The following is a 64555-nucleotide window of genomic DNA, read 5'->3' on the forward strand; positions in this document are numbered from 1 at the left end:
CAGAGAACTGGCAGTGTGGTGCGAGGACAACACAACCTCTTCCTCAATGTGAGCAAGACAAAGGAGATGATCACGGACTACAGGAGAAGGCGGGCCGAACAGGCCCCCATTAACATTTACGGGGCTGTAGTGGAACGGGTCGAGGGTTAAGTTCCTTGGTGTTCACATCACCAACAAACTATCATGGTCCAAACACACCAAGGCAGTCGTGAAGAGGGCACGACAAAACCTTTTCCCCCTCAGGAGACTGAAAAGATTTGGCATAGGTCCCAGATCCTCCAAAAGTTCTACAGCTGCACCATCGGGAGCATCCTGACCGGTTGCATCACCGCCTGGTATGACAACTGCACGGCATCTGACCATAAGGCGCTACAGAGGGTAGTGCGAACAGCCCAGTACATCACTGGGGCCAAGCTTCCTGCCATCCATGACCTATAATAGGCGTGTCAGAGGAAAGCCCATCAAATTGTCAGAGACTCCAGTCATCCAAGTCATAGACTGTTTTCTCTGCTACCGCACTGCAAGCAGTACCGGAGCGCCATGTCTAGGACCAAAAGGCTCCTTAACAGCTTCTACCCCCAAGCCATAAGACTGCTGAACAATTAATCAAATGGCCACCGGACTATTTACATTGCCTGCCCCCCCCACCCCACCCCCCACACCATTGGCTTTGTACACTGCTGCTACTCGCTGTTTATTATCTATGCATAGTCATTTCAACCCTACCTACATGTACAAATTACCTCAACTAACCTGTACCCCCACACACTGACTTGGTACCGGTACCCCCTGTATATAGCTTCGTTACTGTTCTTTTATTGTGTTACTTTTGTATTATTTTTTACTTTAGTTTATTTGGTAATTATTTTCTTAACTCTTCTTGAACTGAAATGTTGGTTAAGGGCTTGAAAGTATGCATTTCACAGTAAGGTCTACACTTCTTGTATTCGGCGCATGTGACAAATAAAATTTGATTTGATAATGTATTGGGCCTTTAGCCTAAACCTCATTGCTACAGAACTGTATTGAACTGGTTAATGTTGCATAGGCTTACGTTGTTTAAGTCATGATTAAAAATCTTAGCTTGCATTTTGACTCAAAAGTGATCTTGGTCAGTGAACAGTGATTTAAAGCAAAGCAGTTTTAAAGTACAGTTGAAGTCGGAAGTTTACATACACCTTAGCCAAAGACAATTACACTCAGTTTCACAATTCCTGACATTTAATCCTTGTAAAAAGTCCCTGTTCTAGGTCAGTTGGGATCACCACTTTACTTTAAGAATGTGAAATGTCAGAATAATAGTAGAGAGAATGATTTATTTCAGCTTTTATTTCTTTCATCACATTTCCAGTGAGTCAGACGTTTACATACACTCAATTAGTATTTGGTAGCATTGCCTTTAAATTGTTTAACTAGGGTCAAACATTTTGGGTAGCCTTCCACAAGCTTCCCATAAACTCAAAAGGACAGACAGTGTAAATAAATTGGGTGAAATCGGGCCCATTCCTCCTGACAGAGCTGGTGTAACTGAGTCAGGTTGGTTGGCCTCCTTGCTCGCACACACTTTCAGTTCTGCCCACAAATTTTCTATAGGATTGAGGTCAGAGCTTTGTGATGGCCACTCCAATACCTTGCCTTTGTTGTCCTTAAGCCATTTTGCCACAACTTTGGAAGTATGCTTGGGGTCATTGTCCATTTGGAAGAACCATTTGCGACCAAGCTTTAACTTCCTGACTGATGTCTTGAGATGTTGCTTCAATATATCCACATAATTGTCCTTCATGATGCCATCCATTTTGTGAAGTGCACCAGTCCCTCCTGCAGCAAAGCACCCCCACATAACATGATGCTGCCACCCCCGTGCTTCACGGTTGGGATGGTGTTCTTGGGCTTGCAAGCCTCCCCCTTTTTCCTCCACACATAACAATGGTCATTATAGCCAAACAGTTCTATCAGACCAGAGGACATTTGTCCAAAAAGTACAACCTTTGTTCCCATATGCAGTTGCAAACCGTAATCTGGCTTTTTTATGGCGGTTTTGGAGCTGTAGCTTGTTCCTTGCTGAGTGGCCTTTCCGGTTATGTCGATGTAGGACTTGTTTTACTGTGGATATAGATACTTTTGTACCCGTTTCCTCCAGCATCTTCACAAGGTCCTTTGCTGTTGTTCTGGGATTGATTTGCACTTTTCACACCAAAGTACGTTCATCTCTAGGAGACAGAATGCATCTCCTTCCTGAGCAGTTTGACGGCTGCATGGTCCCATGGTGTTTATACTTGCGTACTATTGTTTGTACAGATGAACGTGGTACATTCAGGCGTTTGGAAATTGCTCCCAAAGATGAACCAGACTTGTGGAGGTCTACAATATTTTTTCTGAGGTCTTGGCTGATTTCTTTAGATTTTCCCATGATGTCAAGCAAAGAGGCACTGAGTTTGAAGGTAGGCCTCGAAATACATCCACAGGTACACCTCCAATTGACTCAAATGATGTCAATTAGCCTATCAGAAGCTTGACATAATTTTCTGGAATTTTCCAAGCTGTTTAAAGGCATAGTCAACTTAGTGTATGTAAACTTCTGACTCACTGGAATTGTGATACAGTGAATTATAAGTGAAATAATCTCTCTGTAAACAATTGTTGGAAAAATGACTTGTGTCATGCACAAAGTAGATGTCCTAACCGACTTGCCAAAACTATAGTTCGTTGACAAGAAATTTGCGGAATGGTTGAAAAACGAGTTTTAATGGCTTCAACCTAAGTGTATGTAAACTTCCGACTTCAACTGTATGTATGGTTTTGAAAAACGTTATAGTAGTGGTAGTGTCTGCAGTTGTAATGTGATGACTGGTTACAGTTGAAAAAGTAGGTAGATGAAAAGTTAGGATAGCCTGAACATTTGAAAATTGGTTTGCTGTATCTCGCTTGAAAGGTTCAAGAATTACTGTTGGTTATTTTATGCAAATGTTCTCAAATGTATTTAGTTATTGTTTATTAAAAAAATTAAGAATTTGATAGCCTGAATGTTTTAAAGTTGGTCTTGTAGCTTAAAGGACCAAGGAGCAGGACCATTTTCAATTGCTACCTCTGTATTCCTATAGTTCTCATTCAAACCCATGTTCATTTATGCACATGTTAAATGGTTACAGTAAAAAAAAAAAAAAAAGACAATATATAGTTTAAAAAAATATATATATTGGGCAAGCAATCTACAGTGGCTTGCGAAAGTATTCAACCCCGTTGGCATTTTTCCTATTTTGATGCATTACAACCTGGAATTAAAATAGACTTTACGGGGGTTTGTGTCATTTGATTTACACAACATGCCTATCACTTTGAAGATGCAACATATTTTTGTGTGTAACAAACAAGAAATAAGACAAAAAACAGAAAACTTGAGCGTGCATATCTATTCACCCCCCCAAAGTCAATACTTTGAAGAGCCACCTTTTACAGTAATTACATGTGTACGTCTCTTGGGATATGTCTATAAGCTTGGCACATCTAGCCACTGGGATTTTTGCCCATTAATTAAGGCAAAACTGCTCCAGCTCCTTCAAGTTGGATGGGTTCCGCTGGTGTACAGAAATATTTAAGTCATACCACAGATTCTCAATTGGATTGAGGACTGGGCTTTGACTAGGCCATTCCAAGACATTTAAATGTTTCCCCTTAAACCACTCAAGTGTTGCTTTAGCAGTATGCTTAGGGTCATTGTCCTGCTGGAAGGTGAACCTCTGTCCCAGTCTCAAATCTCTGGAGTCTGACTTATTGGGAGACTGGTCAAAATGGCGACAGTTCGTAGAAAGTTGGGAAAATGTGTTAATGCAGTTAATAAAATAACTGTATCCTTAGAGCCGTAGTGGATATTTTTGTTACGTTGCCAAATTTAAATAGCAGAGAAGTAGACAAAAATGTCATACTTGCTAACCTTTTGTCTAACTTGTTCGTAAAGTGGTCAAAAGTTGATGCTGTTACTTAAACAGCTGTAATGTTTGATTGTACCAGATGATTCTGTGATTATTTCAGATTTGAATAGCAGAGAAGTAGAAGAAGATCTCTGTTGGAGACCCCTGGTTTACACGTTATAAAGTTTGAATGCCGTTTCTAGCTTAAACGGTATAAGAGGTGTTGTGTGCGGAAGAAGAATAATTAGACGTATGACGAAGATTTAAAGTTGGGAAGTCCTATCTAAATACAATTGCACCATTAACTAACCCTACACCTACATTCTACAATTTTTTTTTAAACACCCCATTCCACTACTTTGACCCTAACTGACAGCCTGGGAGGACAGGACTCTTCCGTTCAACACACCTTGTAAATCTTCTGCAGTAAAACCTTGTACACCCAAGTACTTCTCTGCAGCTGCCACCACAATGTCTATTTTCTGTGATTTACGTACCCTTTCTGCGTTACAGTTGATAACCATGGCATTGAATGCTAAGAAACCAACCTTACTGAAGCACAAATTTGTATCACTCTGTATTGGCCTAGGTCTACCCTTGAATCATCATCCTCTACTCTCTTCACTGCCTCAGCAAATTACACCTTCTGTTCTACTCTGACCCTGGCAACCTCAACCTGTCTCTCGCACCAGGCACTTCTGATCCACAGCAATTTTGGCACCCCCACAATTGACAGTTTTTTTCCACCGATACTACAAATTCCTTTGTGCCATGCCCTCTGCACACTTCTCACAATCTCCCTCCAACACACTGCTGCAATATGACCATAAGCTTGGCATCTGAAACGCCTTAGTGGGTTTGGCACAAAAGCTCTCACGGGATAACTGACATATCCTAACATGAGTTTCAAAACTCAAAAGGGCAGACAGTGTCTTCTCAGTTTCACCACGCTTGCGAACGGCATGCCAATAACCGTCATCCAAAATTCCATGATGTCACAGCCTTAGTTTTAGGCCTTGTGTAAATACTTTGTCTGTCACAACAAGCCTCCTGTAGACCACAAACTAAAACATTGTCTCTAAAAACTTCCCCTGACACTTTCACTTCTACAGTTGCTCCACATACAGAAGGCTACACCACCAACAAACCACAATTGATGGTGTTGGTGACATTTCTAGTACAGGAAAGTTAGCTCACTAAAATCAGAAATAAAGTTTTGGAAAACACAATTGTGGTAACATATGGCAGTTATCAAATGGGTCTTACTGGTACTAGTTGTCGGCAGGGTGGGAAATTAACTTTAGTCCGCCAGCCATTGTGGCAGGTACAGTAGATTTAAAAAAATCTACCAGCCATGACATTTTTTATCAGCCAAAACATTTTTTTTTCTCCATAATTACTTAAACTCACAACAAAAGTACTAATGAACATGCTTTGTTTAAAAATCAATAAATGAATTACTAGTAAGAAGTAAATGGGGTATATTGTGTAATTTCATTTTTGTGACCTGCGTCTTTTAACAATTGCATGTTAAAATAAATCATTTAGATCCAATAATAACAACAGATAAACAGTTCTACAACTGAACATCAAGAATCAACAAAGTTCCTGCCCTGCCACAAAATGCTGAGTGACAGATTTGGGCTCTACGCTGACATTTTTTACAAGGAGTTCATGTTTTAAGTATAAACGTAGAAGCACACAAATAAATCTAGGAGAACAATGGCTAAAAGTTAATTAATAAACATTTTTGGGAGTGATCCATGCTCAATCAAGCACAATGATTAGGTGAGACAATGTTCAGCTGGCCCTTTAAGGGACGGGCCATTACCGTGGTAACTCCGGAACTCTATTGTCTGTGATGAGAATAATCTCTGACTGCAACCTCTTCAGCAAACTCAAACTAACATGAAAAAACATAGCATGTGAACAAAACAATGTAACTGGCCAAGAAACACAAGTACAAAGTCATACTTAGTAGCCTTTCTTGTCAATTCGACCAACTTCTACATGTGGGCTTCGGATAAAAACAAAACTGCTCCCAAATACTCTGTGTGACCACCCGCCACGTGGTTGGTGAAATATACTTTCTTACCCGCCAATGACAAAATTGAATTTCCAACCCTGGTTGTCGGCTTCAAAGGCTATGATATGAGATATATGATTAAGAGTGAATAAACTAATAGGACAGCGCTCATATCAATGGGATTATTTGGCCATTTCCTTCATTGTTTAGAATCCATAGCTGCCTTTCAGATGGAGCAAATTCATAATTTATTGCCATTTCATTACTTTAACGGAACGTTTCCTTTGACATTGGGAATGTTCTCAAATTGTTTCTTAGACGTACGTCTGAACTATGTTCTCCTGTGTGAATTTCAATAATTCAGCATAACATTTCCTACAAATTTCCTCATGGTTCTACAGTGCCTTGCAAAAGTATTCACCGCCCTTGGCATTTTTCCTACTTTGTTGCATTACAACCTGTAATTTAAATAGATTTTTATTGGGATTTCATGTAATGGACATACACAAAATAGTGCAAATTGGTGAAGTCAAATGGAAAAAGAACTTGTTTAAAAAAAAAGATAAAGTGGTGCGTACATATATATTCACCACTTTGCTATAAAGCCCCTAAATAAGATTTGGTGCAACCAATTACCTTCAGAAGTCACATAATTAGTTAAATAAAGTCCACCTGTGTGCAATCTGTGTCACATGATCTCAGTATATATACACACACGCCTGTTCTGAAAGGCCCCAGAGTCTGCAACACCACTAAACAAGGGGCACCACCAAGCAAGCGGCACTATGAAGACCAAGGAGCTCTACAAAAAGGTCAGGGACAAAGTTGTGGAGAAGTACAGATCAGGGTTGGGTTATAAAAACATATCCAAAACTTTGAACATCCTACAGAAAACCATTAAATCCATTATTTAAAAAATGGAAAGAATACGGCACAATATGGAAACATTTAAATGTCTTGGAATGGCCTAGTCAAAGCCCAGACTTCAATCCAAATGAGAATCTGTGATATGACAGATTACTGCACACAAGCAGAACCCATCCAACTTGAAGCAGCTGGAGCAGTTTTGCCTTGAAGAATGGGTAAAAATCCCAGTGGCTAGATGTGCCAAGCTTATAGACATATCCCAATAGACCTGCAGCTGTAATTGCTGCCAAAGGTGTCTCTACAAAGTATTGACTTTGCACGCTCAAGTTCTGTTTTTTTGTCTTAATTCTTGTTTGTTTCACGAAAAATATTTAGCATCTTCAAAGTGGTAGGCATGTTGTGTAACTCAAATGATACAACCCCCCCCCCCCCCAAAAAAAATCAATTTTAATTCTAGGTTGTAAGGCAACAAAATAAGAAAAATGCCAAGGGGGTAAATACTTTCGCAAGCCACTGTATTTAAAGTCATGTTCTTAGAACATTAAGAAACATTTATAAAAAAAAAGACAACATTAGTAATGTTCAAATAGTGTTCTAAGAATGTTTTTGAAAAACATTTACGTTCTGTTCTCAGAGTGAACAAAACGTTCTATCCTCTATCTTGTTAAGTGTCACTAGTTGGCCTCACCAGATCTTAATGAGTGCTTGTTTCCTTTGAAATGAGGTCTTTTTGAATACACTCAAGTCAACAGCTTTGTATGAGTTAAAAATAACATTGCATGCTAGCTCCATCCTGGTGGTGCAATGGACTAATGGATAGAGAACAGAATATTATAGGCTTGAATCTCACTGATGCTGTGCCACAAAGAAAATGCTTGCATGATTAATGCCTAAGCAAATTCATTTGTGTTGCATCTGTGCTTGGAGTTCAAAACAGTTAAACATGCACTATGCAGAAATCTCGTCGCCAATCCCTGGTTGCTAAAATTCTAGTAGTTCACCTAATTTCAGTTTGTGACAAAACAAGCAAGTTTAGTGTAGAGAACAGTGGAGGCTCCTCAGAGGAGAAGGGGAGAACCATCCTCAGTGAATTTCCTAAAAATAAAAGTAGTGAAACATTAAAAGTGATCCTTTTTAGATAAAATTATACTAAATACATTCACGTCACTAAATAATTGATTAAAACAAACTGTTTTGCAATGAAGGTTTACAGTAGCCTCCAGCGCTTTGTAGGGTAGCACCATGGTGTAGCCTGAGGACAGAGTTTCCGTCCTCCACTGGGAGGACAATGCAAAACCTAGGAGGCTCATGGTTCTCTCCCCCTTCCATAGACATACACAGTAATTATGACAACTTCCGGAAGATGTCCTCCAACCTATCCGAGCTCTTGCAGCATGAACTGACAAGTTGTCCACCCAATCAAGCTAGCGAATGTAGCTAGCTAGTTTAGCCTACTCAAACACCTGGCTCAAACAGAGAGGGATGCTATGTTAGCTAGCTGGCTGTGGGTATCCAAAACTGGAGCTTTTCCAAGTCAAGGTAAGCTTTTGGTTTTATTAATTTATTGGCACCAGGCCCGCAGGTGTAACTGCTTGCTGACTACACTGTACTACCTGATTGTAGCAGGTTTACTAATGTGTTAGTTCTAGTAGCTATGTTGAATATGACCTTAGCTAATAATGGTGCTAACGATGAGGGCTGTGTGTAGCGGTTATGATATGGTGGTTTGGCTTGGAAAGATTTTTTCGCCTGGTCACAGACAGCTGATATGTTGTGCACTGAAGTCCACAAGCGAAGGGTAAAGGTGAGAGGAGAGAGCGTAGATGTGAGAAGGATTTATAGCTACAACGGTCAAAGTGATCATGCTGTTTGTATCTGGCTGCTATGAAACTGTTTAGTGTGATCAGGGGTGTATTCATTCTGCCGAATCTGTTAAACCGAAGCAAACGGAACGGGGATAAACATATCTGAATTTGTCCAATAGAAACTCTTGTTTAAAATTGTTGGACTAATGATTACACTCTAGATCAGCTAGATGCAAGCAAGAGTGCAAGGCAGTATTGAATGTGTCACTGTCTGTCACCTTGATTACTTAAATTTCTCTCGACCAGTGCACCTACGTTGTAAACTTTAATTCATAGGCTAGGTTGTAGCAATCTCATTATGGATACAGGGAAAATTCGAGTAGTAGCCTAAACCTATTGTTACATTGAGCTGGGTGAATGGAATATGAATGACAGTCATCCAATTTGCTGTAATAGAAATGCCATGCTCATAAAAATATATAATCGTCCTCCCTCATCTTAAAACAGCACCTACTGCCACCTGTAAAGAATCATCATGCCATCAAAACCGCTGTGAAATATCTTTTCCATAACCAAAAATATTGTATTTTCAGCTGGTGTACAAAACCAAAAGTAAAATATGCAAAAACAAAACTTAAGGGAAGCATAGAAATAGCGCACACAGAAAACAAATCTACCAATTCTTAGACTTGCTTTCAATGAGAATGACAGATCTATAAGTCACATTTCTATGTGAATTTGGTCAGGTAACCCTAAAAGTTACATATTGTAGCTTTAACCAAAACTAAGCTAGCAGTGTTATTAAAAGTCTTATTGAAACATTGTTTTCAATAAGGAAAACATGAATAAAACCTCATGGGAAAACTTTCAGGGAACCACAGTAAAACGTTCAAATAACCTCCCTGCAACCTAAAGATTAACGTTCCCAGAACAGGTGAAATTTTCACTTCAGTTCTCAGTTTTACCTGTCAGGAAACTTATGGCTTGTTCCCAAAACCAATGGAAAACCAAAAACATACGTTCCCACAACTTCCAAGGAACCAAATGTGCTAGCTGGGAGGTGACTGTGCAATATCCCTTCCAAATCTAAGGAAATGCAGTTTGCCTAAGGTACTTTAGGCCTGAGAGGGAATTAAAGAATCATTACTTTCATGAACCACCACCACAGTAAATAACCTAACATTTTCTTGAATCAACAAGAGTTTCAAATAAAATGTTATTGGTCACATCAACATATTTAGCATATGTTACTGCGGGTGTAGTGAAATGCTTGTGTTCCTTGGTCCAACAGCGCAGTAGTATCTAATAATTCACAACAATACACACATCTAAAAGTAAAAGAATTAAGAAATATATAAATATTAGGATGAGCAATGTTGGAGTATATACACATGAAATGAGTAAAACCGTATGTAAACATTATTAAAGTGACCAGTGATTCCATGTCTATGTACATAAGGCAGCAATCTCTAAGGTGCAGGGTTGAGAAACCGGGTGGTAGCCGGCTAGTGACAGTGACTACGTTCGGGGCAGGGTACTGGGTGGAGGCCGGCTATTTAACAGTCTGATGGCCTTGAGATAGCTGTTTTTCAGTCTCTCGGTCCCAGCTTTGATGCACCTGTATTGACTTCGCCTTCTGGATGATAGTGGGGTGAACAGGCAGTGGCTCGGGTGGTTGTTGTCCTTTGATCTTTTTGGCCCTCCTGTGACATCGGGTGGTGTTGGTGTCCTGGAGGGTAGGTAGTTTGCCCCCGGTGATGCATTGTGCAGACCTCACTACCCTCTGGAGAGCCTGTGGGCAGAGCAGTTGCTGTACCAGGTGGTGATACAGCCCGACAGGATGCTCTCGATTGTGCATCTGTAAATGTTTGTCAAGGTTTTAGGTGACAAGCCAAATTTCTTTAGCCTCCTGAGGTTGAAGAGGTGCTGTTACGCCTTCTTCACCACGCTGTCTGTGTGGGTGGACCATTTCAGTTTGTCCGTGATGTGTACGCCGAGGAACTTAAATGTACACCTTCTCCACTACTGTCCCGTCGATGTGGATAGGGGGATGCTCCCTCTGCCGTTTCCTGAAGTCCATGATCATCTCCTTTGTTTTGTTGACGTTGAGTGTGAGGTTATTTTCCTGACACCACACTCCGAGGGCCCTCACCTCCTCCCTGTAGGCCGTCTCGTCATTGTTGGTAATCAAGCCTACCACTGTAGTGTCGTCTGCAAACTTGATGATTGAGTTGGAGGCATGCATGGCCACGCAGTCATGGGTGAACAGGGAGTACAGGAGAGGGCTGAGAACGCACCCTTGTGGGGCCCCAGTGTTGAGGATCAGCGGGGTGGAGATGTTTCCTACCCTCACCACCTGGGGACAGCCCATCAGAAACTCCAGGACCCAGTTGCACGGGGTGGGGTCGAGACCCAGGGTCTTGAGCTTAACCTCTCTTGGGTAGGGGGCAGTATTTTCACGTCCGGATAAAAAAAACGTACCCGATTTAATCTGGTTATTACTCCTGCCCAGAAACTAGAATATGCATAATTGTTTGATTTGGATAGAAAACACCCTAAAGTTTCTAAAACTGTTTGAATGGTGTCTGTGAGTATAACAGAACTCGTATGGCAGGCCAAAACCTGAGAAGATTCTATACAGGAAGTGCCCTCTCTGACCATTTCTTGGCCTTCTATAGCCTCTTTATCGAAAACAGAGGATCTCTGCTGTAACGTGACATTTTCTAAGGCTCCCATTGGCTCTCAGAAGGCGCCAGAATGGGGAATGATGACTCTGCAGTCCCTGGCTGAAAAACAGTGCCGCATTTGGATAGTGGTCGATCTGAGAACAATGACACGGGTGCGCGCGTGCACGTGAAGACACCATTTTCTTCTTTCAGTCTTTGAACGAAAACGTCTCCCGGTCGGAATATTATCGCTATTTTACGAGAAAAATCGCATAAAAATTGCTTTTAAACAGCGCTTGACATGCTTCGAAGTACGGTAATGGAATATTTTTAATTTTTTTGTCACGACATGCGTCCGTGCGTCACCGTTCGGATAGGGACCTGAACGCACGGACAAAACAGAGGATATTTGAACATAACTATTGATTATTTTGAACCAAAACAACATTTGTGGTTGAAGTAGAAGTCCTGGGAGTGCATTCTGACGAAGAACAGCAAAGGTAATCCAATTTTTCTTATAGTAATTCTGAGTTTAGTGAACGCCAAACTTGGTGGGTGTCAAATTAGCTAGCCCGTGATGGCGAGCTATCTACTCAGAATATTGCAAAATGTGGTTTTGCCGAAAAGCTATTTTAAAATCGGACACCGATTGCATAAAGGAGTTCTGTATCTATAATTCTTAAAATAATTGTTTTGTGAACGTTTATCGTGAGTAATTTAGTAAATTCACCAGAAGTTTTCGGTATGTTTGCTAGTTCTGAACGTCACATGCTGATGTAAAAAGCTGTTTTTTGATATAAATATGAACTTGATTGAACAAAACATGCATGTATTGTATAACATAATGTCCTAGGAGTGTCATCTGATGAAGATCAAAGGTTAGTGCTGCATTTAGCTGTGGTTTTGGCGACATATGCTAGCTTGAAAAATGGGTGTGTGATTATTTCTGGCTGGGTACTCTCCTGACATAATCTAATGTTTTGCTTTCGTTGTAAAGCCTTTTTGAAATCGGACAATGTGGTTAGATAAAGGAGAGTCTTGTCTTTAAAATGGTGTAAAATAGTCATATGTTTGAGAAATTGAAGTTATAGCATTTAAGGTTTTTGAATATCGCGCCACTCGATTCCACTGGCTGTTGACTAGGTGGGACGATTTCGTCCCACATACCCGAGAGAGGTTAATGACGAGTTTGGAGGGTACTATGGTGTTAAATGCTGAGCTGTAATTGATTAACAGCATTCTTACATAGGTATTCTTCTTGTCCAGATGGGTTAGGGCAGTGTGATTGCGTCGTCTGTGGGCCTATTGGAGTGGGTCTAGGGTGTCAGGTAGGGTGGAGGTGATATGATCCTTGATTAGTCTCTCAAAGCCCTTCTTGATGATGGAAGTGAGTGCTACGGGGCGATAGTCATTTAGCTTTGTTACCTTAGTTGTCTTGGGAACAGGAACAATGGTGGCCCTCTTGAAGCATGTGGGACCAGCCGACTGGGATAGGGATTAAACACACCAGCCGGCTGATCTGCGCCTGCTCTGAGGATGCAACTAGGGATGCCGCTTGGGCCGGCAGCCTTGCGAGGGTTAACACGTTTAAATGTTTTACTCACATTGGCTGCTGTGAAGGAGAGCCCGCAGGTTTTGGTAGCGGGCCGTGTCAGTGGCACTGTATTGTCCTCAAAGCCAGCAAAGAAGTTGTTTAGTTTGTCTGGGAGCAAGACGTCAGTGTCCGCGACGGAGCTGGTTTTTCTTTTTGTAATCCATGATTGACTGTAGACCCTGCCATATACGTCTCGTGTCTGAGCCGTTGAATTGTGACTCTACTTTGTCTCTATACTGACGTTTAGCTTGTTTGATTGCCTTGCGGAGGGAATAGCTACACTGTTTATATTCGGTCATGTTTCTGGTCACCTTGACATGATTAACCTCTATGGGCTAGGTGGGACGCTTGCGTCCCACCTACTCAACAGCCAGTTGAATCCTGTGGCGCGTTATTCAAATACCTTAGATATATTACTTCAATTTCTCTAAAATATGACTATTTTACACCATTTTAAAGATAAGACTCTCGTTAATCTAACCACACTGTCCGATTTCAAAAAGGCTTTACAACGAAAGCAAAACATTAGATTGTCAGCAGAGTACCCAGCCAGAAATAATCAGACACCCATTTTTCAAGCTAGCATATAATGTCACATAAACCCAAACCACAGCTAAATGTAGCACTAACCTTTGATGATCTTCAGATGACAACCCTAGGACATTATGTTATACAATACATGCATGTTTTGTTCAATCAAGTTCATATTTATATCAAAAACCAGCTTTTTACATTAGCATGTGACTAGCATTCCCACCGAACACTGCCGGTGAATTTACTAAATTACTCACGATAAACGTTCACAAAAAGCATAACAATTATAGATACAGAACTCCTCTATGCACTCGATATGTCCGATTTTAAAATAGCACATTTTGCAATATTCTCAGTAGATAGCCCGGCATCACAGGGCTAGCTATTTAGACACCCAGCAAGTTTAGCACTCATCAAAGTCAGATTTACTATAAGAAAAATGTTATTACCTTTGTTGTCTTCGTCAGAATACACTCCCAGGACTTCTACTTCAATAACAAATGTTGGTTTGGTCCAAAATAATCCATCGTTATATCCAAACAGCGGCGTTTTGTTCGTGCGTTCTAGACACTATCCTAAAGGGTAAATAAGGGTGGCGAGCATGGCGCAATTCGTGACAAAAGAATTCTAAATATTCCATTACCGTACTTCGAAGCATGTCAACCGCTGTTTAAAATCAATTTTTATGCCATTTTCCTCATAAAAAAAGCGATAATATTCCGACCGGGAATCTGCGTTTAGATAAACAGACAAAGGAAAAGAAAGCATTCGGTCGAAGCGGGCACGCGCCTAAGCCCATAGTACTCTGAGTGGCCACTTGCCAAAAGCGATAGTGTTTCAGCCAGAGCCTGCCTCTATCGTTCAACTTTTTCCCGGGCTCTGAGACCCTATGGAAGCCGTAGGAAGTGTCACGTTATTGCACAGATCCTGAGTCTTCAATAAAAAGAGCCAAGATGAAACACTACTTCTCAGACAGGCCACTTCCTGCTTGAAATCTTCTCAGGTTTTGGCCTGCCATAGGAGTTCTGTTATACTCAGACACCATTCAAACAGTTTTAGAAACTTTAGGGTGTTTTCTATCCAAAGCCAATAATTATATGCATATTCTAGTTACTGGGCAGGAGTAGTAACCAGATTAAATCGGGTACGTTTTTTATCCAGCCGTGTCAATACTGCCCCCTAGCCCTAACAGGTTAAAAGCAGTGGTTCGCACTTTCAGTTTTGAGCGAATGCTGCCATCAATCCACGGTTTTTGGTTGGGGAAGGTTTTAATAGTCACCATGGGTACAACATCACTGATGCACTTGCTAATAAACTCACCGAATCAGCGTATACATCAATGTTGTTGTCTGAGGCTATCCCAGTCCACGTGATCAAAGAAATCTTGAAGCGTGGAATCAGATTGGTCGGCCCAGCGTTGAACAGACCTGAGCACGGGCGTTTCCCGTTTTAGTTTCTGTCTATAGGCTGGGAGCAACAAAATGGAGTTGTGGTCAGATTTGCCGAAAGGAGGGCGAGGGAGGGCTTTGTATGCTTCGGAAGTTAGAGTAGCAATGATCCAGAATGCTGTCAGCCCGGGTCGAGCATTCGATATGCTGATCAAATTTAGGGAGAACTTGTTTTCAGATTAGCTTTGTTAAAATCCCCAGCTACAATAAATGCAGCCTCAGGATATGTGGTTTCCAGTTTACATAGAGTCCAATGAAGTTCTTTCAGGGCCGTCGAGGTGTCTGCTTGGGGGGGATATACACGGCTGATTATAATCGAAGAGAATTCTCTTGGTAGATAATGCGGTCGGCATCAAGGAATTCTAGGTCAGGTGAACAAAAGGATTTGAGTTCCTGTATGTTGTTATGATCACACCACGACTCGTTAATCATAAGGCATACACCCCCACCCTTCTTCTTACCAGAGAGATGTTTGTTTCTGTCGGCGCAATGCGTGAAGAAACCGGGTGGCAGTACCGACTCTTAACGTATCCCGAGTGAGCCATGTTTCCGTGAAACAGAGAATGTTACAATCTGACGTGTCTCTGGAAGGCAACCCTTGCTCGAATTTCATCTACCTTGTTGTCAAGAGACTGGACATTGGCGAGTAGTATACTCGTGAGCGATGTACCCGTCTACAGAGCCTGACCAGAAGACCGCTCCGTCTGCGGCGCCATTGTTTTGGGTCGCCTACTGGGATCCGATCCATTGTCCTGGGTGGTGGTCCAAACAGAGGATCCGCTTCAGGAAAGTCGTATTCCTGGTCACAATGTTGGTAAGTTGACATTGCTCTTATATCCAATAGTTCTTCCTGGCTGTAAGAAGACTTAAGATTTCCTGGGTTACCCCAAACACAGCTTAGTTACTCTTGAATAGCAAATTGAGGCCTATCCTTGAAATAGCCTAAATGAAATGGCATTGTTATCTTTCTAGGCATACACACAACAAAATGTAGCAACATGGCTTCCATTTAATTGCCGTTATCCAGTCATGCTGGGAGACTGGGAGGGGGACCGGTCGATAAGGTTACATAATCAGGATATCATTTTTGAATTTCTTATCGTTTTGATAATTTCTCAATATTATGTTTGCGGTAGTTGCCTGTATCTGCACCAAAACCCCAGTATTTTTCCTTCATAGCTTGTTCTCCATCTTTTTTAACAGGGAGCCAATTTGTTTTCAGCACTTTTTATTCCATGACTGATTAAAATCAAAAGTTGTTTTCTCATGGCTCTCTCTTGTCCCTCTGCAGTAGACATATGGTGAGTAATATGTTTGGAACATTGAATAGCAATACATATAGAATGTGAGACTCGTGATACAAGTATCAGCACCTCACTATCGTGGTAATATCGTATTGTGAGGTCCCTGGCAATACCCAGCTCTAGTTTGCAGACCTTAAAATACCTAATGCTATATCTGTAATGTCTCTAACTCAACTCATATAGATGAGAGAGCCTAGAGCACATGCCTACTTCCACAAATTCCATTGGCTTGTTCAGGTTTCACATGTCACTGCAACCACTCTCCCATACCGCCACTCAGCAAATAGAAGGCTACAGTATATGATAGACTAGCTATATCTCTCCAACAGTTATTACAACCTATTAATAACTGATTAATATGTCCTTGTTATCCTATGTTAGATATAATTTGTTTAGAGTTGTATTTCATGGGTAATACTCCATTAGTTGCAGTCACTGAGGCTATAACATACCAGGCCAAATTTAATATAATTTCATCTGTATTATGCAATCTGGCCTGACATTTGTGGTATGAATTTATGGGCCTGACACACGGTAATAGGCATCCCCCCACTATCACTCCCTTCCGTCACGACTCGGAGACCGTCATTCATAATCACAACGTTCCTATTTCCCAAACTAGAAAATCGCATCAATGACTTGGTTGAACACGATCCCTTAATCATATCAGCATAAATGCGATGTAAAGTTGTGTTGTTTACAATCATATGGTGGTTAGGAGAAGTGAGGCATCTTGAAATCAACACAAAAAACGTTAGCTGGAAGCCAAAATAAAATATAGCCAACGATCGAAAGCCAGAGAGAGCAGCATCTGAATTCGTAGCTAATGACAAATGAGGTTATCCATTGTGAATAACGCTGCAATGTGCGTGGCACTATGTAAATAAGAGGTGAAAGTAGTTAGCTAACGTTAAATTAGAATTCCCAAAGTTGAAGATATATGTAATTTAACGTTACGTACCTGAAACCACAAGGGCCTCATTTGGTCCAACTGTGTGGCAATTACCCATGTTATTTAAAAACACGTATCCCAAACCAAGTGCGTTTGTCGCCTACAAATCTGTTGCATCACAACCGACAATAAAAACCCAACGTAACATGTATCTCGTCTTCGAAGCCGTTAACTGCCCCGCCCCTATCATTAAGAGAGAAGAGGTCCCCCGGGATTTCATAAAATGGAGATTTCACCTCCGCGGACCTCAATGCAAGAGGGGTCCAGCTGCGACGTCATCTCTCAGAGCAGTCATCCCTCAGGGTCTCTATGCTGCCATCTACTGATATGATATCTGAGCGTTGCAGAATGACAATCCAAAGATTTGTATAATTAAACCAAGATAACGACAGGCTGTCGTTTTAAATGGGCAGAACCAAGCACAAGCTAGTGAAATCCTATTTGCGTGTTCTAGAATACATTTGCTAATCTCCGTTAGGGAACGCCTACTCTGTGAAGTGCGCGTGTGCAATAACTAAATTCGCATTTGCACTCCTAAACAACGCAATTTTTTTTAAACTTTAGCAAAGGGTAAAGTCTATAAAACTTAGTCCACTCTAATAATACCAGATTATAGTCTTGGGAACCGGAAACTATATTGAAATGAAATGTTTCATTGATTATAAATCGCTCCCGAGTGGCACGGTGGCTTAAGGCACTGCATCGCAGTGCAAGAGGCATCACTACAGTCTCTGGTTTGCATCCAGGCTGTATCACATCCAGCTGTGATTGGGAGTCCCATAGGGTGGTGCACAATTGGCCCAGCGTCGTCCGGGTTTGGCCGGGGTAGGACGTCATTGTAAATAAGAATTTGTTCTGAACGGACTTGCCTAGTTAAATACAACAAAAAATGAGCACAATGAACAAGATGGATTTTGGTCAATCTTCTCCCATTGCCGGCCACTGGGCTTCCTCTCACTACCATATTTGGCAGTGAGTGGAAACGCCAAGCTGATGCATCACATTTATACATCTGTTGAAATGTCTCATTGTTCTGTTTTAAATATTAAATGACAAACATTGCGCTGTGTGTTTGGTTGACGTACCTTCCCGCTTGTTTTGTCTCATTGTTCTCTGTGGCGCATCTTTCAGGAAAAAAAATGGGGGTGTCAAAAGGGGTGGGTGTTTCGAAATGAACTATATAAAGAGAAGTGGGGGTTTCGAAAGGAGTCTTTTAACACTAGAAGAGCTGGAATTCCATAACTACTAGAAACGCCATGACTTGATATTTCAATTATTATTACACTGTAAAATGTATGATTTTAAAATATTTTTTATATAAGTTAAGGTAGCTAAGTTAGCTAGCATTTACATATACGAAAAGCTTAACGTTACATACATGGCTACAGTAGGTCATGTTCAAAGACACAGCACAAGTGAGGGAATATACGTTTTTTTTGCATAACTGAAATTCCTTTCTGTCACGTTCACTATCTTCGAACTCCCGATCATAAATAAACCAAGGTGCAGCGTGCACCTTAGACTCACCAAAACAACAAACAGGAGGAAACCGTGACGTTCTGGGGCTGCTCAAAGGCAGCTACGCAAAAACAAGATCCCACAACTAAAGGTGGAAAAAGGGCTGCCTAAGTATGATTCCCAATCAGAGACAACGATAGACAGCTGCCTCTGATTAGGAACCATACTCGGCTCAACACAAAGAAATAGACAAACTAGATTGCCCACCCCACATCACACCCTGACCTAACCAAACTAGAGGAAAATAAACGTCTCCCTAAGGTCAGGGCGTGACACTTTCTGTCATCTCTGCAGACCATGACTAACGTCCGATTAACCCAAACGATTTCTTGAGTGGCACCTTTCAAAACCCCCACTTACTTTTCCTGAGAGATGGACTGCACTGAGAGATGACATGTCAGTAGGAGGCAGCACAGAGACCCTGAGGGATGAATGCTTTGAGAGATGATGTCGCAGCTGGACCCCTCTCGCCGACCTACCCCTTTCCATTTTTAGTGCTTTAGCAGTAGATGGGCATGGTCAGATCTCCCGCCCTTTTTATGCAAACATCAACATGCCTACACTTTTAGGCTATTTCCTCTTCAATGTATTCAAATCAAATTGTATTTGTCATATGCACCTAATACAACAGGTGTAGACTTTACCTTGAAATGCTTACTTAAGTCTAGGATAGGGGGCAGTATTTTCACGGCCGGATAAAAAACGTACCCGATATAAACTGGTTACTACTCTTGCCCAGAAACGAGAATATGCATATTATAGATTTGGATAGAAACACTCTAAAGTTTCTAAAACTGTTTGAATGGTGTCTGTGAGTATAACAGAACTCATATGGCAGGCAAAAACCTGAGAAGATTCCAAGCAGGAAGTGGCCTTTCTGCGAATTTGTAGTCCTTCTGTTGCTTGTCTATCGAAACTACAGTATCTGAGCTGTTACGTGACACTTTCTAAGGCTTCCATTGGCTCTCTAAAGCGTTCAGAAAGCGGATTGACGCGTCTCCTGTCTCTGGGCAGATAACAGCAGCACAGTTTGTCAGTGGACTGCCTGGTGACAGAGAGATTGGAGATGCGCGGTCACGAGACCTCGCCATTTTTTCTCTTCCTTTTTGAATGAATACAAATGCCGGTTGGAATATTATCGCTATTTTACGAGAAAAATAGCATAAAAATTGATTTTAAACAGCGTATGACATGCTTCTAAGTACAGTAATGGAACATTTTGAATTTTTTGGTCCGGCGATATTTGGACATAACTATGGATCATTTGGACCAAAAACAACATTTGTTGTGGAAGTAGCAGTCCTGGGAGTGAATTCTGACGAAGAACAGCAAAGGTAATACCATTTTTCTAATAGTAATTCTGAGTTTAGTGAGCCCCGAAGTTGGCGGGTGTCTGAATAGCTAGCCTGTGATGGCTGAGCTATGTACTCAGAATATTGCAAAATGTGCTTTCGCCGAAAATATATTTTAAAATCTGACATAGCGATTGCATAAAGGAGTTCTGTATCTATAATTCTTAAAATAATTGTTATGTATTTTGTCAACATTTATGATGAGTAATTTTGTAAATTCACCGGAAGTTTTGGGTGGGAATGCTAGTTCTGAACATCACATGCTAATGTAAAAAGCTGTTTTTTGATATAAATATGAACTTGATTGAACAAAACATGCATGTATTGTATAACATAATGTCCTAGGAGTGTCATCTGATGAAGATCATCAAAGGTTAGTGCTGCATTTAGCTGTGTTTTGGGTTTTTGTGACATATATGCTTGCTTTGAAAATGGCTGTGTGATTATTTTTGGCTGTGTACTCTCCTAACATAATCTAATGTTTTGCTTTCGCTGTAAAGCCTTTTTGAAATCGGACAATGTGGTTGGATTAACGAGAGTCTTATCTTTCAAATGGTGTAAAATAGTCGTATGGTTGAAAAATTGAAATGATTGCAGTTTTGAGGTATTTGTATTTCGCGCCACGTTCTTCCATTGGATATTTGGCGAGGCGTTCCGCTAGCGGAACGTCTAGATGCAAGAGGTTTTAAGAGCACTTTCCAAACAATGCAGAATTAAAAAGTAAGTAAACTTTGCTAAATAAAAGGAAAGGAAATAATAACACAATAAAAAATAACTAATGAGGCTATATACAAGGAGTACCAGTCAATGTGCAGGGGTATGAGGTAGTTGAGGGAATTAAGGTAATATGTACATGTAGCTAAGGGTATAAGTGACTAGGCAATCAGCATAAATAAGTGTGTGTTGGGGTATGTGTGCGCGCACACTGGAGTGTCAGTATAGTCTGTGAGTGTGCATAGAGTCAGTGCCAAAAAAGGGGGTCAGTGCAAATAGCCATTTGTTCCGCAGTCTAATGGCTTGGGGGTAGAAGCTGTTCAGGAGGTTTTTTCTTTCCTAGACTTGGCACTCCGGTACCACTTGCCATGTGGTAGCAGAGAGAACAGTCTATGACTTGAGTGGCAGGAGTATTTGAGGACTTCCTCTGACACCACATGGTATAGAGGTCCTGGATGGCAGGGAGCTCGGCCTCAGTGATGTACTGGTCTGTACGCACCAGCCTTTGTAGCGCCTTGCGGTCGGATGCCAAGCAGTTGCCATACCAAACGGTGATGTAGCCAGTCAAGATGCTCTCAATGGTGCAGCTGTGAAACTTTTTGAGGTTCTGTGGGCCCATGCCAAATCTTTTCAGCCTCCTGAGGGGGGGAAGAGGCGTTGTCATGCCCTATTCATGACTATGTTGGTGTGTTTGGATCATGACAGATCCTTAGTGATGTGGATACCGAGGAACTCAACTCGCTCCACTACAGCCCCGTCAATGCGAATGGGGGCGTGCTTGGTCCTCCGTTTCCTGTAGTCCACGATCAGCTCCTTTGTCTAGCTGATGTTCGGGGAAAGGTTGTTGCCCTGGCACCACACCGTCCTCCCATTTGTTTCAAAGTTTATTTGCCACGTGCAAAGGATACAACAGGTATAAAACAGTACAGCGAAATTCTTACTTTGAGAGCTCTTTCCCAACAATGCAGTGAATAATAATAATAATAATAATAATAATAATAATAATAATAATATAAAAAATATAAAAATGGTGGAAAAAGTACCCAATTGTTATACTTGAGTAAAAGTATAGATACCTTAACAGAAAGTTACTCTAGTAAAAGTGAAAGTCACCCAGTAAAATACTACTTGAGTAAAAGTCAAAAAGTATTTGGTTTTAAATATACTTAAGTATCAAAAGTAAATGTATAAATAATTTCAAGTGGCTTGTGAAAGTATTCAACCCCCTTGGCATTTTTCCTATTTTGATGCCTTACAACCTGGAATTAAAATTGATTTTTTGGGGGGGTTTGTATCATTTGATTTACACAACACGCCTACCACTTCGAAGATGCAAAATATTTTTATTATGAAACAAACAAGAAATTCGACAAAAAAACAGAACTTGAGCGTGCATAACTATTCCCCCCCACGCCCCCCACCCCAAAGTCAATACTTTGAAGAGCCACCTTTTGCAGCAATTACAGCTGCAAGTCTCTTGGGATATGTCTCTATAAGCTTGGCACATCTAGCTACTGGGATTTTTGCCCATTCTTCAAGGCAAAACTGCTCCAGCTCCTTCAAGTTGGATGGGTTCCGCTGGTGTACAGCAATATTTAAGTCATACCACAGATTCTCATTTGGATTGAAGTCTGGGCTTTGACTAGGCCATTCCAATACATTTAAATGTTTCCCCTTAAACCACTCAAGTGTTGCTTTAGCAGTATGCTTAGGGTCATTGTCCTGCTGGAAGGTGAACCTCCGTCCCAGTCTCAAATCTCTGGAAGACTGAAACAGGTTTCCCTCAAGAATTTCCGTGTATTTAGTGCCATCCATCATTCCTTCAATTCTGACCAGTTTCCCTGTCCCTGCTGATGAAAAACATCCCCACAGCATGATACTGCCACCACCATGCTTCACTGTGGGGATGGTGTTCTCAGGGTGATGAGAGGTGTTGGGTTTGCGCCAGACATAGCGTTTTCCTTGATGGCCAAAAATCTAAATTTTAGTCTCATCTGACCAGAGTACCTTCTTCCATATTTTTGTGCAGTCTCCCACATGCCTTTGGCGAACACCTAACATGATTGCTTATTTTTTTCTTTAAGCAATGGCTTTTATTCTGGCCACTCTTCCGTAAAGCCCAGCTCTGTGGAGTGTACAGCTTAAAGTGGTCCTAAGGACTCCAATCTCCACTGTGGAGCTTTGCAGCTCCTTCAGGGTTATCTTTGGTCTCTTTGTTGCCTCTCTGATTAATGCCCTCCTTGCCTGGTCTGAGTTGTGGTGGGCGGCCCTCTCTTGGCAGGTTTGTTGTGGTGCCATATTCTTTCCATTTTTGAAAAATGGATTTAATGGTGTTCCGTGGGATGTTCAAAGTTTCTGATATTTTTTTATAACCCAACCCTGATCTGTACTTCTCCACAACTTTGTCCCTGACCTGTTTGGAGAGCTCCTTGGTCTTCACGGTGTCGCTTTATTGGTGGTGCCCCTTGCTTAGTGGTGTTGCAGACTCTGGGTGTAACGGGTGTCGTGTGTGGAGGACCAAGACGCAACAGGGAAGTGTATACTCATCTTCTTTTTAATATTGAAGAAGGTGAAACAAAATGAAACACGTATACAATTACGAAAACGACACTAACAGTTCTGTCAGGTGAAGAACACAAAACAGAATACAACTACCCACAAACCACAATCCAAACACACCCCTAATTATAGGACCTTCAATCAGAGGCAACGATAGACAGCTGCCTCCAACTGAAGGCCCCAACACCAATTAACTAAACAGAGAAATACAAATGACTAGACAGAACATAGAAATAAACTAACATAGAACAATAACCAAAACCCTGGACTAATAAATCAAATACCCCTCTACCTGGACACACACAAAACCACCCTGAACCACATAAAACAAATACCCTCTGCCACGTCCTGACCAAACTAAACACTAACAAATAACACCTTTACAGGTCAGAACGTGACACTGGGACCTTTCAGAACAGGTGTGTGTGTGTATATATACTGAGATCATGTGACAGATCATGCGACACTTAAATTGCACACAGGTAATTCAGACCCTTTGCTATGAGACTCAAAATTGAGCTCAGGTGCATCTTGTTTCCATTGATCATCCTCAATGTTTTTACAACTTGATTGGAGTCTACCTGTGGTAAATTCAAATAATTGGAAGTGATTTGGAAAGGCACACCCCTATATACAGTGCATTCGCAAAGTATTCAGACTGCTTGACTTTTTACACATTTTGTTACGTTACAGTGTCATTCTAAAATTGATTAAATTGTTCCCCCCCCCCATCAATCTACACACAATACCCCATAATGACAAAGCAAAACCAGGTTTTTAGAAATGTTTGCAAATGTATTAAAAATAAAAAACGGAAATATCACATTTACATAAATATTCAGACTCTTTATCTCAGTACTTTGTTGAAGGACCTTTGGCAGCGATTACAGCCTTGATTCTTCTTGGGTTTGATGCTACAAGCTTGGCACACCTGTATTTGGGAGTCTCCCATTCTTCTCTGCAGAACCTCTCAAGCTCTATCAGGTTGGCTGGGGAGCGTCGCTGCACAGCTATTTTCAGGTCTCTCCAGATATGTTAGATTGGGTTCAAGTCCGACCTCTGGCTGGGCCACTCAAGCACATTCAGAGACTTGTCCCGAAGCCACTCCTGTGTTGTCTTGGCTGTGTGCTTAGCATCATTGTCCTGTTTGAAGGTGAACCTTCGCCCAGGTCTGATGTCCTGAGCGCTCTGGAGCAGGTTTTCATCAAGGATCTCTCTGTACTTTTCTCCGTTCAACTTTCTCTCGATCCTGACTAGTCTCCCAGTCCCTGCCGCTGAAAAAAACTCCCCACAGGATGATGCTGCCAGCTCCATGCTTCCACCTCCATGGTGCCAGGTTTCCTCCAAATGTGACGCTTGGCATTCAGCCAAAGAGTTCAATCATGGTTTCATCAGACCAGAGAATGTTGTTTCTCATGGTCTGAGAGTCCTTTAGGTGCCGTTTGGCAAATTCCAAGTGGGCTATCATATGCCTTTTGCTGAGGAGTGGCTTCCATCTGGCTGCAGAGTGCTGCAGAGATGGTTGTCCTTCTGGAAGGTTCTCCCATGTCCACAGTGGAACTCTGGAGCTCTGGTCAAAGCCCTGACCAAGACCTCCCTGACCAAAGCCCTTCTCCCCCGATTGCTCAGTTTGGCCAGGCGGCCAGCTCTAGGAAGAGTCTTGGTGGTTCCAAACTGTTTCCATTTAAGAATGATGGAGGCCACTGTGTTCTTGAGGACCTTCAATGCTGGCCCAAAAAAATTGTACCCTTCCCAAGATCTGTGCCTCGACACAATCCTGTCTCAAAACTCTACGGACAATTCCTTCAACCTCCTGGCTTGGTTTTTTCTCTGACATGCACTTGTAGTCAGGAATGGGAGAGTGATTGTTTCCTACAGAGCACAACATGTGTACACTTCTTGACATCTTTGAAAAGCAAGTCTGGTAAAGATCTTTTTTTTGTCTTAGAGGCAGTTTTTGTATTTTGAGATGGTCTTGAATAAGCTAAGTAGCCAATAGACAGAGGGTAGCATAATTTGTCTGATTCTCTGTAATTATGGTATGGGAATAATGCATTTTATTTTGTAAAGTGGTATCTTGCATCAAACAACACAAAAGGTGGATAAACAGGTTAATAATATCAAGCCCTGTATTTTTCTTTTCTCCAAAAGTCTCATGAAATGTAGGCCTACATTCAACACCACACATTGGCCATTGTTTTTAATGGTAGGCCACTCTGGTAGGCCTACATTAGGATCAGATAGCCACCGTATCCTACTTGACCACTGAAACTGTAACTGCAAGCGGGTACAGCCTCAGTGTTCACAGTAAATACGCGCTTGAAGTTCCACAGAAGTTTACCTGAAAAATTGAGGGAACATTGGGTGTTAATACTTTCTGGAGGCACTGTACATCTTTATGTGCACTAACTAATATCATAGGATTATTAATTTGGTGTTCAACACATGAGGAAGTGGAAAATCAAAACAAATTAACTAACTAGATTGCTATCTCTAAATATAGTAGGCTACCCACTGCTAGTAATATCCTAAATGTAAAAAAGAACTGCTACTACCCATGTAACCTATAGACCTATGCTCTTGCAAAGCCATATCATATCTTGGTTGTAAAATAGTTGCTATTAAGCTGAATATTGAGAGTTGAGGAAAAATACCTACAGAAAGCTGATACCCTGCTCTCTTTGACAGAGACAAGTGGACAAAGCTTCTAAGGCTGTGTTTTTCCTGCAATTGCATTTTGAAAAGTTCAGAAGGTGAGTGGAACACATTTTCTCTTGAGCATATGGGTGGAGAGGAGTGGCTCGCTCATCACAGCGAAACAGGCACAGGGGTAGGGCGGACACTTTCATTAAAGGGATCATAAAGATAATGCATTTTACTGTTTGACCAATTCATGGTTTTAGCTGAACAAAACATAGGAAGTTTGAAAAATATATGGCAAATAGAAAACCAATATGGACGGTGTTAAGAGATAGATGGGAGGGGTTGAATGTAGCTGAAGGGTGGGACTAATAACAAATGTAAAATGTATATAGGTTCAGAACTTTTGTGAAATGGCACAGTTACAAATATATGGCGAATAGAAATCAAACTGGATGGACATCAGAAATAGAGGAAGGCCAGGACTAAAAACAAACAAAATATAACTATTGTAAAATAGATTGTGTCTGTAAAATGTGTATAGTATGTATAAGCTGGAAGTAGAAGCCCAAGTGTTGTTGTTTATTAGTTTACTCCAATTGGGGATAGGGGTGGTAGGGTTTGTGGGGAATAATAAAGGAAAGGATATTCAAAAAATAAGTGTGTGTATAAACACTACCGTTCAAAAGTTTGGGATCACTTAAATTTCCTTGTTTTCGAAAGAAAAGCACCTTTTGTCCATTTTTAAAATAACATCAAATTGATCAGAAATGCAGTGTAGACATTGTTAATGTTGTAAATGACTTGTCGCTGGAATCAGCAGATTTTTTTTAATGGAATATCTACATAGTCGAACAGAGGCCCATTATCAGCAACCATCACTCCTGTGTTCCAATGGCACGTTGTGCTAGTTGATCTAAGTTTATCATTTTAAAAGACTAATTGATCATTAGAAAACCCTTATGCAAATATGTTAGCACAGCTGAAAACTGTTGTTCTGATTAAAGAAGCAATAAAACGGTATTTTTTCACGTCAACAGTGAAGAGGCGACTCCAGGATGCTGGCCTTTAGGCAGAGTTCCTCTGTCCAGTGTCTGTTCTTTTGCCCATCTTAATCTTTTCTTTTTATTGGCCAGTCTGAGATATGGCTTTTTCTTTGCAACTCTGCCTAGAGGGCCAGCATCCCGGAGTTGCCTCTTCACTGTTGACGTTGAGACTGGTGTTTTGCGGGTACTATTTAATGAAGCTGCCAGTTGAGGACATGTGAGGCATCTGTTTCTCAAACTAGACACTCTAATGTACTTGTCCTCTTGCTCAGTCAGTTGTGCACCGGGGCCTCCCACTCCTCTTTCTATTCTGGTTAGAGCCAGTTTGCGCTGTTCTGTGAAGGGAGTAGTACACAGCGTTGTAAGAGATCTTCAGTTTCTTAGCAATTTCTTGCATGGAATAGCCTTAATTTCTCAGAACAAGTATAGACTGACAAGTTTCAGAAGGAAGTTCTTTGTTTCTGGCCATTTTGAGCCTGTAATCGAACCCACAGATGCTGATGCTCCAGATACTCAACTAGTCTAAAGATGGCCAGTTTTATTGCTTCTTTAATCAGAAGAACTGTTTTCAGCTGTGCTAACATAATTGCAAAATAGTTTTCTAATGATCAATTAGCCTTTTAAAATGATAAACTTGGATTAGCTAACACAACGTGCCATTGGAACACAGGAGTGATGGTTGCTGATAATGGGCCTCTGTACGCCTATGTAGATATTCCATAAAATAATCTGCCGTTTTCAGCTACAATAGTCATTTACAACATTAACAATGTCTACACTGTATTTCTGATCAATATGTTATTTTTGTGGATAAAAATTCGATTTTCTTTCAAAAACAAGGACATTTTTAAGTGATCCTAAACTTTTGAACGGTTGTGTATGTGTATATATATATATATTACACACACACACAGGATTGGAAATGATGCAGACAATTACATTGATGAAGCAACAATCTATCCACAATATTAAAGCTGATCCACCCCCTAAAAAAAAGGACGCTTTGAGTGAATGTGCTTTTACTACTTTTATGGACATCCTTTTTTTCCCTTTTTTTACGATTCATGATCTTTTTTTAAGGTGCTGGCCATCTGTGGGCTTTATGGTGAGACCAGTTAGTGTTTGTGTCGTTACAGGAATGAAAACACTAAGTTCTATTTCTTCCCCCTATTATTTTCTCTGACAGGTCTGAAGCGGCTTTCGGCAAACTTACTGGCGACGACAAGAAGTAAGACTAATATCTTCTTTAGAATGTGCTGGATGTTTGGCTCCTCTTCTGATCACTGTGAGTCATCATTCACCTCAACAAAATTAGAGTGTCTACAAATACAACCCCATGACATGGGCACATCCAGGTTTGAGAGTAGGAATACTTTGAATGTAATTGATAAATGTATTTCATCATCCCTCTCTCTCCTCTTGTGCAACAGGGGATCCTGGTGTTCACAATCATCCAGTTTAAACCAGCCAGCTATGAGGACTACGTGTATCCCCCGTGGGCTCAGGGGATTGTCTGGGTCATCGCCATGGCGTCCATCATCTGGATCCCCCTCAGAGCTCTTCTCACACTGTGGGTGCTGCCTGGCTTATTCAATGAGATACTGAATTACTATATACTCATCTGTCAGTCTCTATCTCTCTCAATCTCTCTCTCTATTCATCTACCTACCTATAGCATTATTGCAACTTTAGTACAACACCTTGCAACCTCCTCGAGGTTCTGGTGTAATGGCTAAGCTAAGGTGTTGGACAGAATTCCATTTTTTGTCCTTTTTTCCATGTTTCATAAAAGTTTTGTCTTCCTCCCCCGAGAGATTAGTAAAGTTAATCACCCCCTATTCACCGGAGAATGAGAAGTCAAAAGTACCATACTACCTGGAGATGGGAGGACAGACTGATGGCCTCTGTGCCTGTGAGGTAGGGACTATGATAGGCTTGGAGAGCCAGGTGAGGGTTCACTCTGGATGTCGAGTTTGATTCACATTGGGACTGGAAACCAAACTGTGGACTGTCTGTGGCCTCAAGAACTGACCACTATTGGTGTCACTTGAGACTTATACAGTATTACAGATTCATCAATGGGGATGTGCTCTCCAAGTGAATGTCAAGACCTTTTTTTGAACACTATTATAGTCAATGTGAAAACAAATACACAAAATTGATATTTTACATCCAAGAAGCTTACCTACCTCTGTTTTGAGTCGTCAGAATGGAATATGAGGAAGAGAGGGTAGTGGTAAACATGACAGATAGACCTTAACTAACATGTCCATATGTTGCACTGTCTGAGCTTTGGTATTATGTCACGTTTAAAAAAAAAAAAAAAAAAAGCCACATATTGCCATGGATAATCTAAGTCAATGATCTTAGAACTGGTTGTTAGGCTACATATTATATATTATGTAATATATCCATTGCAATCTGACAAAGGGTTACGTTTCGTGACTCATAAATGATAAGTTACCGTTGTAAAATTATTGTAAATGATACAGTATATCAACATTTATTTGATATACTGTATATTAAAAAAATACTAAAATAAAATGTTTGAAAGGAAATTTAATCAGGCATAATTAAGTCAAGTATGATAAAACCTCAAAATAAAATCAGGATATTGTCATTGGAGTAGGATAAATACTGTACAACTCCTGTCATGTTGTGTAAAGCAAAAATAAAAAGCCAACTGACTCAAAGTCCAAAGGGTGTCCCAGGTTTTTACACCACTACAGACAGAGGTTCCTTAGAAAAACATATTCAGAGGGGTTTTGTTTATAAACCTGTCCGAGATTATGCCATCTAGTTGATATTTGTTCAATGAACAGAATAGCTCTACGAGTGTACCGTAAATTCCGGACTATAAGCCGCAACTTTTTTCTCACGCTTTGAACCTCGCGGCTTAAACAATGACGCGCGTGGCTAATATATGGATTTTTCCCGCTTTCAATTTTTTTTCTCTCCAAAAAAACACAATCTGTGACGTGCTCAGTTTTTTGGCGGCATGAAGCATTCATTAGACCAATGAAATTGCCGAACGGGTTAAGGTCAAACAACTTTTTTGTTTACTGTTTAGATTAAATCGAGCGCTCTCAAACTTATTACGGTTGTCATTTTGTCACCCTCATCATGGCAAAGACACGGAGAAATGCATATGATGCAGCTTTCAAGTTGAAGGCGATTGATCTGGCTGTTGGAAAAGGAAATAGAGCTGCTGCACGGGAGCTTGGTCTTAATGAGTCGATGATAAGACGTTGGAAACAGCAGCGTGAGGAATTGACTCAGTTCAAAAAGACAACTAAAGATTACTGCTAATTTTTAATTTTGATACAAGCCGTGTTTCGTTAAAGCCTATTTATTTTTGTTACAAGCCGTGTTTCGTTAAAGCCTGCGTAAAGTTCATTTTTTTCAATGTACCGGTAGGCACCTGCGGCTTATTTATGTGTGGCTTATTTATGTTCAAAATAATATTTTTTTTTTATTCAGTGGGTGCGGCTTATATTCAGCTGCGCTTAATAGTCCGGAAATTACGGTAGGTCTATTTGGATAGAATTTGACAGTAGTGTTATCAATAAGAAGAAAACATGACGAAAACAAATAATGGGACACAAAACAGGGGCCACCTTTTTTTATTTTTTTTATTTAACTAGGCAAGTCAGTTAAGAACAAATTCTAATTTTCAATGACGGCCTAGGAACAGTGGGTTAACTGCCTTGTTCAGGGGCAGAACGACAGATTTGTACCATATCAGCTCAGGGATTCAATCTTGCAACCTTTCGGTTACTAGTCCAACGCTCTAACCACTAGGCAACGCTGCCGCCCTTTGACAATTCTTATTTCATTTTATTGAGAAATATCTACTGTATCATACAAGTACACACTTGGGGGAAAGTATACATATGCACTCTTGAGTTAGTAACTTCCTCGAGACAAGATGCCAGTGTTTTCTTTATGCTCCTCCAAATGGATCCAAAGTCAAAACATAGAGAATGACAAAGGCCTCTAGTGGTCAAAAGGTCATTGAGGGCTTCCACCATTTTAATGTAGTCAAATGGTGGGACTTCCAACTTCATTGGCTGATTCCTCCTGGTGACCGGGTCATCAGGAGGGATCAGCCAATCGTGAAGAAGAAAATGTACTAAGCCTCAGTGGCGTGGCCCATGCTGTCACAGATGCCATAATGGTACAGATACAAAGATGAGTCCTCTATCTCTATGGTGCAAAACAATTTAAGGGCCTTATTCAATCAAATCCGCTTTAGCTGACATCTGCAAAAGTTATGTTTTGACAGTGTCGGAGGTGGACCTGTGTTAGAGCTGTCAAATCCACAAGCATCTCCCGGCAGGTGTGGCTTCGTGACAATGATAAAGAGCAGCTGCTCACCGATTTTGACAACTCCAACGCAGTTACACCTCCAACACCGCCAAAACATCAGCTATGCACATGTCGGCTATTGCCGCTTAACAATTGATCTGATTGAATCTAGGCCTATCTCATATGGTTGATTTATGGAGTGGGGAAATACACTTGGTCCAAAGTGATGGTTGCGTAATCATGCTTGACTGTCCCTTATACACATTTGCTGATTGGTGATGGTTGACATAGGTTTTGAAAAACGTACAAGCGGGACTTGATACATAACAGGCTAACCAAATCTGCTTGTTATTAAAAACACGTCAAAATAGTACAAATGGAACGAGCGTCTGGTTAGAGGGTACAGCATATTATCCGAATCTACCAATAATCAAAGTTAAAATATTTATATAAAACATAATACAAATAGCAGTGTTTTGTTCCATCATTTTAAACATATATGAACTACAAAAAAAAATGTTCATGTGCAATTGATGGCATACTCTTCCCTCTGTTCGTCTGTCTGTCTGGATGGTCATGTAGAATAGATGACTCACATAAGCACAGGAGCAACAACCCTCTTCTCCGAAGTTTGATGTGGCTTCATTTTGAAACAAGGCTGCCAGAGCAATACACCAAAGCCCATGTTGTAGCAGCACTCACAGTAATTCAGTAGTGGTTAAGAGTACCTGCCCATCCTCTCATCTCCAGACCAGATATCACTCCACCACACACAGCCTCCTCCACACCTCCTCAAATCGATCCCTTCAGTCCAAATCCAGTTGAACATGAGTTTGTTTGTTTTTGTTGTTGCCCAGCAGAGGTCGCTAAGGAGTCGTCACAATGGCGCTTGCTGCCTGGCTCTATCGGCTCCTCTAGTTGCTTAACTTCCTGCTCTGTTGCTATGACATCTGTTCCACCGGCCTCATCTGCACATCTCCGATCTAGAGGCCGACAAGCAGGGTTACATACACAAAAAAATAGAGGCATCCAACAAAGTGCATGAATGTCCTCTATAAAAGCGCACTGTTTCAGACTATGCAGGTCAGGAACATGGACAACATATAGTACCATTGGTCTATCTAAGAGTTAGTCTTGAGAGAGGCAGGATATAAGTAAGCCAAATGTTGACAGAAGCAACAGACAGACAGAGCACTACTTTACCTGGACATGAGGCGGGGCGCCCAGAACGTATGTGACTGCACTGGCTATGTCTTGTGCTTTCAAACACTGCAGAGGAAAAAAGGCCAATTAGTAATACAGTTTGTTAAGGTATTTGTATTGAGAAAAACCGTAGGCCCATCCACCACAGGAGGCTGCTGATGGGAGGATGGCTCATTATAATGGCTGGAACGGACCAAATGCAATGGCATCAAAACCATGTATTTGATACCATTCCCCTGATTCCGCTCAGACCATTACCACAAGCCCGTCCTCCCCAATTTAAGGTGCCACCAACACACACAGACTCGCGCAAAGTCTAGCTGCCTTACTTTTATACTCTCATACACAGCAGCTGCTTTCTCTGGATCGCTGTTGTGGTGCCGGAAGGCAAACTCAGTCTCCACTATTCCAGGGGATATACACTATGGAAGAGAAATGCTCAAACCATGCTCGTTATTGATGTTTATATACACACACACACACACACACGGTTACACATACACGGACGAATACACACACATACTCAACAATCATCTTTCTATCTAATAATTGTATAAGACGTGTCAGATTCATATGAAAACCTGTGACAAGGTAATGTTGCTCTGCTCACCGTGGCTCTGATGTGGGTCTTTGCTTCCCGTAGCTCTTGCCGCAGCCCCTCGGTTAGAGCAGTCACAGCAAATTTTGTGGCACAGTAGAAATGTTCATCTGCACTAGGTACCATTCTATGTCCCCCCATACTATAGCAGGGAAGAAGGGAGGGCAGGAGGTAGTAAAAGAGAGTGAAATAATGGCATGTATACAATTGTGCTACATCCCCATCCTGTATCCCTCTGAATCTTCTGTCTAAAACCAAGAGTGAAATTGTATCTCCTGAGAGAGTATTTCATCATTTAAATGTCAATTATAACAGCCATTTAATGGGCTGTAAAGAAGCTGTATTCTACCTGTTAATATTGATGATGTGGCCATCGTCCACATTCCGCTCTTTCATTGACTGGTAGGCCTCACGTGTACAAATAGACAAGGCCAGGACATTCACCTATAAGGGAGAGCTTCTGTCAAAAACAAGCACCTGCATCTGCCTTCACACACAAAAATACTTGTTTAAGACAGTCTGTCTAAGTGAATGAGAATACAGTTATAGTTCTCAACAGTATCAAAGCTAAGGCCCCTTGTGAAATTACATCCCAAAAAATTACAACAGACCAAAAATGACCTCAGACAACGTACTGGTTGGTTACTGGCTGGTCACACAGGTAGAGTGTCATTGTGTGTCACTGTGTCAGATTGTGTCACCTGACTTTCTCATCCATCATATGACCGTGTCACAGTGACTTTGAGAGTGATGCCAGGCAGGGCAGGTTAAAGCCACAGTGGCGTAGCTAAGGTAGCTTTGGGGGGTTGCCACAGCAGAACAAAGTCAGAATACAGATTACACCATCTAAAAATATACACGCCATACACATTCATCTTGGCTGCCATGGCAACAGATGGACAGGCGTTAGAAATGCTCAGCTCCTCTGGAGGGATGGGACTACTTTTAGAGCAGGGGGGCTCAGCCTGGGGGTCTTGAATGGAATGGTCAAGAGCTCAATGAATTACAGTGTAAAGAAAAGTCCCAGCATAATAGATAGAGGGAAATAACACCTGCCTTCTTCCACAAGTGGACCTTTTTGCTGTACCATTGCCAGGTCTACTCTTATAACCAATGGAACAACTTCTTGTGAGGGGGAGTGTGTGTGGTTATGTGGGTTCACTGAACCCCCTGAACTATGCTTCACACCACCTACTCTACAACAACAAGTATTTTCCTTGCTTAGCTAGTTATTCTCTTCATTTTTTATATTTCTGCTTGTTAAAGCGTGTATGTGTGTAAACCCATGTGTACAGTGTGTGTGTTGTCCACTCACGTCGATCATGTTCCTCCAGCTGTCTGTCTTGCCACTGAGCAGGGGTTCATTGTGGGCCAGGCCTGCATTGTTGATACACACATCCACCCCCTGGTGCAGTGTCTTGATGGCAGAGAACATGGACAGGATGTCCTCCTCACAGGACAGGTCACACTTATAGGGGATCAGCGTACCGCTGTAGCCCGCACTCTGGCACTCTGCTGCCAGCTTCTACAAACACAACACAGATAGGGACAAGACCTCGGTCACAAATCAGGTAAACACATGACATGCAATTTTTTCCCCCCCCCTTTATCTCCCCAATTTCGTGATATCCACGCCAAACCGCGTTTCTGAACACCCGCCCACTTAACCGGGTAGCCAGCTGCACCAATGTGTCAGAGGAAACACCATTCAACTGCCGACTGAAGTCAGCCTGCAGGCGCCCAGCCCACCACAAGGAGTAGCTAGAGCGCGATGAGCCAAGTAAAGCCCCCCTGGCCTAACTCTCCCCTGACCCAGACGGCACTTGGCCAATTGTGTGCCGCCCTATGGGACTCCCAGTCACGGCCAGTTGTAACACAGCCTGGGATCGAACCGGGTCTGTACTGACGCCTCTTACACTGCTGCGTCACTCGGGAGGCCCGTGACATGAGAATTTAAAAAACTCCAGATTAAAACTTTGCATGTTGTGCTTTCAGCAATCAAACTTATTAGTAATGAAATATGACTAATGAATTTAGTCAGTCACATTGATTTCAGCTGTAAAGAAACATTGCCCTACCCATTCACCCATACATTATCTGAAAGGAGCCACAACCATAAAATCAATCCCTGTATTGCATAAAAGGAAGATGATCAGGGCAAACTCAGGCTAGTCAGCTGCAGCACACCATAACAAACATTTAATCTAGTCTTGTCTGAAGAGTGTAGGAACACCTTAATGCCAAACATCTGCAATCTCAAAAGTGTTATTGACAAAATGCAGGTATTATACAAGTTTCCTTTTGGGCCATATGTTTGTCTAGACACAGTGTCTGGTTTAAGGAAATAAGCAATACGTTTATGACCCTTACTAACCATGATGACTACAGTGACCCTTGACCCTTATGAACCTTACTCCTCCACTAAAGATGCAGCTATGGAGAGCCACAGTCCCTGCCTCCCTGACCTGCTCCAGGCCCAACCAGCACAAACAGGTCAGCCTCCCTCCCTGTAGGCCTCCAGGAGGGTGGTTCGGTCTGTCTGATGCAACTAGACACAGATTCCTTTACCGGGCACAACTGCACCCATCACATGATGTCCCTGTCTGGACTGCTCTCAGTACAGACAGAGAGGGGAGGGATGGGGCAGGAGTGTGTGTGGAGGGAGAAAGGGGGATTGGTGGCAGCAGCATCACTGGCAGGCAGAGATGATGCCAAGGACTGCATGGCACTCTGAGCCTCTCCCTCTCTCTTTTCAAGCCAAAGTGCTGTGACATTTGGGACGAGAGCACTCAGTCTCATGAGGACAGGGCAGGGATGGAGCGACATGGGGACACGTACACACACACACACACACACACACACACACACACACACACACACACACACACACACACACACACACACACACACACACACACACACACACACACACACATTAGCCCCTTACACTTGTGGAAATTGGCCTATATGGATAGGGCCAAATGTAAATGTTTCTAACAGAAGAACTATAGAAAGCATATAAATGGCCATGGTAGAAATTGATAGAGAACAGTTTGCAGATTATGGGGAAATTTTCAGACAAAAGGTGAGGAAATGCAGTTCACCTGACACAAGACAGTCATTTGTGCATTTTACTTTTCTCAGCATTAGTCAATAACAAAATCTAAAAATACTCTGGATACATTCAGCAACATAATAATCATTGTCATGTTGGTGTAGGTGCAAGATAAGAAACTGATTGCAAGGATTTGTGTGAGAGGTCTAACGGGTGTCTCCAAGTGGCCAAACAGCACAGTTCTTCAGTAATTTCAATGCACTTTAATACTCAAGAAAAGAGCCTTCAACTATAAGGTGGTTTTTTGAGCTCTCCTAGCTTTGCAATTGAGGAACTGAAGCAAGTACACTTGAGTTTGTTTTTGGAATACAGCCCTACGTCCCTACCATCACACAATTACGGTTGTTGTTTACGCAATCCAAAACCGTTCCATTATATATCGCTATCTGGGTCAGGTGAGCATCATTTGAAAGCTTATTCTATTCCCAGCATGGCTAACTAAGTTATAAAATACAATCTTACAGTGTTAGGCTTTCAAAAGACACTTCAAACAGATTGTAATTTTGGTGCGCATAGAATGGAGTTCATTCAAGTGCATGTTCCTCGGCAACATTTTCTTGACAATATGACAAACATAGGCTCATTCTGTTCAGGACAACCCAGGGTATTATGGATGTCCTCTTTGTAACTGTGGATCAAACATAGCGGTCATAAACGGTGATACTGTAAATTACATGAGTTTTGAAATATGGAAGGAAATGTGCACATTTGGACTCATAGGTGTGTGGTTTGCTTGTATGACATCAAAGCGGTATTTATTCTAATCCTCATCGTCCCATCTTTCAGAACACATCGACTCCTCTCGATTTACATCATCTCCCTCATTCAGACAATAACAAATGTGCAAAAGTAGCCGAATTAACGGGAGGGGTGGGGGCAACTTCATGTCGCGCGCTGTGCTCAAGTTTATAACGCCTGTCAGTCAAAACCCACACAGAGCTGTTTTACTATACAGCCATTGCATTCCAATTAATGCGCTTCTCAATGACAACATCTGCCATTTTTAACCCATATACGGGATGACAGGGGCTGTGAGTGGAAAGGGCTTCCTAATATTCTAAATAGCCTAGAGAGCCTCCAGAGTCTGGGATGTGGTGATTTAACTGGGAATATCTACAGAGAAGGCATTACCTGAACACAAAACCCCAGGATTAAAAATATTTTTGTAAGCTCTCTAGTTTTACAAACAAGTCTCAACAGAGTTAATAAATAGGGTCATATGAGGGTGAACATAATTCCAATTCAATAGCACAAATACAAGCAAGAGGATTTCAATTGGTAATCACAGCCTCAGCATTCTAACAGGGGCTTCCCTCTTTACCCTGCCCTGCCCCCCCACGCCTGAGTGTGTGTGTGTCTGTCTGTGTGTGTCTGTGTGGGCTAGAACAGACAGTGACTCTCAGGAAGGGAGAGGAAGGCAGGTGAGGGTAGTGTGTGAGGAAGAGGATGAGGAATGATCGCCTAACAGAGCAGTGAACTGAAGTGCAGCCTTGGCCAGGAGAAGAGAGGTGGTGATGTGAGTGAGCAGAGCAGGGGTAGACGGGACGGGATCAGGGACAGGGTTGTAAAGGGTGGGCATATTTTTTAAGTTTACCAGTAAACTACCAGAATTTTGGTATCTTTCAAGGATTTTATGTAATGTATCACAAGACATCTAGTGGCTCTTTTGACATCTAGTGACGCGTAGCCTAGCCCTGCAGGGTCGGTTTGTTATGTAAGGTCAGGAATGCAGAGAGACATCATTAACTGACTGTCTCAGGCAGTGTCCGAGTCCCACACACCCATCTAGCATCAGATAGCTCCAATCATTCACCCATACATATTATACAAGACTGAGTACGCGTTTAGCCCTGCTTATCCACAATTGTTCACACTTCTAATAGGATTTAGATGTATTTCTATTCTAAACGAAATAAATAATATTATTAATATCGGCTACAGCGCTTTCAGATGGGATGGGAGCCTATGTTGAGACAGCAGTAATCGATTAAGCTAGTAAACTACAGTGCAGCCATGAGCAGCCAGGAAGTGCTCTGAAATTAGATTTGTCTCAGGTTAACTCACTCTGCATGGCACTGAGTGAGACAACAGAAGGATTGTATGTTAGGCTAATGTGTCTATTCTCCTTTTGATCGGAAAGTGGGCATCATTGCTAAGACGGACAGTTAAGTTCACCCCCTCCCCTTCTCTTTCTCTTCCCATCTCTTTTAAGCACCTGTAACACAAAATGCAACTGGGCCTGTCACATTGCATTTTTGTCCTAATTATCAAGACTGCTGTGCCGCCCTCACAAAAAGTGAATGAGCAAGACAGAGAGGGAAAGAGAGGGTGGTTGGGTAGGTGTGGGGGTAAAGAATGGGTTGGATAGAAAGTGTACTACAAAATGAGCAAATCACAAGATTACACAGAATGGAAAGAAAATAAAAAACATTTTTCAATGAATGTAGGCCTATGCGTGTGGACAAGAGAAAATTAGAGAGAGAGAGGAGGGAAAGGGATGACAAAGAGGAGAGAAAGGAAACTGGAGACCACAGTAGTTGTCTTGCGATGTCGAGTCAGAGCTTTAAGTCTCTAATTACAGTAATTAAATGCAGTTCCTCACCATGGCAGCCAACTACCCTCCCAAGACAAATCTGCAACTATGGCAATCACATAACAATGCATGATCAGCCCAGACCTTATAAAGAACAAGAAGGCCCGCACACTGTTTAGGCTCCCAATACACCGCTTTATTGACTACGTTTTGATCCGAAACGGATCTTTGTCAGGTCAAACAGACCGAGTGTTCACATCCCAAAATATACACATTTCACCTCACATGACCATTACGCACATGATGCATGGTGGGTGTGGAAAGAATTCAATTCACTTTTGCGCGTAGTCAATCATAATTAATCACAGAGGTATATATGGTCATAAAGGATTATAACATACAAATGGGTCCAAGTAAACATTTAGGCAACAGTAAAAAAATAAAAATAAAAATAAAAAAAGAGATTATGTTGGAATAGCTGCCCATATGACCATTACGCGCAGGACGTGCGATGGCCATATATATAATAACAGTGACCTATTTAAAAAACAACTTGTGTACCTTTAATAATTTTATATCAATGAGATGGGCACACATAGTAGTTACAAAGAAATCGAATATATATCTACAAAATGACCAAGTGAATGGCAGGACAAATCAAAGTGACATATTCATGTAAGAAACGGTCTGATATCAAACTCTTGGTTCAGACATTCTAACATAAAAACTCCTTAACAGTGAAGTGAGACAACCTGTTGTAATGAATTCAATGAGTAAGGGGTGTCCCATCTTTCAAAATTAAAGATAGGCTATCTTTTTCATCCTGTCACCTGAGATCTGACAAACTGACCAAAAACATTGCTTGTCTTTCCTGAGATCATTGCCTTTAGAGTAGTAGACATCGACTAAAAGCAGGTCCTTCATGAGTTGGGGAGGAATGATGACGAGATATAAAAGGATTATGGCAGAGGAGGAGGTGGTGTAGCCGCCACTGAGAGGGTGGGTGCTGCATGATCACCTCCATTGAACAGAATGAAAGAGCAGCCACAGAAAGGTCCAAAGATTGGAGAGGGAAAAGGCCTTTATTACCACTCTCCCTGAGGATAATCAAGATAGGGCTATAAAACAGCATCACGAGCTTGTCGCTAGTTAGTCACTATATGCTCAATCAGATTAAGCCCACTAAACACACCTATTACACTGTCAATGTCAAAGCATTGCTATAGAAGCTTCGCAACAAAAACAAAATATCCTTGAAATTAGGCTACCTATATAAGGGTAGGCCTACATGCAGTGGTAAGGTAAATTAAACATATGGCAAATAATAAGTATAAAAAGTAGTCTCTGATTGGAAAGTATAACCCAGTTATGTGAATGGCTGTGACACACTGATAACATGTTGGGGGTGGGGGTGGAGTAGACTAATGACAGAGACGGCCCACCTCCAGGTGTTGTGTAACTCGCTCACTGGGTCAGGCTAGCCGGTATGCCGGGATTTTATCCTACCTGCTGACTGACTGACACAGAGCATAGGAAGCTACAGATAGGAGCAGAGGTTTACTATAAATAAGGGTGGGCCTGGGAAGCACCTCAACTGAGCCAGTCTGGCTGGTATGTTGTATGTTCACTGCAGTCAATAAGCTGATGCTACATCAGTCAAGTCAAATCAAATCAAATCGTATTTGTCACATGCTCGGAATACAACAGGTGTAGACCTTACCGTAAAATGCTTACTTACAAGCCCTTAACCAACAATGCAGTTCAAGAAATAGTGTTAAGAATATATTTACTAAATAAACTAAAGTAAAATATAATTTCTTTTTAAAGTAACAAAATAAAATAACAATAACAAGGCTATATACAGGGGGTACCGATACCGAGTCAATGTGCGGAGGTACAGGTTAGTCGAGGTAATTTGTACATGTAGGCAGGGGTAAAGTAACTATGCATACTGTAGATAGTAAACAGCGAGTAGGAGCAGAGTAAAAGAAAAGGGGAGGGGGGGTCAATGTAAATAGTCCGGGTGGCCATTTGATTATCAGTTCAGCAGTCTCATGTCTTGGAGGTAGAAGATATGTTAAGGAACCTTTTGGTTCTAGACTTAGCGCTCCGGTACCGCTTGACGTGCGGTAGCAGAGAGAACAGTCTATGACTTGGGTGACTGGAGTCTTTGACAATATTTTGGGCCTTCCTCTGACACCACCTAGTATTTAGGTCCTGGATGGCAGGATGCTTGGCCCCAGTGATGTACTGGGCCGTACGCACTACCCTCTGTAGCGCCTTACGGTCAGATGCCGAGCAGTTGCCATACCAGGCGGTGATGCAACCGGTCAGGATGCTCTCGATGGTGCAGCTGTAAAACTTTTTCAGTATCTGGGGACCCATGCCAAATCTTTTCATTCTCCTGAGGGAGAAAAGGTGTTGTCGTGCCCTCTTCATGACTGTCTTGGTGTGTTTGATAGTTCGTTGGTGTTGTGGACACCAAGGAACTTGAAACTCTCGACCCGTTCCACTACAGCCCCGTTGATATGAATGGGGGCGTGTTCGGCCCTCCTTTCCCTGTAGTCCCGATCAGCTCCTTTGTTTTACTCACATTGAGGGAGAGGTTGTTGTCCTGGCACCACACTGCCAGATCTCTGACCTCCTCCCTATTGGCTGTCCCATCATTGTCGGTAATCAGGCCTACCACTGTTGTGTCGTCCGCAAACTTAACAATGGTGTTGGAGTCGTGCTTGGCCATGCAGTCATTGCTGAACAGGGAGTACAGGAGGGGATGAAGCATGCACCCCTGAGGGGCCCTATCTTACCAAAGTCTTATGTCATGTTCTTAAGGTTCTGCAATATGACTGCTGGTTAGGGCTTTCCTTTAAAAGACTGGGTACTATATGTAGCCTACGACAGGGATTCTCAAAGTGGGGTACTGAGGTATTGCAGGGGGTCTGCGGACAGTTCAAAACAATGTATAATATACATACATATACATATATATATATATATTATACATTGTTTTGAACTGTCCGCAGACCCCCTGCAATACCTCAGTACCCCACTTTGAGAATCCCTGGCTAAGGTGTATGTAAACTTCTGACTTCAACTGTATGTATGTGTATATATATATATATACACATACATACAGTTGAAGTCAGAAGTTTACATACACCTTAGCCAAATACAAAAATACAAGTGAACTCAGTTAACAATTCCTGACATTTAATCAGATTAAAAATGCCCTGTCTTAGGTCAGTTAGGATCACCACTTTATTTTAAGAATGTGAAATGTCAGAATAATAGTAGAGAGAATGATTTATTTCAGCTTTTATTTCTTTCATCACATTCCCAGTGGGTCAGAAGTTTACATGCACTCAATTAGTATTTGGTAGCATTGCCTTTAAATTGTTTAACTTGAGTCAAACGTTTCGAGTAGCCTTCCACAAGCTTCCCACAATAAGTTGGGTGATACATGGCTTCTTCCTTGCTGAGAGGCCTTTCAGGTTATTTTTTTGAATTGATTTCACCTTTATTTAACCAGGTAGGCAAGTTGAGAACAAGTTCTCATTTACAATTGCGACCTGGCCAAGATAAAGCAAAGCAGTTTGACACATACAGCAACACAGAGTTACACATGGAGTAAAACATGTTTTTTCTCTGGTTAGTTAGGTCAGGGTATGATATGGGTGGTCAGGGTGTGATATGGGTGGGCAGCCTATGTTTTGTTCTTGTTTTTCTATTTCTAGGTTGAGTTTTGGATGATCTCCAATTAGAGGCAGCTGGTTCGTGTTGTCTCTAATTGGAGATCATATTTAAGTTGGGGTTTGTCTATGGGGTTTTGTGGGTAGTTGTTTTCCGTTTTGTGAGTATCACCTGGCGGAACTGTTGGCTGTCGTTTTGTTGTTTTTGTTACGTTACGTGTGTTTTGTATTCGGTATGCGACGGGTATTATGTTACCCATGTCATTTTGTACTTTGGTTGTGGAGTTTGTTTTTTAAATGAAATACTCTAGAATAACCTATTTGGTTTCTCCTGCGCCTGACTTCCCTGCCACCAACATACACGAACATGACACTCATGACAAAATGAACGTGCAGAACTGCAGGAAATTAGCTTGAAAACTGCTAAAAGTTCTCTCGGATGCCAAGAGGTGGGCCTTTAAAGTGTTTCTTCCCAGGGCCCAAGAGTTGGTTCGTCCTGCCATGCACTGCCAAAGTCATAGTAAAACTTATTGTATGCTATTCATTTTTTAAATTTTTTTATCTTACTCGAGTTATGAGGGGATCCCTGATTAATTTGATATCACAAAAGGGGTCTCCGCCCCCAAAAGGTTTGAGAACCCCTGGCCTACTGTACATCACTGTGGCTGAGGAGAGGTGAAGACCCAACTCTAGTAGACCAGCATTTTTCTGCATAGAAAAGTCTTGGGCGGGCCGCCTATGTCCAAACAGTAAAAAGAAAACTGTAAACTTAAACTACTAATACCAGATAGAAAGTATGTAGAAAAGATTATGGACCTATATATATTTTTATAAGATCACCTTCGAGAACTAACAATCACCAAATTAAACGCTACACAGTCAGGGAGAATCTAAAATGTAAAGAATTATGCATTCAAGAGTATTTTTGTACTAGCATGGCCCCCCATTGAATTTGATATAATGTTTAAGTCACTCAGATAGCATAAGTGTCACGTCTACTCCCGCTCCCCCTCTCTGGTGCTCGTTGTCGCCAGTTTAGCAATTATTACGCACACCTGCCACCATCGTTACGTACACCTGCGCCTCATGAGACTCACCTTCCTGATTACCTCTCCTAAATCTGTGATTCCTTTGGTTCTTTCCTTAGGCGTTGACCCTGTTTCTGTGTTCGTGTCTGTATGCTGCTCATGTTTCTTGTTTTGTTCCATGTTCGTTTATTTATTAAATTCACTCCCTGTACTCGCTTCCCAATTATTAGCGTAGACATTACAATAAGCCTTGGCCAAATGTGTAGAATTGCAGGAAACCTGCTTTAAAACAACTACATTTTGACAATGCGGTATGTATTTTAGCAGCCCATGGCCATGGCCATGCCCCACCACACCCACCACCTAAGCCCCATTTTGGTCCAGAAAAAGGCTCGCACTCGCCTGAGGAACAGCAGATCTGGGTTCAAAAACTTTGAGCATTTGCTTTTAACAAGGCACACCTGTTGATTGAAATGCATTCCAGGTGACTACCTCATGAAGCTGGTTGAGAGAATGCCAAGAGTGTGCAAAGCTGTCATCAAGGCAAAGGGTGGCTACTTTGAAGAATCTCAAATTTGAATATATTTTGATTTGTTTAACACTATTGTGGTTACTACATGATTCCATATGTGTTATTTCATAGTTTTGATGTCTTCACTATTATTCTACAATGTATAAAATAGTAAAATAAAGAAAAACCCTGAAATGAGTAGGTGTGTCCAAACTTTTGACTGGTACTGTATATTATTAATATTGTTTTTGGACAATATTATATCAATATTTGACTCCATCTTCTTTTTAAATAGTGAGCCAACACGTTTTCAGCACTTTTACTTCCCCTCATGCTCTCTCGTCTCTCTGCAGCAGACATAGTTAGCAACATCAAATTTCAATACATATAGAATCGTGAGAATCGCAACACATATCGTATTGGCACCTAAGCATGGTGATAATATCGGATTGTGAGGTCCCCTCCTCCACTGGAAAATATGAACTCAATGAACCTAGCTCTTGTCTCAGTGTTTTGTGATGCAGCCTAGTTCGGTCAGTGTATTGCATAATTCTCTCTGTCTCTCCTCTCTCACATCCTTCTGGTCAGAGCCTCTAGCTCCAACACCTCAGTGGCACTTAGGTGCTTCTTCTTTACTGTTTTTTTCCCCACTTTCCCCCCCTCAACCTTCCCCACAGAGAGCACTTCAGAGCAGACATGGGTTGAAATAGTATTTGAAAAGTTTCAAATAAGTTGAGTGTTTGCTTGAGTGGTTTTGGGACTATTTCGTTGCTTCCATTGCACCAGGCAGACTCAATCAAGCACAGCTAAAGCACTTGAAAGAAAAAAAAATACTATTTGAACCCAGGTCTGAGCGACTTCAGAGAGAGATAGAGAGCACATGCAGAGTTGCAGACATAGTAATCCTGTCTGCTGAAGCCACAGCAGCTTGAAAGGATGTGCCTGCCTGAGGGCCAACAGACACACAGGGCCAGGCTAGGTACTAAAGAAAAAGAGAGAGCTCCACAGGGTGAACACAGAGAACAAGGTCATGTTCATTAGGCACCAAACCCGAAGAAAACAGTCTGAAACTGGGAAATCACCACATCATCAGATAGGCTAGATGCAGTGGTTTATCCACCTAGATCCCAATGGAAAATCAAAAGTCAGTGGAAAAGTCCTGTGGGTCAGACAAACTGCTGCCAATGAATTAGTGATAAGCAGATGAGCTGCGGGGTGAACTGACTCATCAAATACCCTACCTGCGCTGCAGGTACTTCAACATGCAGACACAGGGATTTTCAGGGGCTGAATACGCATTTTGTTTAGGTCATGAGAATGAAGATTTTCCCAAACAGCTTAAAATAACATTGATCGTCACCTGTGAGAGATGTTGTGCCAAGAATAAGATCATGTCTTATGCAGTTTTGGCATACAGTAAAAGGTATGACAAAAGTGTCAACACTACAACACCTACAGTATATATTGCATTTGTTGGACCTTTGCTTCTCAACTAAAAACCTAGCTTTTTATTGAAATCAAAACCAAATAGGCTTTTCAAAATCAAAACAAACTTGATGTTAAGAAGCTGGATGATGGAAAGAGGGAGACAGAGAAAGTGAGAGAGAAAGAAAGACAGAGTAAGTAAAATAATGTGAAGTCACCCCTTACTGGTCTGACCCACTTCAAAGCCTTGCTTTGCTGTGTGAAAACTACTCACCATGAGCAAACTGAACTTCAGTGTAACGGCCGTCGAAGGGAGTAGACCAAGGCGCAGCGGGTTGAGTGCTCATTTTTAACTTTTATTGAACACGGAAACGAAACAAAAAAATGAACGACAGCTTCACAGTTCTGTCAGGTACAAAAAGACTAGACTGAAAACAACCACCCACAAACGCAAGCTGAAAACCCTCTACTAAATAGGACCTCCAATCAGAGGCAACAAGAAACAGCTGCCTCCAATTGAAGGTCAAACAAAAACCCTAAACATAGAAATAGAAAAACTAGGCACGGACATAGAAATATACTAACATAGAGCATATACCAAAACACATAAAACAAACACCCCCTGCCACGCCCTGACCAAACTACAATAACAAACAACCTCTTTTACTGGTCAGGACATGACAGTACCCACCCTCAAAGGTGCAGACCCCAGATGCACCTCACACAAAAAAATAAACACAAAAAAATAAACCCCAAAACAAAAAATAACCCTAAACTAAAGGGAGGGAAGGGAGGATGGCTACCGTCACCGATGGCTCCCGTGCTACACCCCCCCCCCCCTCCCCAATCCTCCTCCTATGGAGGTGGCTCAGGCTCTGGCCTTAGTCCCCAACCTAACCTGTCCACCCCCGCTGAAGACCTCGGGCTGAAGCGCGTCGCTGGAGACCTCGGGCTGAAGCGCGTCGCTGGAGACCTCGGGCTGAAGCGGTTCCGGACTGTGGGCCGTCTCTGCTGGTTCCGGACTGTGGGCCGTCTCTGCAGGCTCCGGACTGTGGGCCGTCTCTGCAGGCTCCGGACTGTGGGCCGTCTCTAGACGGGGCACTGTCGCCGGAAGCTCTGGACGGGGCACTGTTGCCGGACACTCTGGACGGGGCACTGTTGCCGGACACTCTGGACGGGGCACTGTTGCCGGACACTCTGGACGGGGCACTGTTGCCGGACACTCTGGACGGGGCACTGTTGCCGGACACTCTGGACGGGGCACTGTTGCCGGAAGCTCTGGACTCTATGTTCCCCATAATAAGCACGAGGAGTTGGTTCAGGTCTATAGCCTGACTCTGCCCAACTCCCCGTGTGCCCCCCCCAAAAACCTCTCAGGCTCCCGTAGCTCCCGTAACTTGTCCTCCCATAGTTGCCGTTCCTTCTGCCAGGTCCATCCTTCAGGCCGGTGCTCCATTCCCCGCTGCTTGGTCATCTTGTGGTGGGTGGTTCTGTAACGGCCATCGAAGGGAGTAGACCAAGGCGCAGCGGGTTGAGTGCTCATTTTTAACTTTTATTGAACACGTAAACAAAACAAAAAAAGAACGACAGCTTCACAGTTCCGTCAGGTACAAAAACACTAGACTGAAAACAACCACCCACAAACACAAGCTGAAAACCCTCTACTAAATAGGACCTCCAATCAGAGGCAAAAAGAAACAGCTGCCTCCAATTGAAGGTTAAACAAAAACCCTAAACATAGAAATAGAAAAACTAGGCACGGACATAGAAATATACTAACATAGAACATATACCAAAACACATAAAACAAACACCCACTGCCACACCCTGACCAAACTACAATAACAAACAACCTCTTTTACTGGTCAGGACGTGACATTCAGACTGGCTAACCGCCTAGAACCCACTGTTACAAGAGGGGGGAGTTGGGGGGGGGGGGGGGGGGCATGTCACTCCAGTGGCACCACGGTGACAGTCTCACAGATACAATGGGTGGCGGGCTGGGGCCAGGCAGAGAGACAAAACTATTCACAATCCACTGACTGAGCCCATAGCCTGGTCCCAGATCTGTTTGTGTTGTCTTGCCAACTACTATGGTCGATTGGTCTTTTGGCATGAAAATGACCATAGGAATTGGCAAGACAGCACAAAAAGATCTGGGACCAAGCCACTGAGCCTCATCTAAAACCACAGGAATCCGGAGCCAGAGCAGGGAAAAGACTCACAAACTCTCTACAGTGTTAGCTCCAGTCCTTTGAAACATGATTGAGCATGTTGTGCCAAGAATAAGATCATGTCTCACGCAGTTTTGGCATACAGTGAAAGGTGTGACAAAAGGGTCCGAATTACTACACCTACAGTATATTGCATTTGTTGAACCTTTGCTTCTCAACTAAAACCATAGCTTTTTATTGAAATCAAAACCAAATAGGCTTTTCAATATCAAAGCAAACATGATGTTGAGAAGCTCAAGTGGTAAACTGATGGAAAGAGATAGAAAGAGAAAGGGACTTTCACAATCCATCCACATTGCTGCTGGGTCTATTCCTGAGCATTGACACACTGACGTAACAGACAGCTGAAAAGACACTGATTTGTTTGTCAAGACAATCCACGGGTGATTCGGGTGAAATTTCTTTATGGAAGGGTGACATCCCTTTTCTGATAGCTCTAAGAGATACAGTGCATTCAGAAAGTATTCAGATCCCTTGACTTTTTCCACATTTTGTTATGTTACAGCCTTATTTTAAAATGTGACTCGTTTCAGGAAACTAGGCGTATGTCGTGGGTCACTACTTCACAGGAGAGCCATTTGAACGTAAATGTATATATATGTTTTTAATCTAAACGATTTTTGGCAGAAATGCCTTCTGGAACATCTGAACTTTCATGTGTCTTAATAACAGACTTGTATGCCATCTGTAAATATGAATAACTTCTTAAATTACGAGCCTAGTTGGTTTAGCCACAGTAAAAGGCAACACCCTTCCCGCTAGCCATGATTAGCTGAGATAATGAGTGGGCTGGACATGCCGAGAGATGAGTTCGGATTGGTCTACTATATAGCACGCTTCTGTCTATTTGAGCTGGTCAGTATGTGTAGGTAATCCTGTCTAACGCGGCTTTAAAAAAAAAAAGTATCTCGTAGTAGAATTGCATAAGTGTTGCTCTCCACTTTCTGGAGGACCGAGTTTTGAAATCAGTGGAATTAGAGCATGATAGGTAAGGAGATGGAGAAAACACCTGTCTCTGGATTACATCTTTAAACTAAGGGCAACCATGGCATTCGTGACAGGGAAAGGCATCCATCCATGTATACGGGTAAGATAGTCTAGCTAGGTACATTTTCAGATATTACATTTCTAATTTTGACAGAAAGTCGTTTTCATTTTAAGTTAAAGTGTACTGTTAGCTAGCTAGCTAATGTTAGCTGGATGGCTCGCTAGCTAACACTACGTGTATGATATTATTCGTATATCAGAGCCATTTCCTTTGCTAGTTATAGCCTGATGTTAGCTAGCTAACATTGAACCTGGTTGGTTAGCTAACTGCAGATTCATGCAGGGTAGTAACGTCATGAGTTGGGATTATGGTTCATTGTTTACCTGACTAACCCCATTCCGTACAAATTTGCGCAACCGCGACATTCAAACGAGGCTGCAATGAAAACTAACACGTCTTAACAAGACTCCACTATGCAAGTAGCCATTTCAATAGAATGTCACTGCGACAACTGTTGATAGATGTAAATTCGCTCTGGCTATCTACTCCGATTTCAGAGCACTCTTGTTTGAGTGTGACAGAACACAGAATAACTGACAAATTTACAAACGCTCAACAGCTTCCGTCGTCCTATGTGTACATTGACTTCAATACAAAACCCAGGAGACTCATGGTTCTCACCCCCCTTCCTTAGACTTACACTGCAATGATGACAACTTCCTGAGGACGTCCTCCAACGTATCAGAGCTCTTAATTGACATGTTGTCCACCCAATCAAAGGATCAGAGAATGAATCTAGTACTGAAAGCATATAAGATACAGCTAGCTAGCACTGCAGTGCATAAAATGTGCTGAGTAGTTGACTCAAAGAGAGAGAAAGACAATAGTTGAACAGTTTTGAACAAATGAATTTCTTCCAAAATGAAGGCGAAACAAGAGAGCGAGAGAGACATTGTCATTTTCACTTACTTAGCTAGCAAATACAGCTAGCTAGTTTAGCCTACTCAAACACCCTGCTCAAACAGAGGGATGCTATGTTAGCTAGCTGGCTATGACTATCCAACACAACACTGGAACTCTTCTAAGTCAAGGTAAGCTTTTGGTTTTACTAATTTATTGCCACAGGGGCCCGCCGACTTAAAGTGCTAAACTGCTTACTGACTGTACACTGTAATGTTACCGCATGATTGTATTAGGTTTACTAACGCGTTAGTTCTATTAGCTATGTTGGCTATGACGTTACTTTAGCTAATATGGTGACAGCGATGTTGGCTGTGTGTAGCAGTTATGATATGGTTTGGCTTGGAAAGGTGTTTTCGCCTGGTCACATACAGCTGATGTGTTGTGCACTTATGTCCACAAGCGACGAAGGGAAAAGATGAGAGGAGGAGAGCACATAGATGCGAGAAGGAATAAAACGTGGCCGTTATGAAAGTGAACTGTGTTTACGTGTGATCAGGGGTGTATTCATTCCGCCGATTCTATTGAAAAACGTTTCTTAAACGGAACAAAACGGGGATAAACATACCTGAATTTATTCAATAGAAACTCTCGTTTGCAACTGTTAGATTAACGATTACACAATATATCAGCTAGATGCAGGCAAGAGTGTGCAAGGCGGTATTGAATGTGTCACTGTCTGTCCATGTGTCAGTGACTGTCACTTCAAATTTTTCTCTCGACCTGTGTGCACCAACATGATGGCAACCTCATGATGGGTATTGGGAAAATTTGAGTATCATGTAGTAGCCTAAACCTATTGCGATTACATTGAACAGGGTGAATGGAATTTGAATAACAGTCATTCAATATGCTGTAATAGAAATAAGGCCATGCTCACGAAAAAAAATGATCGTCCTCCCTCATCTTAAAAGGCACTGATTGCCACTGTCTGCTACAGTGAAACCAGTGGTCCGGACTGACCAGGGCCATTGTACCACTAAAGCTCTGCTGACATGCTGACATGAACACACAGCTAATCAAAGGATTCAACCACATATTCCTGGAGCCTTACGGTGCTGTACAGGTCTCTGTTCAAATAATGACACAGAAATGTTAAGATATGCTAATGATGAAGATGGTTGGATCAAAAAAAGGTTGACCTTAGAAACGCCTGACCAATCAAAAGGACACCAACTGAGACAGGGGTCTGGGGCCCCTCCCTCTTTGTTAGCCCCTCGTCTCCCCCTTCAAGCCAAGGTCAGTGGAATATTCTAGCTGAATTATTTCACACTAGATCCAAAGATGACACCATGATCATCCTGCTGGAACTGCATCATGCCACGCACCACCACTCATACATCTTCTAGGATTTGACTGAGCCCAAAGTGCAGACACTCATAGATTAAATGACAGACACCCTCATTGCCCCCCCTCCAGCTTGTCCTAACCTCCCGCCTGGGCCACACATCACAGTCACACTGAAACCAGTCTTGTCTAAAGTCTCAATGCACAGTCCTGTGTGGTCTTATGTGGTACAGTTGGTAACAGTGTGATGCAAAAAAATTGCACTATACACTCACTATACAGTAAAGGTCCATTTATATTGGAACAGCATGGGACGATTAAGTACTGCCGTCATTTTTATGTGAATTACAGTTCAGAGTCTGACCGCAAGTGGGATGCCTTTTTACCTGCTTGTTGGCCCGTGATAGGAAATGTACAAAGCATCGTTCCAACACTGATCTATTAAAATGTTGCTTTAGTCGCATTGGATAAATGTATCTGCTAAGTGAATTATAGCCTACTGTAGCTATTATATTAGTTAGAGTGCACTGTATGACATCTGTGGGTGCAACCACAAACTAGGCCTAAAACATGGCCAACTGCTGTAACATGGCAGGGCAAAGCAGGACAAACTAAGGCATCAATCTTTGTTTAAATCTATTATCATTCTTAACATTCAACCAATCAAACTTACTGACAGTCTAAGTAATAAATCAATGAAGTTCTATGTAAAACACCCAAAGGGGACTGGAGAACAACAAAACACACCCATCAACCCACTAGGCTATTGCTCTAGCCTAAATATAGCCCAAGGCACTTTGCTTTTATGTGACAGTCAAAGAGCTCCTGAATGTGAACGACCACAGCGCAGGGCTGGCATAGGCATAAAATTGATGACCATGAATGCATAGCGAATCTTCTTAATGAAGTCACTGAAACATAAGGTCTCAACCTACTATCATAGGATTCATTATATTGAAACACCTTGGTAATTACTATAGCATTATGCAAGGTAAGAGGTCACCACAGTCCTACTGTAGCTAGATAGGATGAATATCAGTTTCAATGAGAGAATGGATTGTTTAATGTCAGTAATGGCCTGGCACCTGCTTCTTGAAGCCAAGTTTCTCCTATTCCATCTCCCCATTCCTGCAGGCAGCCCTTGGCAACCACACATCTCCATCCATCTCATTATAGTCTCCTTTTCTGTTTTCTACTATTTTTCTACCCTCTCAGTGACACTGGCCTCTACTGCTGTCACATTCCCCCTAAGTTTCAACTCCACTCATTCAGGCTTTTGTTACACAGGAACTGGCCAACCAGATAATATAGGAACATTAGCCATGGGATTAGATAGGGTTTCATCTAGGTTTATAGACGGGTGTGTTGTTTAGCAATGAAACCGATGCGTGCAGATCTTCAGGACAAAACATATTGGGTTGGTTTAGAATTATAGAATTATTGACAACATGTAAACTATATTTTGTCTTCAAATAACTACATTTTCAACTAGCTAAAACGGCAGGTAGCCTAGTGGTTAGAGCATTGGGCCAGTAACTGAAAGGTTGCTAGATCGAATCCCCAAGCTGACAAGGTAAAGATCTGCTGTTCTGCCCCTGAACTTGGCAGTTAGCCCACTGTTCCTAGGCCATCATTGTAAATAAGAATTCGTTCTTAACTGACTTTCCTGGTTAAATAAAAACAAGACACCTATGATTCCCCACATGGCAGCTTCTTGTCATTGTTGCTAGCTATCTGACCATTCAGAATCATAACACACAGCCTTCTACCCATGCAATGTGTGCGCATCCTTTTGACGTTGTTAGGAAACCTGTCTATAACTACCTGTGTCTTGTCTGCTATCAAAGAACATAGCTATCTTGGGATATGTAGCCTACATTGTACTCATCACCTCATTTTCCCCATGTAGAAAAAGAGCACAAAATGGTGATGGAGACTTAGTTACAAGCCCCCGTTTCAGTGAGCGCATACCCTGCTTGGCACTGTTATAGCCAGTCCCCAGTGTGGGTATGGCAGAGGGGGTACAATGCCAGCTTTGTGCCCCCCCCACCCTTCAGCTCAAACACAGACAATGCTCAGAGGCCTCATACAAGTGATGCAGTCTGTCCGAGAGAGGGGGCGTTGAAAGCTTGTCACTCTTTCTTCACCTTCCAGCTTCCACACACTCTGACATCTTTCCCTCAGTTCTTGGCCAAACATTGGAGATGGCCTGTGGTTGCAAAAGTGTCAGTGGAATCTTGTGTAAAGCCAAGCATATTCTAATAAAGAACAAATAACCTATTGCTTAATGTCTTTTTATCACCCATGATTTCCAATGTCAGAACCCTGAAATTCAAAAGGTTGCTGAATGGGTGGCAGGTAGCCTAGCAGTTAAGAGCATTGGGCCAGTAACTGAAAGGTCACTAGTTCAAATCCCTGAGTTGCCTAGGTGAAACATCTGGTGATGTGCCCTTGAGCAAAGCACTTCGCCCTAGTTGCTCTGGGTAAGAGTGTCTGCTAAAATATGAAAATGAATAGTAAAGCAATTTTCTCTGTGGTCAAGAAAGGTGTCAGAGTTTGCCAACCTTCAAAACAATGGTGACCCTGTAGAATAATAAGATGTCTTAACATTGCAGTAACTTTTTGTAGCCTAAATAATGGAACAAATCCAAACTTTTAACAGTGGACAAAGTCTTCCTTATCAATGGAAAAGAGTAAATCTTGTCTATAGGTTGCAATGGCACGCCGTCACTGCTCTAATCTCTGATTGATCTAGAGAAACTAAGTGGCTGTGGTGTTTTGCAGAAGTCAAGGACAGGGGCCCATAGAGCCCCACAGTGGAGGTGTCATAATACCCATAAAACCTAGCAGTCAAACAGGGAAATGGTTCCAATCGTTTTTATGTTTTTACACCATTCATTTTTCCCATTGGAGATTTTAGAAACAGTAAAATAAAATAAGAGCTGCGTTTCGTGTAGGCTTACCCTGACGTGATATTTTGATAACCATGTAAATCTCTCTTGGACAAGGGGACTAGTTTTTTTATATATATATATTTGGGGACTTTTACACCTTTTTCTCAATACAGTTTTGTCCCATCACTGAAACTCCTCTACGGACTCAGGAGAGGCAAAGGTCGAGAGCCATGCGTCGTCCGAAACACGACCCTGCCAAGCCGCACTGCTTCTTGACACACTGCTCGCTTAACCGAGTAGCCAGCCGCACCAATATGCCTGGACAAGGTGACTTTTATTAATATATTCGTCTCTATTTAATCTCATATTTGAAAATGCTAATTAGCTTCAAAGTAGACATTTTGGAAGACCACAAATCCCTGCAAGCTCCTGCACGTCATCTCTATCTGAAACCTTTGCTAAACAGGTATTGTGCCAATTTAAAACTTGTACAAGACAGTTCACAGAACTGTCAATTGAAAGACATTTTGCCAATTTATTCATTACTACATTTAGCTAACATTAGACAGTTAATACAGAGATTCTTACCTTTGCCTCGATTTGGCAGTCTCTTCCAGATAGCAGCTAATTAGCTTTTATTGTTTTGCGGGTAAATACAGACAAATATATTGATAAAAGTCACCTTGTCCTAGTGAGATTTACATGGTTATCAAAACAATTGGAACCATTTCCCTATTTGACTGCTAGGTTTTATATTTATTATGAGTCATACTGTGGTACTCTATTCTGGCCAAAGCTGGAGCAGTTAACGATTGACAGGACAGGAAGCCAGGTGATCAGCAAATGGGTGGAGGTCTAAAGATGCCAGTTGCACAATCTCTGTGTGTGTGTGTGTGTGTGTGTGTGTGTGTGTGTGTGTGTGTGTGTGTGTGTGTGTGTGTGTGCTCCAGAGGCGCTGTACTACTATGGCTGACCCTGTAAAACAACACATTACACTGCACATATCTGGTGTATGTGACCATAAAAAAATTATATTCACTTGTTTTAGAAGACAACTTTTGTCAGTAATGCAATGTTGACAAGACATGCCACATCTATTTCTCAATCTTAGGAGAGAGAGAATGAGAATGTGTATTTAAGTGATAATGCCCGAGAAGCCACTGTTCGGAGGATATATTGTCAGGTGTTGTTAGGCCCGAGATGAAGTTGAGTAATGATTAAATTAGCAACAACAGACAGCAAGGTTTATACAAATCTCTGCTGTTGAAAACTAAATGTTAGTCTAAAAGAAATGTGAGATAATGTATAGATGCTTTTTATAGTGGAGATCAAGTTTATAATTTGCCTGGCTGGGTTGATGAGACAGTGTATTACGCAGTTAGATTGAAGTGAGTAAATAAGCATTTTAACTTCATAGATATAGGCGGTGGTAACTTGTGGAATAGACACCGTCTGGAATGCAGTTTTAACCAATTAGCATTCAGGATTAGACCCATCCGTTGTATAAAACGGAATAATAGTGATTAGATATGTAGCTAGCTAGCTAATAACTGGGAAATTAATTGGACATTTTCTTAAAATGGTACATGAAGATTTCTAAAAAGAAACATCAGGACTGGCATTATTATGTGATAACATGTTAATAATAGCCTTTGTGCTACTTTGTAATAAATGCATTATGCATTGAGAAATCTCACTCCATGTTATTATAGATTTTTTACAAGATAGCAAAGCAAGAAATATGACAGCAAATTCCATTAAATCATTGTAACTCGCATGTAAAGCTTGCGTAAATTGTATTTAAAAGGTTACATTTATTTCAATTGGTTAAACCAAAGTAAATCACAAATGTATAATTTTATTCTGAATTCTATAGCAGGCAAACCTATTGCAGACTAGAATCGGCTGGCTAATGCTAGCTACTGTGTATCTCTATCGAATACAGTGAGAAACAATGACCGTAGTTGAGAAAAAATGGCTATAGCTACCCACTGCCAGTTAGCTGCACAATAGTCTTTTGGCGCAGTTCAGCCATCCGAGGAACTGTCAGCTCGCTACTTTGAGTGACTGCGACAGTTTTCTCACTTTTACATTGTTTAATGTTTACTCACCTCTATCTTGTCAACATTCCTGGCACATCCCACAACCTTCATGCCGTGTTGGACAAGTGCCCGTGCAACAGCCGCTCCAATCCCGACCGAGGCTCCAGTCACGAGAGCTACTCTGCCTTTCCACCGCTCCATTTCAATTGATTATTTGGCTATTACAAAGACTAGCTAGCTAGTTTTCAAAACTGTCGTTGTAGGACGACAGATTTCGTTTACCTATGTCTGTTGAACAGTCACAATAGACATAACAGTTACTTGTTTATATGGGGCGGTCTGTTACACGGTTCAACCCTCCCTTATACTGTTTTCGTAGCATCCAGGAAAAGGCACAGTGCGGAAACCCCAATCCCTGCGCTCGGGATTAAATATTAAATGACAAACATTGCGCTATGTGTTTGGTTGACGTCCCCTCCAGCTTGTTTATTTTTGCGCTTTTACTTTCGCAGACCTGAAACCGCTGCATTGCTAGGCCCTCATTGCAGAATTTATGAGCAATAAAGAAATACATTTATGTTCAATGAGTGTATTGGTTATTAGATGTACTCTAGGAGACAATGTCATACATTTCCTTCAAAATGTATTGACTTTGGTCAATAATTGATTTAAGCTAAATGCAAAACGTATCTACCCAGTCAAAATGTAAATGTAAACCATTTGTAAGCAATAATCAAATCTTATCTCAATGATAATAACAAACACAAGGACAATGTAGATTTAAAATATATTTGTTTTCCTATTTAAATTAGTATAATTTAATAATGCTTTAATAAATGCACCATATGGGCCATGATTGGTTAGTTGGAACCACAATAAAATTATTGCAACGTAAATACAACAAAAGAAATGCAACAATGTGCACAAGTTTAGTTCAGATTGGTCAATTTAAATTGAGACAGGTCGCTGTCCTCACTGGACCCTCTGTCTCTTCGGACTCTCTATGGACTCTGAGTTTCCCGGGACACTGGCTGATTCCCAGGTCCTCTTCCGGGAGACTGAAGGTACAATTGGGACTTGCACACTGAGAATGCCACTGTCCTCCTCATACTTCCTCTTTTTATTCAGAGGGTTGCCCTCTAGCTGTCAGCAGCCTGGGCTTGTTGAAGGACTGTACTCCCTGCTTCTTTTACAGGTAACCCTAGAGGTGAGGAAACTGTCAGAGTCCTCTGATAATCTTTTCGTCTTTGAGGGCGTTTCCTCTGGCTGAAAGCTTCCTGGGCAGCTAGTAGTCGTCGATTCTGTGGCTGTCCTATGGCAGCCCTTTGGTACTACAGAGACATACAGTGCATTCGGAAAGTATTCAGACCCCTTTACTTTTTCCACATTTTGATTACATTTATTAAATCATTTTTTCCCCCCTCATCAACCTACAGTCGTGGCCAAAAGTTTTGAGAATGACACAAATATTAATTTTCACAAAGTCTGCTGCCTCAGTTTGTATGATGGTAATTTGCATATACTCCAGAATGTTATGAAGAGTGATCAGATGAATTGCAATTAATTGCAAAGTCCCTCTTTGCCATGCAAATGAACTGAATCCCCAAAAAACATTTCCACTGCATTTCAGCCCTGCCACAAAAGGACCAGCTGACATCATGTCAGTGATTCTCTCGTTAACACAGGTGTGAGTGTTGATGAAGACAAGGCTGGAGATCACTCTGTCGTGGTGATTGAGTTCAAATGCCAGACTGGAAGCTTCAAAAGGAGGGTGGTGCTTGGAATCATTGTTCTTCCTCTGTCAACCATGGTACCTGCAAGGAAACAAGTGCCGTCATCATTGCTTTGCACAAAAAGGTCTTCACAGGCAAGGATATTGCTGCCAGTAAGATTGCACCTAAATCAACCATTTATTGGATCATCAAGAACGACAAGGAGAGTGGTTCAATTGTTGTGAAGAAGGCTTCAGGGCGCCCAAGAAAGTCCAGCAAGCGCCAGGACCGTCTCCTAAAGTTGATTCAGCTGCGGAATCGGGGAACCACCAGTACAGAGTTTGCTCAGGAATGGCAGCAGGCAGGTGTGAGTGCATTTGTACGCACAGTGAGGCAAAGACTTTTGGAGGATGGCCTGGTGTCAAGAAGGGCAGCAAAGAAGCCACTTCTCTCCAGGAAAAACATCAGGGACAGACTGATATTCTGCAAAAGGTACAGGGATTGGACTGCTGAGGACTGGGGTAAAGTCATTTTCTCTGATGAATCCCCTTTCCGATTGTTTGGGGCATCCGGAAAAAAAAGCTTGTCCAGAGAAGACAAGGTGAGCGCTGCCATCAGTCCTGTGTCATGCCAACAGTAAAGCATCCTGTGACCATTCATGTGTTGGGTTGCTTCTCAGCCAAGGGAGTATACTCACTCACAATTTTGCCTAATAACACAGCCATGAATAAAGAATGGTACCAACACATCCTCCGTGAGCAACTTCTCCCAACCATCCAGGAACAGTTTGGTGACGAACAATGCCTTTTCCAGCATGATGGAGCGCCTTTCCATAAGGCAAAAGTGATAACTAAGTGGCTCAGGGAACAAAACATCGATATTTTGGGTCCATGGCCAGGAAACTCCCCAGACCTTAATCCCATTGAGAACTTGTGGTCAATCCTCAAGAGGCGGGTGGACAAACAAAACCCCACAAATTCTGACAAACTCCAAGCATTGATTATGCAAGAATGGGCTGCCATCAGTCAGGATGTGGCCCAGAAGTTAATTGACAGCATGCCAGGGCGGATTGCAGAGGTCTTGAAAAATAAGGGTCAACACTGCAAGTATTGACTCTTTGCATCAACTTCATGTAATTGTCAATTAAAGCCTTTGACACTTATGAAATGCTTGTAATTATACTTCAGTATTCCATAGTAACATCTGACAAAAATATCTAAAGACACTGAAACAGCAAACTTTGTGGAAATTAATATTTGTGTTATTCTCAAAACTTTTGGCCACGACTGTACACACAATACCCCATATTGGACAAAGCAAAAACAGGTTTTTAGACATTTTTGCAAATATATAAAAAATGTAAAACTGAAATATCACATTTACATAAATATTCAGACATTATTTAAGCACCTTTGGCAGCGATTACAGCCTCGAGTCTTCTTGGGTATGACGCTACAAGCTTGGCAGACCTGTCTTGGGGAGTTTCTCCCATTCTTCTCTGCAGATCCTCTCAAGCTCTGCCAGGTTGGATTGGGAGCGTCGCTGCTCAGCTATTTTCAGGTCTCTCCAGAGATGTTAGATCGAGTTCAAGTCCAGGCTCTGGTTGGGCCACTCAAGGACATTGAGACTTGTTCCGAAGCCACTCCTGCGTTGTTTTGGCTGTGTGCTTAGGGTTGTTGTCCTGTTGGAAGGTGAACCTTCGCCCCAGTCTGAGGTCCTGAATGCTCTGGAGCAGGTTTTCATCAAGGATCTCTCTGTACTTTGCTCCATTTATCATACCCTCAATCCTGACTAGTCTCCCAGTCCCTGCCACTGAAAATATCCCCACAGCATGATGCTGCCACCACCATGCTTCACCGTAGGGAGGGTGCCAGGTTTCCTCCAGACGTGACGCTTGGCATTCAGGCCAAAAAGTTAAATCTTGGTTTAATCAGACCAGAGAATGTTGTTTCTCATGGTCTGAGAGTCCTTTAGGTGCCTTCAGTTTGGAAGGGCGGCCAGCACTAGGAAGAGTCTTTGTGGTTTCAAACTTCTTTCATTTAAGAATTATGGAGGCCACTGTGTTCTTGGGGACCTTCAATGCTACAGATCTGTGCCTCAACACAATCCTAACTCGAAGCTCTACGTACAATTCCTTTGACCTTATGCCTTGGTTTTTACTCTGACATGCAGTGTCAACTGTGGGACCTTATATAGATAGGTGTGTGCCTTTCCAAATCATGTCCAATCATTTGGATTTACCATAGGTGGGCTCCAGTGAAGTTGTAGAAACATCTCAAGGATGATCAATGGAAACAGGATGCACCTGAGCTCAATTGAGAGTCGCATAGAAAAGGGTCGGAATACTTATGTAAATAAGTATTTGTCATTATGGGGTATTGTGTGTAGATTGATGAGGAAAATGTTTATTGAATCCATTTTAGAATAATGCTGAAATGTAACAACATGTGGAAAAAGGGTAGGGGTCTCAATACTTTCTGAATGCATTGTAAAATAGAAAAGTACTTTATTGTCCATCATGTGAGTTAAATACAAAATGTATTTTAAGAGCTACCTTAACTGGGCTACCTATCGATATCGTCCTCTGATCTCTTTCTCTTAGAGGATGCGCCCTCACCGGCACTCTCACTGGTCTGGGACCTGCCTGGGTGAGACCCTGCTTGCCATGATTCCATGCTCCTCTCAAAGATGACCTTTGGTAGCACCAGCAGTGGGGAGAGCTGGACACAGTCAGGCGCACTGGTGTTCTCAGGGCTGGAGCTCTGGAGGATAACATGGTGCTCACCCACCCTGACCTCCAGGACCACAGGGGCTGTAGGCTGGTACACTGTGCAAGCTTAGCCCTCTGGGCAAGGGAATCATTCCTGAACACCTTATCTCCATAATTTTGGCCGAAGGACCAGCAGGGAGGGAACAGGGGACCATGGTGCTCGCCCATAATGATCTCCTGGCCTACAGGGGCCATAACGAGCATGCCTAGCCTGGACCACTGCCTGTTCCATCAATTACATGTATTTTATAAAGCTCTTTTTACATTAGCAGTTGTCACAAATTGCTTATACAGATACTCAGCCTAAAACCCCAAAGAGCAAGCAATGCAGACGTTGAAGCACAGTGGCTAGGAAAAAGTCCTTAGAAAGGCAGGAACCTAGGATAAAACCTAGCGATGAATCAGGCTCCAAGGGGTGGCTAGTCCTCTTCTGGCTGTGCCAGAAGGAGATTATTAGAGTACATAACCATTAAAGCCAGATCGTTCTTCAAGATGTTCAAACGTTTAAAGATGATCAGCAGGGTGAAATAATAATCACAGTGGATTTCAAATCAAATCAAATTTACTGGTTGCATACACAGTTTAGCAGATGTTATAGCAGGTGCAGCGAAATGCTTGTGTTACTAGCTCGAATGCCAAGACAAATCCAGTTAACAACCCAAATAACACTGTATCAGTAATCCAAATGCAATCTATGCGTATATACAGCAAAAATATATACTAAGAATGATATGTACAGCAGTAGATACTGTATTTAACAGTAAGCGATGGCATGAATCCAGTATATAAATACAAACAGTGTATATAAAAAGTGTAACAGAAATGCACACACACAATCCATGTCTCAATTATCTCAAGGCTTCAAAATCCTTATTTAACCTTTCTTGTCCTCTTCATCTTCACTGACTGAAGTGGATTTAACAGGTGACATATATAAGGGATCATAGATTTCACCTGGATTCACCTGGTCAGCCTATGTCATGGAAAGAGCTGTTGTTCCTAATGTTTTAGATACTCAGTGTATGACAGGAGGTTGGTGTCACCTTAATTGGGGAGGAAAGGCTTGTGGTTATGGCTGGAGCGGAATCGGTAGAATGGTATCAAATACATCAAACACAAGGTTTCTATGTGTTTGATACCATTCCATTTACTCCGTTCCAGTCATTATTATGAGCCGTCCTCCCCTCAGCAGCCTCCACTGCAGTGTGTGTTTGACTTTATGCATGTTTGCATTTGTCTGTCTGTGAAAGACACAGTCACCCATACCTTACTTTTGCCAACTTATCAACACAACTTGAGTATCTTCAAAGGTCAAATGTAAATTTTGTCATGCTTTTTTCTTGTGTTTTAATTTCTATTAACAATGCAATATCCATGTGTTTCAGTGTCTATGACTGCCATGTGGAGATTATTAAAAACTTGAATTTGTCTGTCTTTGTCTGTTTTACTAACTCATTTCCCCTCATTTCCCCTCCCCCTCTGTCTTCCCTGTGGCTCAGTTGGTAGAGCATGGTGTGTGCAATGTCAGGGTTGTGGGTTCGATTCCCACGGGGGGGCAAGTACAAAAAAGAAATGCATGAAATCTATGCATTCACTACTGTAAGTCGCTTTGGATAAGAGTGTCTGCTAAATGACTAAAATGTAAATGATATTCCTTCTTTCCTGGATGAAATATTAGCCATGGCTAGCTGTCACAGTCATTCACTGATGAAGCTTTGTCTCCCCTTGGTTGCAATAGAATGCAACATCTAAGTGAGTGTGACAACAGAGGCAAATGGTTAAACTTGTCAGAAATTAAGGATTACAGACAAACCATATTTCCATCCAGTTATTAGAGTAAAGTCATACCATATTTAAAAAACATCACAACAGGTATGATGGAAACAGGAAGTTTTGGTACAATTTTATAAACGCTGACAGACAACTTGTTCATTCTACATGGTGGGATCTTTTAGTGTCGGTAAAATTAATTATGCCGGGAACGCCTTAATTCGCAAATATTGATATAATAACCATCATATCGACGTAAACTTGGAGTAACGCGATGATATGGTGTGTGATCCTCCTTCCACTATGACTCTGGAAACCATGCAGTTTATTAGGCAACAGATTAAATAAATTATGAACTTCACAGGGTGGCGAAAATGCATTGTGATCTTGATGCCCCTTTCCAATTAATATCAAGGGTCTTATTCTGGTGACAGCCATTTGGCAAATAAAAATATTCTTGCTCTTATCAGTAATAATCTCATCATGTAGACTAAGGGTGTCAGTCAGACTCATTCCATGGAGGGCCTAGTGTCTGCGGGTTTTGTTTTTTTCCTTTCGATTAAGACCTAGACAACTAGGTGAGGGGAGTTCTTTACTAATTAGTGACCTTAATTCATCAACCAAAAGCAAGGGAGGAGCGAAAACCCGCAGACACTCAGCTATCTGTGGAATAAGTTTGACACATGATGTAGACTATACCCGCACAAAGTACTAACACTGTATCGGTTGTTGGCTAGAGCTCATGTGCGAAGACCAGAGTAGGCACATTTGCTATTTAAGGCAACAGTTTGTGACAAAATTATCCATAGAGTTGGAAATGCGATGGAAACATATTGAACTTTAGATTTGTATTTGGTTCATGAAAACTTCGTTGAAAAAGTATATTTTGTGTGCACTACGTCATCACGCACTGAACTTCTGCAGAATTATGCATTTCTTACAGAAAATTATAAACAAATGTACATTTTGTCTCGGGAACAGGAGTGGAGAAATATGATGTCTTTCTTGCAGCATCTTTAGAGAAAATGCAAATGCACTTGTAATGTGTTATCTTTGAAACTGTTATGCAAGAAGACAGTTTTTCCACCACGTAAAATATGCACCTAAGACGAACTGAAGTCTTATCAGAAATGTGTTTCTTCATTTTCTCAGCTTTTTATTTCCTTAAAACCGGTTAAACTGATGACATTTGGACATTTTGCACTGGACCAGTCTTTCCACTGTTTTGGAGTTATTGCGTTTTCTCCTCTGTCCCTAAAACAAAACAGACAATTTTACCGGTGTTAACTACACCGAACAAAAATATAAACACAACACGTAAAGTGTTGGTCCCATGTTTCATGAGCTGAAATAAAAGTTCCCGGAAATTTTCCATACGCACAAAAGGCTTATTTTTTGCACAATTTTGTTTACATCCTGTTAGTGAGCATTTCTCCTTTGCCAAGATAATACATCCACTTGATAGGTGTGGCATATCAAGAAGCTGATTAAACAGCATGATCATTACACAGATGCACCTTGTGCTGGGGACAATACAAGGCCACTCTAAAATGAGCATTTTTGTGCCACAATGCCACAGATGTCTCAAGTTTTAAGGGATTTTGCAATTGGCAAGCTGACTGCAATAATGTCGACCAGAGCAGCCTCTAACTTCTATTCGAGAATTTGGCAGTAAATCCAACTGGCCTCACGACTGCAGACCACGTGCATGGCGCGGTGAGGGTTTGCTGATGTCAACATTGTGAACAGAGTTCCCGACAATATCCAGCAATTTCGCACAGCCATTGAAGAGGAGTGGGACAACATTCCATAGGCAACAATCAACAACAGCCTGATCAACTCTATGCGAAGGAAATGTGTCGTGCTGCATGAGGAAAATGGTGGTCACACCAGATACTGACTGGTTTTCTAATCCACGCCTCTATTTTTTTTTAAAGGTATCTATGTCCAACAGTGGCATATCTGTATTCCCAGTCATGTGAAATCTATAGATTAGGGCCTAATGAATGTATTTCAATTGACTGAATTCCTTATATGAACTGTGTAACTCAGTAAAATCTTTGAAATTGTTGCATGTTGCATTTATATTTTTGTTCAGTATAGATTACTAATGCATTAATTCTGTCGATTTAAGACATTCTGGTGAGCACATCTTTACTTAGTCTTCTGGGGCAACAAATTATGACAGAAGAGAAGCTGCATGTATCAAACTATAGTTGACAAACAAATGGCCTACCAAATGTAGCGCCTAACAAATGTCGGAAATTATAAGTAGAAACGTAATTTAAACTATAGTAAATGAATTATAATTAGGCACAATTATTAAGGAATTAATATGGTGGATCGAACTGCGCAGGTAGTTTAATTTTGAAGTGATTTGTTTTGACAATCATAAAAATATAATCTCACGACACCCATGATATGCTAAACTGGACCTGCGCAGAATGCAAAAACAACAGTAAACGGGCTAAAATGTTTACATGTCACAGTATCCCGTCCTAGATTGGCATATCTCAGGCATTTTATCCGGGTTTCTCATAACCGGTAAACAAGTC

General features: G+C 41.8%; 2 protein-coding genes across 3 annotated transcripts in view; both read right to left on the reverse strand.

Annotated features, from left to right (window-relative positions):
- The window catches only part of flt2 (Flotillin-2a), a 40937-nt gene extending 22711 nt beyond the window's left edge, over positions 1–18226 (reverse strand). Inside the window, exon 1 of one of the 2 annotated variants that reach the window (XM_014197066.3) lies at positions 18190–18226. In XM_014197066.3, coding sequence (XP_014052541.1) covers positions 18190–18211 — 22 coding nt within the window. In that variant the 5' untranslated portion in view covers positions 18212–18226. Of the gene's footprint in view, positions 1–17113; positions 17306–18189 lie in introns of those variants that run through there. The other variant, NM_001140036.1, reaches the window with a different exon arrangement.
- A 12321-nt stretch (positions 18227–30547) lies between these two features.
- Positions 30548–56152, reverse strand: LOC106603495 (dehydrogenase/reductase SDR family member 11). Its single transcript, XM_014197265.3, has 7 exons — positions 55818–56152; positions 34358–34567; positions 33392–33486; positions 33055–33184; positions 32774–32866; positions 32445–32510; positions 30548–32224 (listed from the first exon to the last, which is right to left on the reverse strand). The coding sequence occupies exons 1-7, from the start codon at positions 55947–55949 to the stop codon at positions 32183–32185; spliced, it is 768 nt and encodes a 255-aa protein (XP_014052740.1). The 5' UTR covers positions 55950–56152; the 3' UTR covers positions 30548–32182.
- Positions 56153–64555: the final 8403 nt, after the last annotated feature.

This window comes from Salmo salar, chromosome 04, assembly GCF_965601325.2.
Source record: "Salmo salar chromosome 04, fSalSal1, whole genome shotgun sequence".
In the NCBI taxonomy this organism is placed as follows: Eukaryota; Metazoa; Chordata; class Actinopteri; order Salmoniformes; family Salmonidae; genus Salmo; species Salmo salar.

What these genes read in the sequence shown, in the direction of transcription:
- LOC106603495 (XM_014197265.3), bottom strand. Translation starts at nt 55,949, where the DNA reads ATGGAGCGGTGGAAAGGCAGAGTAGCTCTCGTGACTGGAGCCTCGGTC. An exon ending in GGAATGTTGACAAGATAGAG is followed by an intron (nt 34,568 to 55,817) that starts GTGAGTAAACAT and finishes TTGTGTTTGTAG; the next exon opens with AAGCTGGCAGCAGAGTGCCA. An exon ending in CTGTGTATGAGAGTATAAAA is followed by an intron (nt 32,511 to 32,773) that starts GTAAGGCAGCTA and finishes TTTCCTCTGCAG; the next exon opens with TGTTTGAAAGCACAAGACAT.